Source organism: Onychostoma macrolepis, chromosome 09 (genome assembly GCF_012432095.1).
Source record: "Onychostoma macrolepis isolate SWU-2019 chromosome 09, ASM1243209v1, whole genome shotgun sequence".
Taxonomy (NCBI): domain Eukaryota; kingdom Metazoa; phylum Chordata; class Actinopteri; order Cypriniformes; family Cyprinidae; genus Onychostoma; species Onychostoma macrolepis.
Window position 1 is genome coordinate 3,761,577 of NC_081163.1, and position 72,089 is coordinate 3,833,665.

At 35.8% G+C, this 72,089-nt stretch overlaps 1 protein-coding gene and 1 long non-coding RNA gene across 3 annotated transcripts in view; one reads left to right on the forward strand and one right to left on the reverse strand.

Moving 5' to 3' along the window:
- LOC131547108 (potassium voltage-gated channel subfamily H member 7-like) overlaps positions 1–6,864 on the reverse strand; it is a 112,835-nt gene extending 105,971 nt beyond the window's left edge. Inside the window, exons 1-2 of the mRNA XM_058787407.1 lie at positions 6,232–6,864; positions 4,022–4,252 (exon numbers count right to left, since the gene is read on the reverse strand). Coding sequence (XP_058643390.1) covers positions 4,022–4,252; positions 6,232–6,307 — 307 coding nt within the window. The 5' untranslated portion in view covers positions 6,308–6,864. The remainder of the gene's footprint in view (positions 1–4,021; positions 4,253–6,231) is intronic.
- A 22,258-nt stretch (positions 6,865–29,122) lies between these two features.
- LOC131547114 (uncharacterized) lies at positions 29,123–59,050 on the forward strand. Of its 2 annotated transcripts, XR_009272849.1 has the most exons (9): positions 29,123–29,243; positions 29,484–29,601; positions 32,356–32,418; positions 32,550–32,598; positions 35,748–35,821; positions 38,695–38,876; positions 44,580–44,687; positions 45,271–45,418; positions 58,998–59,050. It is a non-coding gene; the product is annotated as an uncharacterized LOC131547114 (long non-coding RNA). The 2 variants fall into 2 exon arrangements; XR_009272848.1 differs by lacking the exon at positions 58,998–59,050 and having other exon boundaries at positions 45,271–45,816.
- Positions 59,051–72,089: the final 13,039 nt, after the last annotated feature.

The window sequence follows — 72,089 nt, forward strand, 5'->3', positions numbered from 1 at the left end:
GAAATAAGTCTCTTCTGCTCACCAAGGCTGCATTTATTTGATTAAAAATACAGAAAAAAAACATAAATATTGTGAAATATTATTACAATTTAAAATAACTGTTTTCTTTTTTAAAATATTTTTTAAATTGTATTTTATTAATGTGATCAAAGCTGAATTTTCAGCATCATTACTCCAGTCTTCAGTGTCACATAATCCTTCCGAAATCATTCTAATATGCTGATTTACTGCTCAAGAAACACTTATGATTATTATCAATGTTGAAAACATTGCTGCTTCAATGTTTTATTTATTTATTTGTATTTTTTGGAAACTGTAATACAATTTTTTAAGATTCTTTGATGAGCAGAAACATCAACACAAGTCTTATCAGATCCTGATTACTTCATTTTAGAGGTGCTTCTTCTCCTAAACATCTTCATTGAGGTGCTTTATCTATCTCAAATTTAATTACACCTTCTTTATAATTCATATCTTTGGCTGAACAGGCCGCACAAGGTTCCTGGCAGAAGCCTTGGGTCTCAGGTGAGTGGCGCTGCTCTGATGTGATGTATTGTTAGTCTGTGTGTACAGGGTGTTGAATTTCACTCTCAGCTTGATAGCACTCTTTAACCGAACCTCTAATGATTCCTTAATGAGGCTCAGTCTGCGTTTCAGTCCTACTTTTATGCTAGCTAAAACGCTGCTTATTAATATCTGCGTACGGGGGAATGGCTGTTGAAATCGCCCTACACCAGGTGCTATTAAATTGCAGTATTAAGCTGAAACTGCAAAGGCGAGTGATTAAACAATAGCTTTAATATATATATTTCCCAGCTGAAGTTCATTGTTAAAGGTTTTTAACTCTTGACGTTCTTCCAGTATGTACCTAGTATGTAATAATATCTAGGCAGCATGTCAGTGTTATACCCGTGCAATATTACAGATATATGATGTTATGTGTTTAATAGATATCAGAAAGACAGTTTACCATGTGTATTTACAGCCAATATCCCTCTATGGTGCATTATTGGTATGTCAACCTATTAATTTTCCTTGCATTCTTGCAATTAAAAGGGTCTTGAACTAAAAATATGCTGTTTTTGAGCCACACATATTTGATTTTTCTGTTCTATTACATATTTTCTGTAAATTTCTTCTACATATGGATCTTTTTTCACTGCAAATACGTTGTCGTTCACATGATTTGTACTATAAATTATTGGTATTATTATTGTCAAATATCAACAATTTCAGCATTTGCTCATAGGTTTTTTTTTTTTTAATATCAGATTATCAATTATCAATTATATTTTTGTCAGCAAAACCCATTTGGTGTAAAATATCTCAGTCCCCATGAGATTTTAGGTTAATATTTTAATAATTTAACAACACATTTGCATGTTTATAGTTCATGATATCAGTTAATTGTCACATGACATGCAGGTCAACAAATAAATGATTTCATATTTTTATGTTGTTTATTAATCGTATTTAAATTTAAATGTATATATGATAAGATATTTTAATTAACTATTTAGTTATTTATTTGGAAGTGTTTATAATAATATGAAGGTGCTTGCTTGTGAAAATCTCATAGTCACAAATCCAGGGTGCCGTGGGTGGTTGCCATGGAATTTCAGTGAATTTGATATGGTTGCTAAGGTGTTCTGGATGGTTGCTGAGTGGCCAAAAAAGCTTATCACTCTATGATTTTCTGGATGGTTTTTCTGCTTTTTTTATTGTCCTACCAAGTGTATAAATTGTATTAATCAAGTTAAAACATCAATGAAGTTAGTGGACAGAATCATATGTATTTTCTTTTAATATTTTCCATTGTGGAATTGGAAAATATTAAAAGAAAATACACTAAATTTTTATTTATTTTGAGCTATTTTATATCAGAATATCAAATTTTTCATTTATCATTTGTAATAAACATTTTTGATTATTGATCTTTTTTTCAGAAAAACTATTCCATTGTGAAATAGACTGTAACAAATTATTTTATTCACTCCAATAAAAAAAAAAAACATTTGGATTTTGATGCATTAGAACATTCCAAATTGATAATTTTTCATTATAATTTTTATATTTTTATATATTTAATTAGAATTTTTCAGATTTTTAAAAAATATTTCCCATTGTTGAAAGGACTGTCACTTTAATTAGTCTATTTTTATGTTACTGGAGCTATTTTATGTCAATATCTAATGGAAAGAAAATATTTCATAATATTCCAAATAGATAATTTTTGATTGTAATTTTTGATAATTCATCATTTTTCATAAAAACATTTTTTTTCCATTTTGAATTAGTCTGTCACAAAATGCTTTATTCCTCCGATGAAACAAAAACAAAAATGTTTTGTATGGATTTTGAGCTATTTTATGTCAGAATATTAATAGAAATAAAATGTTCCATAACATTCCAAATTGACAAATTATTATAATTTTTCAGAAAAAAATCTGGGGCTATTTTCCATTGTGGAATAGACTGTCACTTAAATTAGTTATTTTAACCCCCCACCCCCGCCCTCTAACAAAATAAAATAAAACTTTCTATTTTTATGTCATTGGAGCTATTTAATGTCAGAATACCTAATGGAAATAAATATCTTTGGAGCATAATTTGAAACACAGAGGGACAGGGAGACCTCATGGCTCATGTAACGCACACACTGGGTTTCTGGCTCATCAGTAAAGCATCTTCCCGTGTAGCTGTTCAAACAGTGCTAGCTGAGGCCGATCTGAGCTCTAGCAGCAGACGCTGGCGTGTGTTTTTCTTTAATCCCGTGTGTTTGAAGGGATTGGACAGGCTGAGGGCTGAATTTGACTGAGTAGCTCTAGGCGGGTGTAAGGACGCCCACATTAGTGAGTCTGCTTCACTGCACACTTCAGCTGAAATCAGCTTTCCTCCCCACCAAATGAGACCCTTACGATATTGTAGCCAAGATGAAACAAAAGGGAGCGGGCGTGTGAAAGAGAGACACACTACTCTCATTTCTTGTTCTATTCCAAACCTAGTGAGCTGCCGTCATAGATGCACTTAAACTAAGTGTAAAAATACACAGAATTTATTCAATACCGTAATGACTATTATGTATGCTTGTTAGTGTATTTTGCGTCAGTTTGGTTTAACAACGTTTAGTTTATCACCTATTCTGTTGGAACCTATTTTCCGTCAAGTGTCCCATGCACTTCACGTGAGTAGCACTACTTTATAGTGTGCATTTTATAGTTACAGTCAGGGCCTAAAACTGGTGACTTCAGAAAATTTACCAGCCATAAATATTTTTACCAGCCATGAAACTGTACAAATGTGGATTTACATAAAAAAAAAAAACCGGGCAGAACCAGGGAAACATCTAATTGCAATTTTTTTATTAATTCATTCATTCATTCAATCAATCATGCACAATCTCTCACTCACTCACTCATTCAAATTGTAAAAATTAAATCAATATATATATATATATCACTAATACTTTTCAAGTATTTCCTAATATAATTAATGTATACAATCATTATTATTATTTAATTACTATTTAATAGTTATTAGTAATTATTATAAACAATAACAATTATTAATATTATTATTTAATATAACAACAGTACAGTTACAGTACTAACATTTATGGTTGTTTTTTCTTTGCTTTTAAACATTAAAACACAGAGAATAAATACAAAATATAAAAAATTAAACCAATCAATAAATATCAATCAATCAATATATATATTTTATGTATTTCTTTTTTGAAATGCTTCTCTTTTTTTGACAGACGTATAAGCCATACAAAAAGTTTCTCATTACAAACTTTTTCGAAAGCATGTTATAAGTGACTCACAGCACTTGCAGAGATGGAGTTTCCATCAAGCTGCTTGTAATGCAATCACATGTCCTGAGTGAACAGCCCCTTAAAAGGCAGCTGCCTTCTGTTTCTAAGCAAGGATGCTTGGTTTTGGAACAGAGCCATTCTCTCTGTTGATCTTTCTCTACACAGTTCAAAACCACTGACCCAAGAGGAAAGGATTGGACTCACCGTCCTTGCGATGGTACGTAATCTCCACTTTCCGTTCCTCTGACCCCATGAGAGCCTGGGCCATCTGCGCAATCGCATGTCTACTGGTTTGCTCGCCATGCAGGAAGTCGCATGTACAAGGTTTCTGCATGATATCCGGCCGTGAGAATCCCGTCATCTCACAGAATCCGTCGTTACAGTAAATAATAGCACAGTTCTGGACCCGGGCATTGGCTATGATGAACTTCTTATCTGTAAACAACCAAACAACACACAAAATTAGTTCAGGATCGGCTTGGGTGATCATTTGATGAGAAATTAGTTGAGTATCTTGACAAATTGGTTTGAGATATTGTCCAGATCTCTTCTGACACTTAAGGAAACACATGTGAGCAAAAGAGGAGATCCATTTGATCTTTCACTGCCATTTAAGAAGCAACTGAAATCAAAAATATCTCATTTGTGGATTTTATTCACATTTAAGCATGAAGATCTTACTTTCTTGTGTTTACAATGACATACAATACATCAGATAACAGTCTATACCAGTGATTCCCAACCAATGATATGTGTACTCCAGTGAGTATTTGGAAAGATTGTAAAATTACAATTAAACTGGATTGGATTGGATTTTTTTTATATAAATAAATTCATCCTTAGGTCTTTCTCTGATCCAAGTTTCTCCATAATTGCCTCTAGAACTCAAAACTCAAGACAAATAAACTCAGGCGAGTCTGTTTTTCATCTACAGCATTGATTGTTTTTAATTTAAGTGAATAATTATAATAGATTTACAGCTTATAACATTTATGACAATGTTAAATGGTATCTGGAATATTATGAGTTAACATTGTGGAGGGAACGTTAGCCAAGAAGGGTTGGTTAAACACTGGTTAAAATTTTGAGAGTATTATTATTCCTACTATTGACAAACAAAGATTGAATGTACGTAATTTATTAACATTAATAACAAGCTAATACGTGTATTGTGTTTTAATATTTAATGTTTTATTGTTTATTTTAAAAAAGCAATAAAAATTTATATTTTATGTAACTTTTATTAAATTGCAACATTTTATAGTTTAATTGCATCATCAAATTTAACCTGAGATTTTGAACACTCACTCAGTTTGACAGTTTGACTTTAGCAACTGTACAGCTTATATAATGAGTGCTTAAAAACCTTACATGCCATAAAAATCCTCTAAATACGCTCCAGTAGTCTAGATTTCACTGCGTGCATGCGTGTGTGTGTGTGTGTGTGTGTATGTAATCTTCAGTATGAGAGCATCGCTTATCTGACCATACATACATGCAGAGCATTCTTTCATTCATGCATTTCGTTGGTATAGCTGCTGCGTACATAAACACGGTCATCTGACAGATGTATCTGAAGTGTAAACACTAAAGAGTCACAATGCTGAAAGTCTCCTGATTGTCATCTGCCAGTCTCTCTGAAAGCCTTTGTGTCGGTTTCTGTCATTACTCTGATGCCCTGAAGCTTTATAAAAGCTATATGACATATAATATTGTATATTAAGGCATTTCATAGTTTATTTTTATAGATAATAGCGTTTAAAACCTTTTATGAAGAAGGAGTGGAATATATGCACACAAATGTAGTGAATGCACTCAAACAACAAAGCTCAAACAAACAACTGTTTACTTTCCTTAAATGTAGCTTTGTGTGTGTAAATAGAGTACATATGTGACCCTGGACCACAAAACCAGTCAACAGTATCACGGGTATATTTGTAGCAATAGCCAACAATACACTGTATGGGTCAAAATAATCGATTTTTCTTTAATGCCAAAAATCATTGGGATATTAAGTAAAGATCATGTTCCATGAAGATATTTTGTAAATTTCCTACGGTAAATATATCAAAACTTAATTTTTGATTAGTAACATGCATTGCTAAGAACTTCATTTCGACAACTGTAAAGGAGATTTTCTCAATATTTTGATTTTTTTGCACCCTCAGATTCCAGATTTTGGCCAAATGTCCTATCATAACAAACCAAACATCAATGGAAAGCTTATTTATTCAGCTTTCAGATGATGTATAAATCTCGATTTTAAAAAAAAATTGACTCTTATGACTGGTTTTGTGGTCCAGGGTCACTTATTAGCTATATTTGTATATGCATTAATACTCGCACTTCATTTATGATCTAAATCACATGGAGACAAAGAATCGTACAGCCTATGTTTGTTTTGCAATACTTACTCTGCCCCTCGAATTTCCGTATTATTATTCCAAGAAAGGTATTCTGAGGAGCGACATGACCTCTCCGTACAGGCATGATTATAACAATCTTCAGCTGTTCGTCCGAAAAAAAACCTCCTCAAAGTTATCGCTGCATCTGAACGGCGGCTCTTTGTCCGATCTCTCCACTTTCAGGGCGCTTTTGTCGGTGTGCACTCAGATACGGCGGTGGTTGTAGTCACACGCGTGTCGGAACCTTGGCTGAACTCCTCGAAACCGACACCGACGGGAATCGGTGATGAGGAAGAGTCGGGTGAGCTTCGGATGCAGGAGCATCGCTGTCCGCAGACGGGTAAAGTCCTGTGTGGTGCTGAAGGCGAATGGAAGACAGTGTTGTGATGCGCCTCTAGGGGCTTCGACTGAGCTCCGCCGCCCAGGGCTGACACTAAACTCACCCCAGCGCGCAGTCAGCCTCAACGGCGCTCATTTCGTCGATGATACGTAAAGGGGGTTGAGTTATCGCGCTCAAGACTTTGAAGTGTACAAAAAAAGCAGCTGAGGCGTGGATTTATGAAACTAATGAATGGTGCGTAGTAGGCTACACAATAGGTGTGTCCCAAATTGCGCACTCGTACACTATTCTATGACGTTTTGTAGTGTAAATAGTGCGAGTAGCGTGTAGTAATAAAATAGTAAAAGTGCACTTTAAATACCCGGATGATGCACCGAAAAAACGAAGTGTGGAATGTTGTAGACTACACTTCATGCAATCAACTGTCGCAGCTTTAATTACGAACGGGAAGGGGCTATTAGACTCCGATTATTAATGACAAAATGTCCTTAAAAAATTCACACACTACATGGTTTAGTATATACTGTAGTGCATGAGTGCATAGTGTATGAGTGCATACCCTGCTGAAAAAAAACAAAAAAACAATAGAACCCTGCCCAAAACACAATAGAAATTGTATTGGTTTTAATGGAAACTATAATGGTGTCTACTGGTATGTGATGGATTCTATTGGTGGGATGAAAAATGCCCAAAACACACTACAAAAAGAAATTTTGTATAGGTTTTACTGGAAAAATCTAATGGTTTATAATGGTATTTTAATGGAAACCATTGGAATTTCTGTGATGGTTTCTATTGGGCTTCTATTGTTTTGTTTTTTAGCAGGGTAGTGTATAGTGCGTCATCTGGGACGCAGTAAATGTTTTACACATAACTTTAATTAAACGAGAGCAGTGAGTCAAAAGTCAGCTTTTGGTGTTTATATAGCCTAGCGAATTCACAACGACAAATTATTATTATTAAGAAATATAAGATGGCATATTTATATTTTATCATATACATTTCACGACGTATGTATTCGCTAGAATTCGCTAAATAGCAAAAAGAAGTCATGTTTGTCTGAACGGGTGCGGTGTTAAACTTTAAAGTGGCTTCGGGTGTCTTTTTATTTAATACTGAAAACATCACCACAGAAGTATGAAATGAACGAAGGTTCATATTAAAAATAATTCGATGCTGATTCGACGCCTATATTTTTCGTGATTTCTGACTAATTTGGCGAACAGAAGGGACTAAATATGAGATCAACCAATCAGAGAGGTTCCCAAATCTCACTCGATTTTTTGATTGGTTAAAGGGTTACTCCACCCCAAAATGAAAATTTTGTCATTAATCACTTACCCCCATGTCGTTCCAAACCCGTAAAAGCTTCATTCGTCTTCGAAACACAATTTAAGATATTTTGGAAGAAAACCGGTAGTATGCTGTATACGCAGCGTACGCAGTTTGCGTCCAGTGGATACTCTCCAAAATGGCGCTATGGTGACACGGCGGAGATGAATTGTTGAATAAAGTCATTATTTTTGTTTTCCTTGTGTACAAAAAGTATTCTCGTAGCTTCATAACGTTACGGTTAAACCCGTATGGGGGTAAGTGATTAATGACAAAATTTTTATTTTGGGGTGGAGTAACCCTTTAAAGTTAATGGACATTATCTTGTGTTTTTCCGTGGGTGCTCGGCCAGTTTCGAAGGGGATCGGTGCCTATGATTTGAATACAAGTTGTTTACAATAAAATTAGCCTATGTGTATTGTCTTTTATCTTAACTGTATAATTTTTTACTTTTTTAGGATAAAATTACTTACCTTTTTTATTTTACAGCGTACTGTCATTGTTTTTCATATAACAAGTAGATTACAAGTAGACTATTCTTGAAAATAATAGACATTGTGCTAAGTGTGCTAGCGGCACCAAATGAGAATTTGAAGATGAACCAATTGTACCTGCAGAAATAACCTACAGAAAACCCTTTTCAAAGTTTGCCACATTGAAAATCTTCCACATTCAAATCTTCTTGGCAGCTGCAATACAAAGACCTGTCCATGGTCCTGAACGGCCCTCTGCAATATTCCCACTCTTTATTACCAGACCTTTACTTTGTGAACCCTTAATAATAAACATGATGCAAATTTACTGAATGGGCTTCTCTGCTGCTATGCGGTCGTTTGCATTAATCCATATGTGCCTACTGACGATTTCAAGCTAATCTCCTAGGTTTGGTGGCATGCGGCTTCAACAGCGCTTAAAAAAGAAAGAGAGAGACAGAAAGAATGAAAGAGCAGAATGGAGAGCTTGTCTTACTGAAACATCTGTCCCAGTATTTCAGTGAAGGCTGAAAACCCATCTGCTCCATTGAGAAAAAACAAGAGGATGGACAGCATTGAAAAGCAAACAGCAACTACAACAACAGAACCGCCTTTAATGTTGGACCTGCTGCTCCTTTCCCAAAATGTCTTGTCAGATTTAATTGTTTTTGTGTCATTGTTTGATTTGTAAGAGGGTAATGTAATCTCTATTATCTTTATTGTTTCTCCTAGACAGCAGTGAGAATGAAGAGCAAATGGAGACGTCTGCTTCTCTGATTGTGTCCTGAGAAAAATCTCCTACAGTTTCTCCTGTTCAGTACAGAATGAAAAAAATGAAGAAGGTAATTGCTGACTTTTTTCTTCACAATTCTGAATTTATATCTCGCAGTTCTGAAGAATTTTTTCTCTAAATTCTGAGTTTACATCTTTTCCGCCACAAAATAAATATAAAAGGTAATTGTGGATTTTCATTTCACAATTCTGACAATTTTATTGTAGTTTATTGCAATTCTGTGTTTATATTATGCAATTCTGAGTTAATATCTTGTAATTCTGAGAAAAAAAGTATGAACTCTGAATTTAATGATATAAAAAAAAATTTGAGAATAAAATAAAATTGCGAGATAAAAAGTCACAATTGCCTTTTTATTCTTTTATCCTATGGTGGAAATATGCTTTTATATATCTCAACAATATCTCAAACTGTAATATCTCAGATTTTCCAAGATGCAATTACAACCTTGCTGTGATCATTTCTAATCAAATTATTGGAATTGCTATCCACATTAATTTACAGAGTACATAAATGCAATGAGCCAACAAGCAAGACATCTTAAAAATTCATTAGCCTAACTGCTGGAGTTTGTGTTAAGACAGACTGGAAGTGTTTTGATAAAGTCTTCATGTGCAGCTCTGATAGGGAGTTTAATTGCATGTGGACTTCACAGTGATGATGATGATGATGGAGGCGATCTGGGTTCCAGATACCGATCCAAACAGAGATGTACTGTTGCTATAGTAACCTCCTCAGACGAAGCCCATTTCTGAATGGGTAATTTTCCGAAGGCTAGTCTCCCACCACCCAAACCTTTTGTTTTGAGTTCCTGTGGGGGAGTTCAAGCCTTAATTGGGGGAGTCAGAGCCCTCTGTAATTCACACCCTGATGCAAGTGACTCAAAAGCAGAAGAGGGAACCGCAGGTGTCAGTGTGAGACTCACACAGCTGTTGGAGTGTGTCATCAAACATGGCAGCAGCTCAGAGTTGCTTGTCACACATCTGCTGTTAGATTCTGCATGTGACGTGTTTAAAACACAATCTTTGTATTTGGTTTTAATGTTTGTCATGCTGCAGTGAGTCTTAATGTCAGCTGCATAAGATTGTGGGGTGGATGAATTTGTTGAAAATCTGTTAAAATCCCTCTTTTTCAAGTACAGTTTCAACTACGAGCCAAAAGATTTTCTGTTCTTTCAAATAATTTTAGGATGACATATGAAGCAGACATATTAAAATTAAAGCTTGTTTTTAGGACCATAAATGCAAGGAAATATCATTCTCATTACTGTAATGCAAAAATAATGATATTTTATTTATATAAAATTTATAAAAAATTTATATATATATATATATTTGTAAAGCTATTTATGGTAGTATTTTTTCAGAATATTGTCTGTTCATGTCATTTTATATATTTAAACATGAATGTATATATAAACATTCATGAATTGTTTTTTTTTTCTTCTCAATTTAGTTTTTCCAAATTTCCATTTTTTTTTTTTGCTCTGTTGCATGTATGGTCCTAAAACTTGACTTTATAAATATTAACCTGGCTAAATAAATAAAAATAATTATTTAATTTAATTTAATTTAAACTATTTATACATCATGATAGTATTTGAGCTCATTTTAATTTATGCCTAAAATATATATTATATAATACGAAATTCATTCATTCTCTTGATGCAATATGAATATGAATATATAAAATATATTCTTTTCCATGTGAATTTGGTGTGAAATGAGACATGTTTTCACAAGATTCCTGGACTGTGAACCTCTAAAATCAAGTGGAATGGATTCTAGAGGGTGAAACCTGGATCTGGATTGACATCACTTCTGGAGGCGGTCGTTTCTGACAATGTAGTCAGTTTCTGAGCCATGATCATTCACAGTTTTTCTTCCGCTGACTGATGTGAGTTCTGTATCTGCTGAGCCGTCAGTCGTGAGGAGACACTGCAAATCTCTGAAGATCTGAGAGGCTGCGGTTTACCTAATGAAAGAATGTTTCTCTGAGGCACTGAATGAGAGAGCATGTGTGTGTGTGAGCACTTTTCTAATTAAACAGTGCATGTTGTGAGATCACTGAAATCCAACCCATGGTAACGCCCCCTTTTCTTCAAACCCTGTTTTTTTTACATCTGCTGAGGATTTTGATCTTCTCAAGTGTGATCCGCTGATACCTGAGTTGTACATGAACTGACAAGCTTCATAAAAGCTAAATTGCATGATGCACACTCGTCAGCGTCCAGGTCTGGCGACTCTGCATGGGTGTGAGGTAATGCCGGGTGAAGGGGACGTTACTAATCCTGCGTGTGAGATTTAAACGATGCACAGTGTGAGAGATGACCTGTTCTGATTTGCTCCCCATCTGGATGAGCACTAACCTCAAAAGAAATTGACCATTTCAGACACTGCAGGTGTCTGATGTGGCCATATTTCCGAGAAACTGTGTGCATCTGTGCATTTTAGGCTCTGAAAATGAGTATTGGCATATGACAGCTTGGCTGAAATTTCATCAAATTACTGCCTTGAAACCAGAGAATTTGTGATATCGACTAAAATTGTGTCAGAAATGATGCATGTTACTGGGAAAAGTGGCCTGCAGCCTTCTTGTCCTGAAAAGTGAAGATAAGCACGGTTTGAGTTCACTGTGTTTAATTGAAAATGTATGAAACCACAAAATTCAAGAGAAATCATGAGCTAAAATTGACATTTTTGCTGTTTTGCCAATGTCTACATATTTTTGGGCCTCTGCAGTTCAAGGTAATATAATACATTTCAGTGTTTGATTTTTGTGTGATGAACAGTTGAGCTCCAATGTAAAATGAAGGCCTGTCTTGGAGGCTATAGATAGCTTGATTGATCTGTGTGTGGCTGAACTAAGCTAAAGCAGAATGGGAACATCTCTAGCCTGCACTGTCATATTTAACCTTCAAATTATTAATGTTTAATCCTTCCTTTCTACAGGTTGCACAGTGAAAACCTCTCATCTGTATTCTGGAGCACAAATGACAAAATGCTGAAGTATAACTGCATTTTGCTAGATGGAAAGTCAAATTAAGTCCTGCATTAAGCAATGTTTATTCAATGTAATGCACTGACATCCCAGCATCACGGCAATATGTTTTCTTCAGAAAGTGCCTGCGCCTCTGTAGTGATAGAGTCTGTGTTTTCCCTGAGCGAGAGACTCATTCTTGTCTATATGTCTCCTGATTGTTTCAAAAAGCCGCCGATTTTCCCTCTGACTGGCTGCCGTGGATCCTTCATTTTCCTTAATCTGCAGGAATGAGGAGCAATTGGTGAGCAGCAGGAGAGAGGAGCGCTTAATCCAACCCTCACGCCAGGAGCCCATCTATCCCATAATGCTGCTTCTGATGCTTCTCCCTCTCCCTCACCTCCATTTCTCATTCTCTCTCTCCTTCGCTCCCGTCCATCATGATTAGGGTCAATGCCATCAGCCTTTTCAATAGCAATACGGCAGGCTGATTTGTTTCCCCTCTGTCGCTCTCTTTGTCTTCCATCCCTTCATTCTCTGCCCAGTCATGTTTTCAGACTCAAAAACAGCTGTCTGGAATTTAATGAAAGGATAGATGAAAGAAAAAATGAACAAACAGCAGACTGTGTTGTCATTTTATGACAAAAGTTTTTATACCTGCTTTCTGATAAGCTAAAACTAAGCACGTTCAATCTTAATGCAGACAGCTGTGATGTTGCACTGTCGTTATGTGAAAGCAACACTCTTGAGGCTGTGCATTACAGGGACTGAACCTCTTTATCTGCTTTGCAAAATGCATAAGAACAACTTTTACTGGTAAATTTACAGTAAACCTTTAGTTGACTTGCTTACCAAGGCTGCATTTATTTGATCAAAATACAGTAAAAAAAAAAGTTATGTTGTGAAATATTATTACAATATTTTAAAATGTAATTTATTGCTGTGATGCAAAGCTGAATTTTACTGAAGTTTTAAGTGTCACATGATCCTTCAAAAATCATTCTAATATGCTGATTTGCTGCTCAAGAAACATACACTGAGAATTGATTGGATAATGAAAATTGGGAATTATAATGCTGTCAGAAAAGGAGGTGGGAATGGCATCCTTGGTGAAGCAAAGTTGTTTCAGAAGAAGAGCATTTTCATAAAAGAATAATGTGCATTGATGGATTGTTCAATAAGACTGGAAGTGTGTTCAAAGCAAAAAAAAAAGCAAAAAAAAAAGGGGGTCAGTTTTGATTTTGTTCAGTTTAAAACACAACAAATGAACATGATAACTTTCCTAGAGTTGTGCATAGGCCTATGCCCAGCTAACAGTAATATTTTTTTAAGAATGTTTTGCTAACGTTCCCATTAAGTTATAATAACGTCATAAGAATGTTCTCTAAACTTCCAGGTATTTTAAATATTAAAAAAAAATATGATTTTTAAACAACAGTTACAAACAACAGTTAGCAATATTAATTTGGCAAATATGGAAATTGTAGCCAACTTTTTATTGTTCTCTAAACCATCTTAGATGAACGTCCAACAAAAATGTTTAAAAAATCCATAATATACAGTATAAGTAATGTTTTTTGCTAACGTTTTGCTAAAATTATTAAATACCACCAATTAGCTTTAAAATGGAATGTTCAGGTCCTTGTGAAAGTGAAAAGTGAACATGTGAACATGTGCCCAAGTATGGTTACCCATAATCGGAATTTGTGCTCTGCATTTAACCCATCCTAAGTGCACACACACAGCAGTGAACACACACACACACTGTGAACACACACCTGGAGCAGTGGGCAGCCATATACTGTATGCTGCGGTGCCCGGGGAACAGTTGGGGGTTCGGTGCCTTGCTCAAGGGCACCTCAGTCATGGTATTGAGGGTGGAAGAGAGCGCTGGACATTCACTCCCCCCACCTACAATTCCTGCCGGACCTGAGACTCGAACTCACAACCTTGTATCTGATTGGTTGCGCTGAGTTCTCAATAAACTTTGGGCCTTGCTTAGTATTCCTACACCACCATGTCTCTGTGTTGTCATGGCTCCATGTATTATGTATTTCAGCAAAACCCCGTCAAAGAAATTCTTCTCCTGCGAGAAACGCTGATGTGCGTGCAAGTGTAAACCCACAGTTTCTCAAGTGCAGAGGAAATATTATTTAAAAATTTTCAGTTTCAGGTGTGTTACTGTAGCCTACTGTATGTTCATCAAATTACTGTTTAATGACGCTATCTATAGACAAACTTGCGTGACTTGACTTCAACATGAAATATTAGCATATTTCCCGCCCACTTGTTGGTCTTTTCACGTTGGTCTGAATGAAAATGCAAATTCATTCTTTGCCACTAGGTGCCGCTTCTGGAGCCTTAAAAATAGCAGTTTCCCGGTAACGCTGTACACAAAGCAGCAAAAATGCTACTTTATCAGGCATTACAGGCGAGATGAAATGAAAATGAAACCAATCGACCAATCACCGCAGATTAGCGTCAAGCAAAGGAGGGGTTTGGAAAAATGAATCGTTGAGCAAATCGTTTGGGAGTCGTTGAGCAAATAAAGTAAAAAATAAATGCATATTATAAGAAAATGAAACTTGTTGTTGGGGACTCCCAAAACCAAAATATGAACCTTTCATAACCCATAATAGGGGCACTTTAAGTGTTTATAAAATAATCATTAATATTTTGTATTGTGTGGTAACTTTTTCTACTAACGTTAATAGAACGTCCATTTAAACCTCAGGGCTTATCGCATATTGCTTTAACAACTTTGAAAAGACATTCTATTAACGTTACTGGAAGAATGTTTGTTCGTAACGTTGCCAGAACGTTCTGAGAACATTCCTGTTAGCCGAGTAGTTGCAATGGGAACATTTAACAGCTACTATGTGTGAACAAAGTTGATCTGAAATTACATGTAATAGTTTTATTTAGCAAATTGGATTTGGGCATTTTTCCAAGTGCATGTATTGTCATGGATGCAGGGCCTGTTTGGAGTACAATGCAACACAAGGCTTACTTTCCCTTCATTTAGTGAGGTGATAAGTGTCTCACTTTGCGAGAGCTTCTATCTTTAGCAAGGGGTTTGCGTGTCCCATGGGAAGAGGCCAGAATGTACATTCGCTAAAGAACAGACACATCCCGCCTGTCATACGCTGATAGTGCCGCCACCCCGTCATAAAACTCTGTCTCGCGCTCCTGTTTTCTTTCTTGTCGGCTGCCAGCCTCAGATGGTGTCACAGCCAGTCGTAAACTTTTTCTTGCTCTTTATTATCTCCCCATCTATACCTCCTCATTTGTCTTTGTGTGTCGTGTCACCCACCGCTCTAACCCTTTGTGATTCCCAGAAAGAGCCCTGTGCGAGGGTCCCGAGCATCGGGCCTCTCTGATGAGGTTATCAGGGTTGGTGAAAGGGCCCCAGCGCCGCGACCCCTGGAGTGAGAACATATGTCTGCACTTCATACCAGCACTGATAACACGCGTGAGTTTACAGATTATGATTGTCTCACATATGTTAAACACATCTCAACTATACAAGTGTCTCGTTGTTTGAAGTACAAACAGACAAGGTAGTTACAGTAGCTGAACATCAAGCTAGAAAAAGTAGATTCTATCTATTTAATTAGACAAAATGTTTAATGCACTGCTGTTTAAAAGTTTTGGAAAGAGTTCATTTGAGATACTGTTATTATTTTTATTAATAGTTTGAATTATTTTTTATTTTTACATTTTATATGTTAATTTACATTTAATTTATTTATCCGTTTTTTATTTCTTTATGTCTAGCTTTTATACATTTTTATTTCAATTCAGTTATTTTAGTACATCAAGTTAAAACAAATTTTGTTTCTTTATGTTTTATTTTGTTTTATTTATTTTAATTTTATTTTATTACATTTATAACATTTATTTTAGTTCAAGTAACAATGTTTTTATGGCGTAAGTTTTAGTTAAAGGGATAGTTCACCCAAAAATGAAAATAAATCATTAATTACTCGCCCTCATGTCGTTCTCAAAGAAAATGAAAATAATAAATTTCGTCACCCTATAGCGCCGTTTTGGAGAGAATCACATATGTGAACAACATATGCTTTTCTGTGTCAGCAGCACCATACGAGGATATGCTGTTTACATTGTTTACGCTTTGATCTGAACATAAACAACGTATCCGTGTACATACGTTGCATGCGTTGTTTACGTATGTGATACTCTCCAAAATGGCGCTATAGGGAGGAGACGAATTGTTGAATAAAGTCGTAATTATTGTTTTCTTTGCGCACAAAAAGTATTCTTGTAGCTTTGTAAAATTACGGTTGAACTACTGATGTCACATGGATTATTTTAACGATCTCCTTGCTACGTTTCTGAGCCTTGATTGTGGTCAGATCCTTGCTGTCTATGGGAGGGTCAGAGAGCTCTCGGAATTCATCAAAAATATCTTAATTTGAGTTCCGAAGATGAACGAAGGTCTTACAGGTTTGGAACGACATGAGGGTGAGTAATTAATGATAGAATTTTCATTTTTGGGTGTACTATCCCTTTAACCATAATAACCCTGATTTAGGGTTTCAAATGTTTCATTTCAAACGTCAAATATCATTTTTGTAAATGAACGGATGAATGGAATCACCTGCTATGAATGGAATCATGTCTGTGGATTATGAGGACGCAGGATTAGCTCTGATGATTGTGTACAACACAATTAGGTCAAATACACACCATTATCTCTCTGTTCCAGTATATGAATGAGGAAACTCGTGTATTTTTAGACCTGGGCTAAAGAGGCCTGAATCTTTTCTGAGCTGCTCTGAGTGTTTTTCGAGGCTCAAGGGTAAAGAAAAGTTGATGAACTTTGGCTCTGTTATTTATAAGGTCATTAAATGTCTCTTTCGAGTGACTGCAGTTTGATTGAGTCCTGCTGTGAATTCAAGTCAGTCCCATTCATACTGACATTCACAGCCTGCTTTACTTAATATGCCATATTTTCAACTGAAATAAGATACCCATTTATCTAAAAGGATGGGAATAGATTGGATTGGGAAAAGTGGTTGTTTCTCAGAATGGAGCCAGACTGAGCGTGAGTTGCTAAAACAATGACCAAATAGCTATTTGGCTATTGATTAACATTATCCAATAGTCTGCACAGTCTAAGTGGCATCAGTGAAAAAGCAAAGTTATTTCAGAAGAGCAAGTCATTTTTATCTGAGAATAGAAAGTGCACTAATGAATCGTTCACAATGAGACCAGGAACATGCATTAAGTCGATTTTATTAGCTAATGTATGACTTCAAAAGACTTGCAATGTAGTGTGTCATTTATGGTATGATTACATTTATAGTGATTTTTGTCGTTTTTGGAGCTTAAAAGCAGGGTTACTATATTTAAATAAAACTAAAATTATGACTTAATTACTGCTTAAAGCTATTGCTTAAAAATAAAATAAATGTTGACTGAAGTAAAATAAAATATTTAAAAAATAATCAGCTATTTGCCAAGGCAACATCTGACATTTTAGTTTAGTTTAATTTGAAGTAGTAAAATAACTAAAACTAAATACATTTTAATTAATAAATAAAAATTGTATAGACAGGGATAAATTATAGACAAAATTGTAACTAATAAAAATGACAAAATTACTAAAACTTAACAAAAATTCAAATGAAAATAATATAAAATTATATCTTATTCAAAATATGAACAAAATTCAAATAAAAAATAACACTGCTTGAAAGTTTTGCTGAACCAGGGTTATTATTGTTAATCAAAACTAAAACTGAAACAGTAAATAAAAACATAAAAAATACATTTCCGTTGCTTGAAATAAAATAAAATATAAAAGCTTCTTATCTCAGCTAGTTGCTGAGGCAACATTTCTCATTTTAATTTAGTTTAACTTAATGTACTAACTAAAACTGAAATAAAAATAAATAAAAACTATGTAGACATTTAAGAAATGTCAAAAACATAACAAAATTACTAAAACTTTAACTAAAATTAAAAACAGAAAATATGAAAATATAAACTAATTCAAAATATTAATAGTATTTTAATGCTAATAAAATAACACTTTTCCCCCCGGTTTCACAAACAAGGCTTAGGCCTAATCCCAGACTAAAACGTATGTCTGAGCTGTTCCAACTGAAAGAAACTTGCACTAACTGATCTTAAAATGTGGCAGTGCCTTTGTTTTGTCTCAAGATGCACACCAGTATTGTTTTTTTTTTTTTCTAAGGCATGTTTATAAAAACTACTTAAATGTCCTAATTGAACTATTGCCTAATCCTGGTTTAACCTAAGCCCTGTCTGTGAAACCAGGCCATAGTTATTGTTATATATAATAGTGTGTGCATTCAAAATTTCTCCTTTTGTGATGTACAGAATGGGTTTGGAACGACATGAAGGTGATGTGAGTAAATAAACACAGTCGGTTCATTTTGTGTGAACTAGTCTTTTAAGAGTGAAGTATTTGAACTGGTTAGTGCACTCTTAGGTGGCTTCAAACCACAAAGCAAGCTCAATGAGCCATGTGTGTGTGTGTGTGTGTGTGTGTGTTACCTCACCCTCATCTGTGCCTGACCCAGCCCCCGCTATCACACACGTAACCATAGTAACCACCCAGCACCATCACAGGCGGCTTTTTCTCAATGCAAATTGACTTTGTGCTTCTAAAGCCCCCCAGATCTTCAACCCTTCACCAGCAAACCGCTCTCACAAATTAAACAGCCCAGACACAGTGTCACATTTCAACAATGAAATGATTCTGCCATGCAGCTGAGATGTGAATGTGTGTGAGTGAGTGTGTGTGTGTGTGTGTGTGTGCACCAAACCTGAAGTGTGTTCCTTCTAACTCATATATACTGAAAATCTTTTAGAAATATGATTAATATTCTTACCATGGGCTTTATTACTATCACTCACATAATAAGAGCATAATCAGAACAATACCATGGGTGTAGTTTCCTGTAAAACTGAAGCAGTTTGAGGAAAAAATATAAATAAATAAATAAATATATATATATATATATATATATATATAGAGAGAGAGAGAGAGAGAGAGAGAGAGAGATAGATAGATAGATAGATAGATAGATAGATATTGCTGTTTTCTTTTCTTAAAAGGTAACTGAATAGTAATTGAGACAAACAGTTGAGAAATTAGTTGTTTACATTTATTTAACAGTCCTAATGTTTATATATATATATACTGTATATATTTATTATATAATAAATTTGTAATATATAATTAATATATTATTTCATGTTTTTATTGTTATTTATATTTATTTATTAAGCATTTAATTTATATTTTAAAATACAATTTAACATGTAATTTAAACACTACATTTAATAATAATAAGAATAATCATTATTAATAATAATAATTATTATTATTATATTAATACTAATATATTATTTATTAATATGTTAATATATTAATATATTATTATTATTATTTAAAATGCAATATTATAGATGCAAAATAAATGTTTAGAGACAAAGGTTGTGTGATGCCCTCATCCTCAAAAACCATGAACAAAACTGCACAAGGTCAAAGAAAATACTACCTATTTCATATGTTGTTATTACATTTTTATTTATAATAATAATAATAATTTGAAATGTAATATTAAAAATAGAACAGGTTTAAAGGTTTAACAAAGCAAAATCTTTCTAACGTGGACAGGTTGTGTGTCACTCTCATTCTCCAAAATAAATAAATAAATAAATAACAACACAAGATCAATTAAATAAAACATGACCAGTTTACATAAAATATGGTTTCATTTATTTATTCACTTATTCAATTATTATTAGCCATTGAATATTGAGACTGAGATATTTACAAACAAAAATGATCAATTTCCCTGGCTGTCATGTTAATAATTGTGCATATTGTTGGGCCTGTGCAGTTCATGGTGATATTAATACATTTCCCTGTTTGATTTTAAGGATTTTTTACTTTGTTTTACTTTGTTCAGCTGCTGCCTGATCGAGCGAGATCAGTTGAGAAGAACTGCAGTAGATGAAAGTAAAGCAATGCTGTATTTGCAGTAGCACAAGGTGTTTTAAGACTCACACACAGTCTGTCTCTAGTTGGTCCTCAGAGGCTTTTGGGCTTGTTTAGTCTGTCTGTCTCCACAACAGCGAGTCTGGCGGGCAGCCAGGAATGCATCTCTAAGGGTGTTCTCACTTGAGTCCTCTTTACATAAAAAGAGCTCAAAAAGTGAATCGTATCATCTTCGGCATTAAAAGTGGACTCTGATGTCATTGAGTTTGACATTTGTTTATGTTTATGGAACCCAGACTTTCACAGATTTATTTATTTTTGGGGTTTAATTGTTTGTGATTCAGAAGTCACCCGATGTAGAAACTATCAAATAGAAAATGATAAGACCTTACTGAGTGAAATGTGGCAAAGATTGTTTTCACAAGAAGAATGATGTAATAAACGTACTCAGCCCTCTTTTCGGAAGATTAAAAGTCATTTAATCAGTATTGTGCATAAATTGTAATAGTATAGAATGTATGCAACATTCTTTCTATGGTTGAAATGGGTTTGGGAACATAATTAACCTAGCTTATGAATATTAAAAGAAGGCCACGGCTTATGAGGACAAAATTATCAAATGTTTTACATTAGAATTACAAAGTCACTTATAGTCCAAAGAGCCCATTTTATAAAAATTGTTTATGCAATCAACAATAAAGTCATAAAACACTTAATAAAGTAACAAAATCAGTAACAAAACACCTCTGTAATATGAGGAAGCTTTTATGTTCAACTCCAAGGATGAGCAATGATGAATCACGTGTGATATTTGTCATTTGTAAGTTGCTTTGGATAAACTTTCTCAGTGAATTAAGCTAAATGGGCAATAATAATAAGTGATTCTTGCTTTAGCTAACACTATTTATGATTATAGTCTTATACTAGTCTCACATGTATAGATAATTTTATAGGAATTTTTCAATCTGCAGTGTTTAACTCATTTGCTGATGATCTTATTGAGTTTTTGCTGCCATCTAGTGGATTTTGAGATGCAGTACATTTCATTACAATGGTAGCGTTAAGCCTGACATATGAAATAATAGCCAGAAAGATCAAAATGTTTGAAATGGAACCTTTAGACAAAATTAAAAAACAAATCTGTACAAAGGTTGGCATATGTGTGTTATGTTTTGTATAATCATATATCATACATCAGCCTTTTATGGCTCACATAATATGATTATAGTGAGAATAAGGACAAACACCTTGATTATTTTTTTTTTTTTTTCAGAGATCCAAACTGTGCAAAAATATGCAATTTGGTGCAGATGCTGATATTTTTTTGACCAAAAATAAGATGAAATTCTGATGCTTGTAATGTAAAACAATGAGATCTTCATAACAGTATAGCAGATACTTACATAAACTGCATATACAGTAAATATCAGTTGTCATTGTATCTCCAGTAATATGCCTTATAAAATGATTTTTAAATGCTTAGTTTGATGATCAAAACATATAATGCAATGCAATACAATGATGACTGAGAGATGAACTAATAAACATTCCTCAAAATCCTGATGATTATATTTGAGACTCACATTTGAACATGATTTTACTAAAAAAAAACATGTATGGATAATCAAGTAAACCTAAGCTGCTTTTTAAAAGTGGCTTTTACTTGATAAAAAAGTCAAACTATCAATTAGACAACAGAAGGCATGTAGTAAATTGTGTGCAATTTTTAGCAAAGTTTAATCATGCTAATAAATTAGAGGCCTTAGAAGTTTGTCCATCAAATATGATACAGTAATGTTTTAAAGTAAATGCTGCCCCGTTTTTATGATTGTAAAAATGCTCACCTGCCTGTTAAAATGACCAACACTGTTTTTGTTTTGCTTTGAGAAGCATAGTTCAGTAAATAGTGATATTTAATTCATTGTTTTTATGCCTACACTCTAAAAAGGCTGGGTTAAAAAATAAACCAGCCGCTGGGTAACTATGGGACAGAACACGTGCTGGGTTGTTTTGACCCAGAATGCTGGGTTGTTTATTTGACCCAACCAGTGGTTAACTGTGTTGCTGGGTTAAACATTACCCAAAACATTGGGTTATTTGTTGTCTCATTGCCTTGCTACCTTTATATTTACCAATATTACCAATAATAATAAATAACAATCACAAAGGAATGTAAAATTATAATTTTTCTGGGTCCCACTTTATATTAGGTGGCCTTAACTACTATGTACTTACATTTAAATTAATTAATCATTTGACACAATGCACTTATTGTGTACATACATGTTTTTACATTGTACTTGTATTTTTAAAAATACCTATATGTAATTACATCTGTAATTAATTTCTGTAATTACATTTATAATTACACTGTTGACCCATCCCTCACACCTTAACCCACCCTTAAACCTACCCAGACCACCAAACCTGTCCCTAACCTTACCCGTATCCCACCTCAATAGCAGCAGAAGTGTTTTTCAATACAATATGAACACAATAAGTACACTGTACTTGTTTTTTGATGTAAGTACATAGTAGTTAAGGCCACCTAATATAAAGTGTGACCCAATTTTTGAATGGGTGCTACTGTTACACATTACATCCAACTCCTACAGACACAAATAAAACAACGGTTTTTGTAGATCAGTTTCTTTAAAACACAAAACTGTGTAAACTAGGTACTGTAGATTCCTATTCTTTGTCAAAATTGCAGCATCATAACCCTATGAAATTGATTATTGCCACATGAGAATCAGTCCAAACATTGTGCCATTAAAACTAAGCCAAACAAAGAGACCTACAACAGACAATAAATGTGACAAAAAATGTAAACGTTACAAGTGGCCAGAAAAAACTGTTGCTCTCAAATACTTCACACATGAAGACTCATGCCCATCAATATGATATACTGCATGCTGGAGAAATTCACTGGAAGGAAGATGTTAGTGTAGCTAACATCAAGCACAAAAAAGGACTTGAAAAAGTCAAAAAAGTGTTTTCACAGGAAACACTTTTCCTGTGAAAATGTCTTCATTCCTTTAAATAGCTTGGATCAGATTGGATTGGATTTAAATAGATTGGATCAGAAACAAATGACACAGGCAGACCATGTGACAATGGCACGGCTGAAGTGTGACTTAGTCAACCTCAAATTTTAAAGATGTGGAGCAGCTCCTGTAATATGTAATACCTTTTGCATGAGGCGTTAAAATAAGTTATATACAACTTTGCACACGCACGCACGCACACACACACACACACACACACACACATATATATATACACACACATACATAACTTTTATGTAACTATATATAAAGAGATTGTTGAGGCCTTTTTTGTCAACAAAAAAATGTAGGCGGCTACTTCATTCACAGAATAACGCTAACTTTAACCCGCACAGCGACAGATAATATCACATTAACCATGAAATCAGTGTGCTCTTACCACAGCTTATTAAAAATAGAGGTAAATAATCATATTAATTTACCGTGTAATCCTGCTTGACCGTCTGACGACGAGACGAGTGAAGAATCCAGAAAATTCGATGAAGAGGAAAAATAAACAAACCAGGTGTTCAGTGCTGAAAGAACCCTTGCAGTCCATTTGACCCAGCATGAACAACCCAACTATGTGTTTACAGTACCTCAAACAACCCAGAATTATGACCCAGCACAATTAACCCAATGTGTTTACAGAAATAATCCAGCGCTTTTAAGAGTGTAACCTCCCTGAACTGTTATTGAGTATGAATCAAACTCATTGTAGTTTGGCAGTGAGTTTGGTTCTCATCCAGCAGGGGAAGCACTGAGACCTTCACATCCAGTTATCAACTGCATTGGGGATTTCACTTGTTTTTAATAGAGCACTGCAGTGGTTATGCATTTTTGTAGTCCAGTCCAGAAGTTAGCATTACCCTGGTTCCCTCTACAAAAACCCAGTTGGATTTTCTATTGACTTTTGGATTATTGCAGAAAATGAGCTTTGTGACCAGCACAAATTTCATGATTCTTATGCATTTTGTTTCTTACTTACTGTGTAATCTTCACGGACACAGCTTTTATGAATTTTGAAGCCCAAATAACATAAGCAGAAGTAAAAAGCTAAATGTTGGCTATAAGCAGCCAACAAGCCATATCACCCTGCAGCCCAAGACTGGTTGCCCACTGAAGCTTGACCAGGGTTGAGCCCGGTCAGTACCTGGATGGGAGACCTCCTGGGAAAACTAGGTTGCTGCTGGAAGAGGTGTTAGTGAGGCCAGCAGGGGGCGCTCACCCTGTGCTCTGTGTGGGTCCTAACACCCCAGTATAGTGACGGGGACACTATAATGTAAAAAGCACTGTCCTTCGGATGCAACGTTAAACTGAGGTCCTGACTCTCTGTGGTCATTAAAAATCCCATGGCACTTCTCGTTAAGAGTAGGGGTGTAACCCCGGTGTCCTGGCCAGATTCCCTCCTCTGGCCCTTGTCGATCATTGCCTCCTAATAATCCCCATCCACTTGATTGGCTCTATCTCTCTCTCCTCTCCACCTGTGTGTGGTGAGCGCACTGGCGCTGGTGTACAGCAATACACAATAAAGCGCTATATAAATGCATCATTCATTCAAATGAACTACACCATGATCACATGACTTTAACGGTGCCATTATTAAATTTTCAACACATTTAAAAACATTTCCCTTAAAAGTTTGAGATTGCAAACTCTTGCAAATAGTGTGCAAGAGCGCAATTATAAACAATGAGTCTGTGAAAGCGACTAGTGAGTAGATGGTTTTACCTGTTCAGTGTAATGATGTTTAATGACAACCTCTGTAGTGCCATTTAGACACGAATATTCTATCATTATCATTATATTCTGCTGTTTAATTTTATTTCCAGCATGCAAAATAATGCATTTATTTATTTATTTTTTAAAGATGTCCCTGAATTTTCCTTACTTAAATAAAATAAATGTTAACTGAAATAATTCTTCTCATTAGAGGTGTTTGCTAATGCAATAAAAACCCCCACCGACATTATTGTTCATGCTCTTTTCCCTAAAATCTTGCTAAAATGGTAAAACTGTTAATCATTTGCATGTAATTTGTCCTGCAGAGTTTGTGCTAAAGACATAAATTGTCATATTAATTGTCTTGTCAAGGTGATTTGTGCTGTTTCTCTACTAAGTGATCTGATTTTTTTTTTAGCTGTCAGATGATAAAACAGGTGAGGAAAATCTAACAAAACATCACAGAAACTTGAAGATGAACACTTCTGACTTGAACCAGAAAAAAAAAAAAAAAAACACCTTGCAAACATCCACAACTCAATTGCATTGTGACACAGATTCCTGAACAGGTAAATAAACTTGTAATTCATGTTCTGATCTTCACCTGTAATGTTTTATATCATCAGCATTGACCAAAAACATCATATTTGCCTTATCAGTCTGCAATAATATATGTATATCTCACTCCACAGTCAAACTAGGATGTGTTCAGGGGCTTTCAGGATAATATCATTACTATTCAGACATGTTACAAGTAAAAATTAACTTGTTTTTAAACTTTTGCATGTGATTTGCAGTCTTGACTTTGTGATACAGACATGAATTCAAGGTGATTTGTGTTGTTACTTTACTAAGTGATGTAATTTTTTTTAATTTGTTGGATGATAAAAACAGGTGCGGAAATGTACCAGAACATCACAGAAACTTGAGGATGAACACTTCAAATGTGAATCAGGAAGAAACCATCCAAAATGCCTTAGCAACACCCTGGCAACCATTACAGCACCCCTGCATTGTGACAGTGATTTCTGAAAATACACAGGTAAACACTTTTCTTTAGAAAATCCAAAAACATAGTTATTGTTTCAGTTTGCAGTGATCAAAAATATCATATTTTCTTTGTCAGCCTACAATAATATACGCAAATCGCATGGCACAGTCAAACTAGGATGTTTTCAGGGGTTTTCAGGATAATATCATTATTATTATCTAGACATATTACAAGTAAAAATGAGCTCATATCTAACCGAGAGGCTAATCACCGTCCTGTAGTATGATTGCACCCATTGGAGTCATGAAACAGGCCTCTGATGAATGGATAAAGGGCCAATATCAACACGATCCCATCCAGAAACACACTGTTTTACAGCGAGCCTCTGACTGTATTACCTTTAATAAAAAAGAAAAATACCAGTCATAAAGAAAATAGCCTCCCCCACAGAATAGTTCATTTTCCTGCCGCAGAAGCTATTAGTTTCTCCCTCTGCAAAGCAATTTACATCTTCATAAACAATTACAGTCCTGCTTGGGCAATTTACGCCGTTGTTTTAAGGACGTTGTGCAACCGAAATTAATATTCCGAGCCGATGGAGCAGAAGTGGAGGGTCATTAGCTGAGCTGCCTGGGAAACGCAGCCGAATCTTCGGCCATAAAGCAGCGTAATCCTCCTTGTTTTAGCCATTCAGGATCTTTATCAACAAACAGATCTTCTGATAAACAAGACATTACGAGTCTGCGTTAGGTTTGTTCTCTGTAGTAAACAAGAAATGAATTTAGCATGTGGATGAGTTCGGATGCCTAAATTAGCTTGAACAGATAGACATATTAAATATTTATGCCGGCTCCGTGTGAGATTGTCCGTAGTGTTTTTAAAAGCACCAGAACGATGCTAATCTCAATCCTTCACGGCGTGCTGTTGGACGAAGAAATGAGAAAATAAATATGAGATCAGACAAAGGAAGAGGAGGTCATGAAGAAATATAAAAGAGAGAGAAACTGAGCAAAAACAAAAGAAAAATTCAAGAAAGCACGGGCCGAATTACAAATGGCACTTTTACACTCTTGAAAGAGAAAGTACACTGCGTATGTGAAATCGTCCTCGTGTATTTACCATTTACACTGCATGTTTACATTTTTGTTGATTTCTTTGCTTTTGGCCAATAACTTTTTAATTAAAAGACACATATTTTATGCCAAAAAATCAATTTGTATTGGCTAACATTAGGTATCACGAAGCAGCAATAAACCAAAAATAATTAAAAAAAATATCTTATGCTCACCAGAGCTGAATTTATTTGATCAAAAATACAGTAAAAACAGTACTAATATTGTGAAATATTATTACAATTTAAAATAACTGTATTCTATGTGAATAAATGTTAAAATGTAATTTATTCCTGTGATCAAAGTTGAATTTTCAGCATCATTACTCCAGTCTTCAGTGTCACATGATCCTTCAGAAATCATACTAATATGCTGATTTGCTGCTCAAGAAACATTTCCTATCATCATCAATGTTGAAAACTGTTGTGATGCTTCATATTTGTGTGGAAAGTGTGCATTTTCAGAATTCTTCGATGAATAGAAAGTTCAAAAGAACAGTATTTATTTGAAATAAAAATCTTTTGTAATATTATAAACGTCTGTACCATCACTGTTGGTAAATTTAATGTGTTGTTGCTGAGTAAAAGTATTCAATTTCCCCAAACATTTGAAAAGTACTAATACATTTTAAATTATAGAAATCAGCAAACATGAATATATATGTAAAATAGTTTATTTATAAATTAATCTAATGCTTTAAAAATGGTGTTTTGTTAATTCATCATGCCTAATGTCTTATGTCATATGTTTGTACTTGAACTGGCAGTGAATTAAGACTCTAAACATTTCAAATAAAACAATTTCCACATCACATACTATCACAACCGTCCACAAACACAAGCCTCCTTGAGCAAACACCTTCATTTCCTGTCCTCCCGTTGACCTCTGTCAATCACAGCACCTCTGTGACTCACTGACTCAGCTCTGCTATTGGCTGTACGTTTATCATGATGTTGAGGTTTGGAGCTCATCATTTTACATCAGACAAGTTGTTTATCATACAAAAAATGAATCAAATGTAAAAATCGGATATTAATTAATATGAGAGCGTCTCACAACCTGTCCATGTCGTCATCTGTCTAATTTGACTAGATTGTTCCAAATTCATTTGCAATTGATTGAACATGTTATTTTGGTGAATCATGCAGGATTATATGGCTAATTGCATTTCACAAAGGCCTGAAAATGTGTTCTATGCTCTTTTGCTATGAGCAATATAAACACTGTATAAAGGGACTTTACTGTAGGAACCAAACATACAACGGTCAGTTTCAGGAAGTCATTATGATGCTATTTATGATGCCGTTTTATGTAGTCAGTCTATATGATGTGAAATAAACCATCAGGAAAAAAAAATTATAATAATAATCATGGTTTTACCACAAATAAAACCAAAAAACCACGGCTACCGTAGTTAAACTGCAGTAACCACAACTTAACCATGGTTTTGCTACACTAACCATAGTTTAACCATGGTATTTTTAGTAAAACTGTGGTTCTACAAATGGTAATTAATATGCCAAAAAACCATGGATACTACACTTTTACTATAGTAAAACCATGGTTAATTTGTGTAAGGGTTATTTATTTTTTACATACAGTTATGTTTGATTTGTTTGTTTTTCCCCATGAATTAAAAAACACAAAGTGGAAATATTTATGCAAAGGTTTTTCCAAAAACATTCTGGGTAACGCTTCAACAGTTAACATTAGTTAATGCATTAGATTTCATGAACTACCAAACAATCATTTTATAGCATTCATTAATCTAATTCAATTATACATTTAATTCAGATGTTTTGGTTAAGATTTTTTAATGTTTCTGAAAGAAGCCTCTTATGTCTGTGTCAAGTCACCTTTCTATAGCGCTTTTTTACAATACAGATTGTGTCAAACTAGCTTAACAGTATTAAACAGGAAAGTGTGTCAATAATAGAGGACACACTCAATTTTCAGTTTAAATTTCGTATGCTAGGCCTACATTTACTTGATTAAAATTCAGTAAATATTATTTCCTCCTCTCTTTAAAAAGTTAATAAGCCTGTTTATTTTGCCATCTTTTATATTTGGCGCGCGGAAGTTCGCTATATTTTGTGAACGTGTGGGACTTCCGGTTCATTAGCCGGAAGGTAAATAAAAATAACAAAGTGCAGTAAACTGTATTTGCGCTACAAACCAGTGTTAATTAATTAAATTAATGTGATAAACGGCATAAGGGAGTGTTATTGTACAGGTAAAATAACCGGAAGCCTCACACTTTGACGTTATTACGTTTAAAAACAAGATAGTTGCATCTCACAGAGGCCTGACTGTGCGTTTCTCCATAACTGTGATGTTTTATTTTGTGCCACAAGGGGGCAGTGCTTGGTAAACAAAACCACAGTTAGGCTTTGGGGCCGTTATATTGTGTTCCTTTGGTGTTCTTCACAGTGTCATATACTAATAAAGTGTGTTGAATTTCTTTTCTCAACAGTTGAACAAACCCAGATGACGCCACAAGGAAATCTGGAGGGTTATGTTAATATTTGATAAAAATTTTAAATCTGGATTTTTTCTGGAGAAAGAGACAGGCGGGGGAGGAAAATGCCAAGGTATGTAACATTCATATCATTTAAATAATAAATCAGTCTAAGGTAAAGACTATGGTGGGAGTTTATGAATATTTAAAATGTGGAGTTTACAGATCAGAAACATTGACAGTGGACGAATACTAATTTCCTGCGGCCGGTATCTGATGAGGGGTTAAACTGGACGCTGGATACATTATTCATTTTCTTTCTTCCTGTTATTTTCGTACCTTTGATAGGCTTCCTTTGGTCAGGCCACTTCTGTATATTTTACTGTTTTATCTGAAAAACAGCAGGGGGAAAAAAAAGAATTTCCACTGAAATATTAATATATCGGAATCTTGGCATGTCAATGAGAGATCAGACAGGTAGAGTGTGTTTTACATAACAATTCAGGTGAAGATAAAGTTCACCTCCCTGCAAAACACAGACGGACGCGTCAAATGTCTCCAGCCCGTGTGTGTCCGCTCTTAATCTAGCTGTGGACGCATAATTTGTGTTGTAAATGGGTAAACAGAGTAGCCAGCAGAAAGATCTGGACGGGTGTATGGAGCAGGAAAAATGGGATGTGTTAAGGAATAGTCCTTTCCCAGCTTGGAAAAGTCATGGAAATGTATCTAGTAAATATGCATTTTCCTAGCTTTGCTTTTTTTATTTTTTATCTTTTAGATATTGTCATTTGCGAGGAAAATTATGATTGTTGAGGGCCTTACTAGAGACATTTGTACTGTAATCACTGTGAAAAGTGACAGTAAAGACGTTCATACTAATTCTATTACCAATAATTTAAAAAATGTAGCAGTTTTCACACAAATGTGAAGCAGCACACTTTTCAGCACTGATAATGTTTCAAATTAGCATATTAGAATGATTTCTGAAGGATCGTGTGACACTGAAGACTGGAGTAATGATGCTGAAAATTCAGCTGTGATCACATGAATAAATTACATTAAGATATATTTAGATAGAATATGTTTATTTAAAATCGTAATAATATTCCATAATATTATTATTTTTTTACTGTATTTTTTAATTAAATAATTGCCACCACCTGAGCATAAAAGTACAAATAAGACAAATATAATTTGTATAAAAATTCTTAAAAATCTTACTAACTTTTGAATGATAGTGTGTATTTTTTATTACATTTTTATTCATTACTTAGCACCTTTTTTTTTTTTTTTTTGCTTTTACTGTTATTTGTTACTGTTGTAATAATGCTTTGGCAATATTGCATGTAAACAAAATCATGCAAGTAAAGCATTTTAAATTGAATTGAAATATATATCTTTATTTTCATTTATTTTGGATCAAATAAATGCAGTCAATTAAAAAAAAAAAAAAAATCTTACCGACACCATATATTCGCTTGTAATCTATATGAAATGATAATCTATATAAAATGATTTTTAAAAACGATTCATCTGTTGTAAACCCTAAAGACTATAAAAGTCATGGAGATTCACTGTGGGAATTCTGCAGTCAGTTAAAGTAAGTTAGCCTCAACTGGTTTGGATGTGAGAGCGAAGTAGAAACACGTCGTCTCTTTTGTCGGATCGTAATCCCTATTTTTCCCAGGGAACGTGTGTTATTTCCTTTCAAAATGAAAGCAAGAGTGAAGGAAGCACTGGAGGAAATCGATTCGATGTAAATTATTAAGAATGGAAGAATGCGGCCGACCCCCCCACCGTCATACAGAGAGAGAGAGAGAGAGAGACGGGCTGGCAGGTGGACCGAAGCCTCTTGCCCGGTCTCTCTCTCCGTCTCTGTCTCTCTCTCATTAGCGGCTGGAGTCGGGGGTTCCCTGAGAGTGAGGAGGCAGAGAACTCGGCGGGGGAGAGACGGCCGGACCTTCACATCCTCGGGCTCGTGCTCTTTCTCTCTCCCTAGAAGCTCATTAGTACGAGCACTGATGCATAAGAGCTGGTCATTAGCTCTCTCTCTCTCTTTCTCCCCTCTTTTACCTCTCAACAGTCTCCGTCCGTCTGTCTGCGTCTCACTGCCGCTCCGAACTGAGACCGACACGAGACGAGGAGCGTCAGACGATTAACAGACAGACAGAAACCACTGTCCTCCTCTCGCCTCTTTAGATCTGTTCTCTTCTCAACTCAGTTTCAACTCAATTTGAAGTATATTTTTTGCATGATTGTTTACAACCACAAAACAGTGGCACAGAAATATAATATACAATAATTATACAATAAATACATTTACAATGTTATAATAACAGATAATAGTAATATTAAAATAAGATGCTAAATGACTAATAAAATAAGATTATATATATATATACAGTATATGTGTTGTGTGTGCGCGTGCTCCTGTAGTCCTTGTTTTATTTGTTTTACAGTATATACATAAGACATATATATATATAGTAAGCATATATCAAGACATTATTCTGTTCTTTTACTGTATCATTTCTACTCCTTTTCCAATTTTTCTCCTCATTTTTCCTTTTTCTCTTCACTCCTCATTTTTTCCTTTTGCCTTTTTTATAATCTTGTCTCTGCTTCTCAACTCTCAAGCACTTTCTTCTCATCTCACCTCATAACCCTCTCCACTCCTCTACTCGCATTTCTAATTTTTTTCTCGTCTCATTTACTCTTCTTTCCTTCATTTTTCCTGCTTTGCATCTCATTTTCTCCTTCCATTCTCTCCTCTGCTCTCATCTCATCTCATCTCATCTCTGCGCTCTCATTTTTTCTCATCCCTTCTTCTTTTCCCTCTCATTTTCAGCTAGCGTTTCTCATCTCCTCTTATTTCTCGTCTCATTAGATGAGTTGACAGTGAGCCAATTTGGACGTGAAGCCTTTCTGATGGAGTCCATCTTCCAAAGCAGTGAGTAAACATAAATGCTTGACCATCTCTCTCTCTCTCTCTGTCTCTCTCTCTCAGTACCTGGTTACTGACCAGAGAAAGACTCTCAGTAAATAAGATCTCTCTCTCTTCTCATTGGTTGTGTGCTGTAGGGGCTGCTGGTAAATAATGTCTGGTGAGAACCGCGTGCCCGCGAGCAGGGTGAGAGCCGGACCACAGCGCACTCCTGGGGCTCCGTCAGTCTGTCTGTTCTTCCCCCATTCTCTCTCCTTTCCTCCTTATTTCATTCCTGTCTTTTTCCTCAGTCTGACACATACACAATTCACGTGACACCTGCCTTTCCATCTGCTTCACAAACACACACTGGGCTCTTCCTACACACACACACACACACACACACACACACACACACACAGCCAGATACAGAATCATGAGTGTGAATTTGAACTGAATTGGATTTACAGTTAGAGAAAGAAATTCAGCAAAGTTGCACAACAGAACTGTTACATGATTAATTTGACCTATTATGTATATGTATTCATTTTTTTTCTCTCATCTAATTATACATATTTAATTATATGAATTATGAACACTGAATTGAGTTCAATACTGTCAGAACAGGCATCAAAATTGTAATTTTGTAAATAATATTAAACAGTTGTGCATTTGTGTATGTATGTGTGTGTGTGTGTGAGTATGATAGTTGTGTTTCTATGTACAAATTGCCATTCATATATGTTTTATTCCTTTTTAGTTTTATTTCAATTAAATGCTCTTCTTTTGAACTTTCTTTTCATCAAATAATCCTGAAAAAAATATATAATGGTTTCCACAGAAATATAATAAAAAAAATATATATATATTATTTCTGATAAAAAAAAAAAAAAATGCAGCCATGGTGTGCAAATATATATATATATATATATATGTGTGTGTGTGTGTGTGTGTGTGTGTGTGTGTATGTATGTATGTATAGACTTATAAAATGTTATATTTATATATAATTATAATTATATAAAATATATAGAAGTTATATATTAGTATTATTGTATTTAAATTGCAGTTAATTGAACAATGATCATTTGATCGTTATTGTCATCTAGTGTTTTTAAAAGTAGTCCATGATGTACTTAAGATATATTCATGGATAATTCACACAAAACAATTGCAATTTGCAATTGCAAAACAATTATTAATGAAGTATAATAATGATAATAGTAATAATAAAACTAAACTCACAGCAGTACGACTTTATAAATTTAATTAATTAATTTTTATTTTATTTTTTATTTTTCTCCTTCAGTTCAAATTTGAATTACAGTTCTGCATGCTGTTTGCTAAATCAATTCTAATGCAATTCAAATTCAGGAATTTAAAAGACATTTTTGATTCTTTTCTGAATGGAGCGCAACCTTGATGCCCACCTGCCTTTCAGAAACAGACACACACACACACACACACACACTGATCTCCTCTGTCTCTCCCTCAGTCTCTGCAGTAGGTTGATTAATGTTAGCTGGCTGTGCTCATGAACTTTCAGAGCCTCCAAAGTGCTAATAACAGTGTGTGTGTGTGTGTGTGTGTGTGTGTGTGTGTGTGTGTGTATATGTGTGTGTGCGTGTGCGTGTGTGTGCTGCCCTGCTCCAGTCCAGAGCCAGTCACTGAATTGATTTGCTCATTTATTTAAGGCAATATGAGCAAATTTGTCCAATAAGGCAGAGGGAACAGACCTTTTTCTGTTTGTGCTGGATCCACATCCCATAATTACTGTTTCACTGGGCGAGATGGACTCCTGGAATCTGGGCAGCAGAGAATATTATGCCTATCAAATCGCTCTGAAGGAACATTGAGGTTGATTTACAGCAGAGCCGGCTGACCATGACTATACACCCGTCATATATATTCACCCGGGATCAGATCCCATTACAAAACTGCAAGAATATGACATTCATTAGATGACTGGACTCGTGAAATGCACAGAAACATTATCTTTTGGTATTACTTGATGACATCTGGGATGCTTATGCACTTTGTTCTTACATCCAAGCATAATTGCTGGGTGTGCAATGTAATAGTGGTCTGTGAGGAGACCTGCAAAGAATTCTGGGAGACGTTTAGGACAAATGAAGATGTTGCAAAGGTGACCTGCCGTGTGGTCTATGGTAACTTTACACTGAAAGCCACAAATAAATGGATTTCATATACAGCCAGGCAATGAAAGAACTTCATTTCACCTGTCAGGTGTTTGATTTCCATGCCGGAGAATCCGGGCTTGTGCTGGGAAGTCATTTCTTTGCTGCCTTTCAGAGCAGCTTTGGTTTAAACCAGCTGTTTTGGTATTAGTTAGTTTTTTTTTTATGACTTTCTAAATGCACAATTTACAGGAAAATCTCTAAGAACATGTCCTGGTTATATTTTATACCAATTTATTCATATATATATATATATATATATATATATATATATTGTTTTTTGCAATTCAAGTAATGCAAATATATATTTGGGGTCAGTAAATTTTTTTATTTTTCTCTCTTTTTTTAAATTAATGCTTTTTTCCACGAGGTTGCATTAAATTGTTTAAAAGTGGCAGTAAAGACATCTATAATATTACAAAAGATTTTTAATTCAAATAAACACTGTTCTTTTGACCTTTCTATTTGTCAAAGAATCCTGAAAAAATGCATTATATTATAATATGAAACCAAAGTAATAGTAATAATGAAGTGTCTTCAGCAGCAAATCAGCATATTAGAATGATTTCTGAAGGACCATGTGACACCGAAGACTGGAGTAATGAAGCTGAAAATTCAGCTTTGTATCACAGGAATAAATTACATTTTAAAATATATTCAAATAGAAAGCAGTTATTTTAAATTGTAATTTAGTTTTTACCGTAGAACAAATAAATGCAGACTTGGTGAGCTTTTTTTTCTTTAACTTTATTTGTTTTCAGTAGGCAAGAAAAAATAAATGTAAAGATTCAGATTTCTCAAAATACTTATGGGATGTTAATTGTCATGAAAATAAAATGTTCCTAAACAAGGCCATGTAAAACTATTGATTTTTCTTTTCTTTTGATTTTAAGGTGAAATGTGACATTCTTTTGTGAGATTCACTATCATACACTTTCAAAAACTTTTCAAAGTTGGTACTAAAACAGAGATTATTAGAGGATATTAAAACAAAATATTATTTCAGTTTTTCTCCTTCAAAATATCATGTTTAATTCAATGTTACCTGCTGTTTCTTTGTAATTATTTGAAATGTACTAACACAAAGTGACAGTTGTTAAAAAAAAACAACAACTGTAAAAATGTTCAATGTACCTATATTTATCTGTTCATACACAGAAAACAAGAAGAAGTGGCAGTGAGAATAAAAAGAGACGAAGCCTGCCTTCGATCAGCCTCTAATTGGAGTGAAGGTAAGCTTGATTCTGGATGGCAGAACAAGTGATCTGCACAGTCATCTAATAAGAAAATGTGTCCCAGCTAATAAAAGACCGCTTTCAGAGGTATTAGGAAAGTTTACGGAAACAATTCCAGTGAGTTTAATGCTGCAAGTGAAGTAGGAAACACTCGTGCCAATTAATGCTGTTTCTCTATGCGGCTCTGTCCACATCCACATCCTTCCCCTATTACTGCTGTTTTTGGACACAGAGGCCCAAACCCCTCGTTAGGGCAGAAGTGTGCAGCCCACCAGCAGAGGCACGACACGTGTCCACCGCCAGCAATTAGCAAAGGTGCGGAGGTTTGGAATGTGGAGACGGGACATTGGGCCATTACAATGCAAGGGACGGAGCAGACCTGATCACGGCTGCACAGCACAGGCGATGTTTGTTAACCCTGAAGGTCAATCCTGCTTCACTTCGGCCAGTAAAAGACAGGGTTTATGTAACTCAAATCAGCACCATGGACAGAGCTTTCACTAACTTGAACAGGAAGTGCAAGGGTGTTGTTATTTATGGGGTGCCAAGTCTTAACTCATTTTGTAGACTGAAGGAATTTTGGGACACAAAAATGCAGCTGTAATGCAGCTGTACTTCAATGCATGTACACAGAAAGACAAAAGAAAGTTGCATTTTATCAGCGAAATTGAAAAGTCAGCACTTAATTTCATGTACAACATTTTAAATCCAATACTGGATTTGTGCACAATAGTTTAGCATTTCATGCATGTAAGGGTGAATGTATTTCTAATTTTGTAGACAACAAAAAACACCTTTTGTGAAAAAAATACGTCATGAAATGCATTTCACCCACAAAATGCACATTTCATGGACGGTGTATGCATTTTGTAGTGAAGTTTTGCATACAAGAATGAAAGAAATTTTGTGGATCATGAAATGCATTTTATCCAAGAAATGATTTTTGTTCATTGCATTTTGTGACTCAGCATGTCACAAAATGCATTTCACCCATAAAATGCACATTTCATGGATGGTATATGCATTTGGTAGTAAAATGCATATAACTTTTTGTGAATGAAAGAGGTTTTTTGGATCATTAAATGCATTTTGTCCATGAAATGGTTTTAGTTCATGGCATGAGAACAGATTCTGATTGAATCTGACCAGACCTGCTATCTGAACAGTAAAAGCTTCTAATAAAGCTACAAATTTTTTGCACTACTAAAGTTAAAACAGCTTGTCACTGAAGAAGAACTCTCAAGTGATGCCTTTATACCTTATCTACCCCTAAAAGAGTAAGAATATAACATAATATGCACCCTTTATTGGTATATAAACCACAAAAGTGTCGATTTGAGGCTTCTACCACAGTTGTAGTTCAGGCTCAAGGCAATATTTAAAAAAAAAAAAAAAAACACACACACTTTGAATTGCAAATCTGAATGAAGTTAGTTTGATAACCAGATCTGTCTAGTTGAATGAGCTCGAACTTCTGAAACCTTCACAACTTTCAAGAAGCAGCTGAAGACACACCTTTTTCGCCAGCACTGAACCACTCAACAATTCTAAAACAATGCACTTGTATTAAAAAAAAAAAAAGAATCCTCTTTTTTTTCTGCATAATATAAATTTAAGTTAATTTTAATGAAGTGATTAGGTTCAGTCATATTTTGAGGCACTGATTTACTCATACTAACTCTTCTCGCTATGGTTTACATTGCAAGTATCAGTGCAAGACGGTTGCAAAACAAATCTGCACCTGCTGTAGTAAAGCATTTAATGCATCTGATTAAATCTCTGTCCAGTGTGAATAATAGTAATATGAAAAAGACCAAAATCTTTTTGAGAGATGTTGGTGAAAATTTGTGAAGATGAATTCAAACAGAAACTGATGACTTAATACCAAACATTTAATTGACTTTTATGCATTTTCTTGTATTTTGTGAAGTGCATTATTTGACTTTTTTACAAAATGCACATTTCATGGATGGCATATGCATTTTGTAGCGAAATACATACAAGTTATAATGAACAAAAGAGGTTTTGTGGATCCTGAAATGCATTTTGCATATAAAAAACTATTTTTGTTCATTGCATTTCATAACATGTCACAAAATTCATTTCATCAACAGAGTTGAGAACAGATTCTGATTCAGTCTGAGCAGTCCTGCTAACTAAACAGTAAATGCTATTTCACCGAAAAAGATGAATTTATACCAATCATTTAGCTGCTTTTTAGACTTTTTCTTGTATTTTGTGAAGTGCATTATGGACTCCATTCACAAAATGCACATTTCAAAGTGAAAGTGAAAGTGGCGTGACATGTGGCCAAGTATGGTTACACATACTCAGAATTTGTGCTCTGCATTTAACCCATCCAAAGTGCACACACACAGCAGTGCCTTGCTCAAGGGTCTCACCTCAGTCGTGGTATTGAAGGTGAAGAGAGCGCTGTACATTCACTCCCCCACCTACAATTCCTTTAGGTTTCGAATCCGACTCTCTAACCATTAGGCCACGACTTCCCCATGGATGATAAATGATATGATATATGATATATCCATTTTGTAGTGAAATGCATAGAAGTTATTGTGAACTAAATACATTTTGGGATCCTGAAATGCATTTTGTCCATGAAACGATTTTGGTTCATTGCATTTCATGCTTCAGCATGTCACAAATCTTACCAGTCCTGCTAACTCAACAGTAAATTCTCCTTTCACAGAAACTGATACTGCTTTTTCGACTTTTTCTAGTGTCTTGCACAAATTGCATTATGCTAGAGGCCTGTTATGTTTGTGTGAGGTGCCTAAATCCTGAACTTTTGGGTCCCCAAAACATTAAAACCCCTCTCCTGCGTTTGTGTGCGTTTTCCCTCTTTAACGCAGGCAGTGATGAATCTCTCTGCCTCGCAGCGCCGATGTGGCCTTCATTTGTCTGCGAGGACGTGTGAACATCCCGGGGCCGCTGTTGTTGTGTCTGTGATGGCCTATCAGTCCTCCTGCTTATCTACGGTTTTACCACGGAGAAAAGAATCGGTCATTTGAATCCTCCCGGCCGACATCAGAAGGTAATGAATGACTTTAGTCCGGTAAACGGCGTCTCTCTCCCTCTCGTCTCTGTGTGGAGTAAATTAGTATCAGCGTCTGCACACTGCGTTTCGGTGTAAAAGCGTCTCTCTGGCGCTTTTCCTGTTATTTTCCGGACAGGCGTCTGTGATTTCATTAACACCACTTGTCAGCCAAACACAATGGGGTTCCCACCTGGCAGCGTTTTAGCACGGACACAAATACATGTGCTTATTCACGCGCTCTACTGTAGATGACAAACACAAAGCCGCACAATAATGTACAATTTGTTTAATGTCCCTCCCGTTTCAAGACAGCGAGTGACGCGTGTTATTTGTGTTCACCGCAGACGACACAATGGGGGAATGCATCGCGTGCCAGACTCCGTTCTAAAGGCCACTTTCCAATTGATTAGACGACTTGTGAAACAAACCCGCGCGTCAGAGAACGGCAGCGCGCCGCCGGTGAGCATTGGGAACGTCGCCAGACTCGAGGTTCTGCCAGCATTACCGTGGCAGCTGTGAATGGAGCGACTTGGAGAAGGTTTTAAAGGCCACTTCTTGGTAAAAGCTGCAGTCTTTGCGGGGCCTACAAACCTCAAAACAGAGTTTGAGAAAGTGCCAGGCATGCTGCTTTAGTGTCTTCTAATTCGTTTTGCTGTTTGGTTTTTGGTTTGGGATATGAGCATTTAGAGTAGTTTTGTAATGAAGTAGTCTATAAAACAATTAACCAAAATGGATTCAACAAAAGCATGCTAATATTTAGATATTTTTCTTTTGAGAAAAAACAATATGCATTGATAAAAGCATCAAGTTTTAAAAATTAATCATTAAAGCTGCAGTCCGTAAGTTTTGCCTCTTTGTCACCATCTCTGTTTGAAAACCTGGAATTGCAGTTTTTTGCGGAATTATCTTCCTGACCAACTGAGGAAAAAAGCATTACCACAAATCGCACTACCAATGGTGATTTAATCTAAAGATCGGTTAGCTCATATCACATCAAACCGTGCAAATTATTATTATTGTTATACTTTATTCTCAAATTATTAATGTTAACAACATCAGCATTGCGTGACTATGAGTATTGTGTGTATTAGCGTGTAGATTTCAATTTCTGTTCAGTCTAATATCTAATATTCATATTAAGAAATTCTTTTAACCCAAAAAGCAAATTATTTTCTTTAAAATACAAATCTTGTGTAATCCCAGGCTATCTGTAATCAGAAGCACATTTCATTCACATGTGTTTCATAAACACATAATCCTTTCTGGATTACAGTCCGCCATCAAAATGATAAATTTAACTATTCCAGCTGCTGTGAGAAAAGGCTATAAACGATCCGTCACCTTCAGGGTCCTCACATGCGATAGCCTACTAGCCGGGACAACTTCTTTATGTTTACAGGCGTGACGTAATGACGCAGCGCCATGCTCGAATTTCCCGTGAAAATCTACCCGTACCTCTCAAATTAGAAAACATTATTATAAGCTAACCGTTGTGAATCGGGCTAATAGTTTGATAGTTCTGAACACTGGCTGGTTATATGCTTGCTCAAATATTGATTTCGGATCATTTTTTAACCAAAAAAAGTTATGGACTGCAGCTTTAAAAATAACAATTGAAAAATGTAAAACATAATGAAAATAATTTATGTCTATGCAAAGCTCACATAGAATCTTAAAAAAAAAGATACTAGTATTTATCAGACACCTTTTTCCCTAAAAAGTAATTTATAGGGATTTTTCTAAGAAAGTCCCACTGGAGCATACTGAGGTTAAGTGCATTGCTCAAGGGGATGGTAGGAGAACTGGACTTTGCTCACAGCAAAACTTCACACCTGTGTGGAGCTGAACCTGCAACCTTTGCATTTGCAGAATATATGCTTAACGGTTACAACCAGGCCCACACAGCATGTGATATTCATCTTGTATGTTTGCTTATTAAATATTTGGCTAAAATGAGTTTACTTTCTGCTACCAATAAGAGTGTAGCATTCATTCTGCAAAATTTCCCCCCAAAAATCAGTGCAGAAAATGAAGAAGAAAAAAGAAAACACAGATGCAATCCAGTTTTAACCATTAAAAGACACTGGAGCATTTTGTTTTTAGACTTTCTGTGGGTATTAAAAAGTCTTAATTCGCCCTTCCACAAATTAAGGACCAAAAGTTCTTAAATCAGAGCTGAAAATCTTCAATTCATAAATGCATGGCATTAATTGTTGCATGCTGTGCAAAAAAAATTAAGTGTTTTACAGTGTTTTTGTTTTGCTTTCCAGACCAAATATCTAAACCTCCTGAAATCTGTATACTTTTACTTGAGGTACAAATTGAAGATATGACGTGTACGTTTATGAGAAACTGAACAAAATGAAGTGACTTTGTTTAAAACAAGAACGAACATCTGTCAGTGGGGTTTGAAAACTCTTTCTCTTTGAATTAAGGTTTTTCTCAGCCCATTGTCAGATACTTCATTTTGATCCTAAAATGATCAAGACTTCTTGTTTTATGTCATTTTGCTTCTCAAGTAAATGTATCTTGATTTAAAAAACCTTGAACATTTGCACTGGAAAACCAGACAAAAATACTGACGAAGAACATAATTTTTAGACATTTACATTTAGAGACCATATTGACATATTGCATTCCATTCCATTTTTACTTGGTCTTAATAAGGTCTTAAAAAGTCTTACATTTACCATCATAAAGCCTGCAGAAACTCTGGCCTCAGAATAAAGGCAACAATTATGAATGATTTTCTTCATTTTACCTCACAATTAACGTCTCCAAGCCGAGCGAGAACATCTCAGAGCTTTGGTCCAAGCGTTTGATTAGAGCCTCTTAGACACAAATCAGCGAGGGCAGCGGTGCCTAATTATTATTGTTGTTTTTCCCCTTTTTTAGCAATGATATTCATAACGGTTAAGTATTCTGGAATACACTTTCCACATTTCATTTGAGATTAAGACACTTGGCAATTAACAATCAGTAATCAGTCTGTTTTACAAATGTTACTTTCCGCAGTGATTCTCGCACTATTAATTTAATCACATATCAAAATCTGTGCCACAGGATGTGATAGAAGTGAATCAGGAAGCACTTAAAATATTGATTGCCAGAATTAGCCCACAGGTCAGGCCGGGGCCAGAAACACAACTCAGGGCTCGGAGAGGGCAGCGGCGCACCATAATGGGGGCCAGGCACTTCCAGACTACACTTGAGTTTGCAATCTGTGATTAGTGGCCACTTCAAAATGCGTGCATGCTTCGAAGCACAATCTCTCTTTCTCTCACTCTCTAGCGCTGGCTAGTAAAATAAAAGTTGGTGATTGGATAAACAGCACCAGATTACTGTGCTGGAAAATGAAAACATATGCGCTATTTGCATGTTAATGAGCTGGTGAGGTCTGAGAAATAAATGGCTCTCGAAATGCACAGACGATAAACAACAACAGCTCTGGTCTGAATAATACACTAAATGACCATGTTGGTTAGAAGGGCTGGGCGATATAGCTGAGAAAAATTTTCTCAGTCCTTTTTAGCCATTTAGTGTATATGAAATGTATGTATGGCTTAAAAAGGGTGTTTTTTTAATAATAAAATTTAAAATATACAGATTTTCATACCATAAAAACTATAAACATAAAATGCTTTAAATATAAATAATATATGTAAATGTACATGTACATATGTATTACAATTATTATTATTAATAACAATATAGTTGTTATACAAATAAATTTGAAAATATAAAATGTATACAATTTATTCATGACAGTGGTGTAGTGTGTATAGTGTAGTTAAAATAAAATAAAATAAAATAAATTAAATATGTTTTTATTGCCATCAAAATCATCACTAATTTTGGGATTATTCAGTGTAGTATTCATAGATAGATAGATAGATAGACAGAATAATAGATAGATAGAACGACAGAATGATAGATAGATAGATAGACAGACAGATAGATAGATAAATAGATAGATAGATAGATAGATAGATAGATAGATAGATAGATAGATAGATAGATAGATAGATAGATAGATAGATAGATAGATAGATAGATAGAATGACAGAAAGAATGACAAAGATAGATAGATAGATAGATAGATAGATAGATAGATAGATAGATAGATAGATAGATAGAATTCTATATAGAATGATAGAACGATAGACAGACAGATAGATAGATAGATGGATAGATGGATAGATAGATAGTGTAGGTCGATGAGCTATATGTGTTTTTATGTGTATTTATTATTACATGTATTTTCTATCTCTGAAGTTTTGATGTATGCATGTCATATACATTATAGGAGATGATGATAGTATAGTACACTATGTTTATAATGAGAGGAATAGAAGCATGTGACATGTTTATTGTTATAGTTTGTCTGTAGTATGTAGACAAACTTCAAGCTTCATGTTTCCAATCATTCTGAGAATATCACGCGTCAATAAGCCGCGCGTGAAATTAATGCGCGGAGAAACAAGAGGCGGGTGCACGTCGGGAAACGCTGTTCAATTAAACGCGAACGAATGGCGTCCAATGCAACAGAGAATACGGCCGCGTACACAGAGTGACACGGCAGCACGCCGCCTCTAATTCAGCAGCGCTTCATGCTATACAATTTAGTTAATGCGTTTTCTCTTGCTCTTTAAAACAGTCGCGCATTCAAATGTGCCAGCGTAATCTCTATGACAGAAGTCATTAATTATGGTCGTCAGACGATCCTTGTTTCTTCACAACATCTCTGATTAAAATTTCACACTTTGCAATGATGTGCGATGGAGCCACTAGCTGTGAAATTTCCCAACGCAGTCAATGAGCTTCACTTCGTATCCTTCAGAGATTCATCAAGCAGAAAAAAAACGATGACTTACGGCCCGCCACAGTCAAATCAAAGCCCTTAAGTGCTTGAGGAAAAGCTTTATTTACATGCAAATGGTAATATATCTGGAGTTTGTGTTCATTAAAATATTGTGCAAATGAGGGAACAACAAAGCAATAACTTCTCTTCTTATTCATGGGTTCAAATTTCATATTTGGGAAGTTTAATTAAGCAATAGATTACGTTCTGAAGGGAACGTTGGACCTAATGAATCCCGCGAGACGGCCGATAAACACAGCAATAGTATCAAAGCATCCGTCTCTTTAATGGATGGGTAAATTAGGGATGTAAATGCTCTTGGGTGCTTCTTTGCATTGCTCGTGGGAATGTTTAGCAGATAAAGATGACACTTACATAACCTGCATTATACCAGGCTTCTTTATTTATTTAACTGTTTGTTTTGAGCTTGTGAGTGCTATTTTTGGTATGCAAATGAAGGACAAGGACAAATGACACCGAGTTTTGCCGTCTTCCTATATGTCATTTAATGAGAATGGATGTGGCAAAATATGTTAAAGAAACTTTCCAAAGCCGGTTTGTATCTGTCCTCGCAGTATAGTGGCTTTGCTCAGCGCTGTTTTCTGTGTACAGTATCAGGAGAGAAATCTGCACAGATCAAGCACCGTTTACAAGTGAAAACCGTTCTAAACAAGTATTATGTATTTGGATTATGGAATCTATTTTAAGTTAAAACACCTTAATAATGGACTGATTAATAATTAATAATATGGATTAATAATCCACTCACTTCACAATGCATTAACTGATGGACTGGAGTGGTGTGGATTAGTTGTGGATTATTGTGATGTTTTTATCAGCTGTTTGGACTCCCATTCTGACGGCACCCATTCACTGCAGAGGATCCACTGATGAGCAAGTGATGGAATGCTGAATTTTGCCAATTTTTTTAAAATTGGACAGTGAGGGTAAATTTTCAGATAATTTTGAATTTTGAGTGAACTATTTCTTTAATTGCAAACTGAAAGTGACTTTTTCAGGCAATTAAATGCAGGTCATTTAAAATTAAATGAAAATATATTATAATTAAAATTACTGGTGATATTAAATGCATGGAGTGTTTTTGACCCACTTGAGTAGTACATCTTTATATAGAATTTCATAATTACCTTTGTTGTCTTTTAAATACGGTTTAAGTGTGTAAAGATTTACGTGTTAAGTAGTCATGAAAGTACACTTAACTGGCTTTTTATTTCATTAATATTATATTGTCTGCATGTCGTTTTTTTTAAAGACACTTTTAAGATTTTAAGTACACTACTAAGTGCAATTTAAAAGAATTAAACACACTTCTTTTTCACAAGTGTATGCACAGAAAATATCAATGTGTATTTACTTATTGCAGTATTGTTTCCATCCATCACATTCTGATTGAATCAGACAGTTACTGTTTGCTTGCTAGAAAAAGTTCCCATCCAAATTCATAAATAAAGACAAGTGAAGTCGATTCTCACTGTAAATAATGCAGCTTCTCCTCTTTTTAAACTCCAGGCCTGAGGATTGCGGGAATCTGGCTTTCCATCTCCACTTTTACCAGCCGGCAGAACAATGAAGTCCACACCTCTGTTTGAATCCATCCTGCAATTTCTGAAACAGTGGAGTCAGTGAACCCTGCTAGACCGCGTGATGGAACTGTGCGGTACGTGCCTTTGGTGTGGAGCTCTCATACGTGAGCGTTGTTTATCTCTGTAAGGCCCAGTTGATTGCATGCCTCCCCGAGACTCGGCGGCCCCCGCTGCGCTCAGCAGTGTGAAGACGTCGGGGCCAGTTGAGTGGTGGTCAGTAGCTGTCAATCACAATGCCAGGGATCAGGTACTTGCCATCATTCTGAAGCCCTGCGTTAGATTCCAGGCTCTGCTCTCTCATCTGGTGTTTGAGACGATATGGTTGAACTGGTCCTGATGGATTTGGCTGAGGGCTTGATTTTTCACTAGACTTACTCAGATGTTTGGACTGTAGTGGGTTTCCACATTCCACTCACATTCAAATTTCAAATTTCAATATTTGAAATCCAAAGCTCTTTTTTAACATTGAAATTATTAGTAGTATTTTGCCTACATAAAAAGTGTGTGTCTATCTATCTATCTATCTATCTATCTATCTATCTATCTATCTATCTATCTATCTATCTATCTAAATAGATATAGATTTTTTCATACTATGAATACTATAAATATATAGAATGTAAAATATATTATCATTATTATTATTAATAATAATAAGACTATATTTACATTGATAAATATTAAGTTTAATGCTTTACTGTGAATACCTTACATATAAAATACTATAAATATTATGTAAAATTATGTTATCATATTTCGTTTTAAAAGAATATATACAATACTTTCATACTATAACGACTGAATATATAAAATATAAATATATTTACATTTATACATATTAAAAGTTTCATACTTTACAGAATGTAAAATATATTATTATTATTATTATTAATAATAATAATAATAAGAAGAAGAATATATTTACATTTATAAATATTAAGTTTAATGCTTTACTGTGAATACCTTTCATATAAAATACTATAAATATTAATTATGTAAAATTGTTATCCTATTTCGTTTTAAAAGAATATATAAAATACTTTCATACTATAATGACTGAATATATAAAATATAAATATATTTACATTTATACATATTAAAATTTTCATACGTTACTGTAAATACTGTACAAAAATACAGTATTATATATTATATATGTAATTTTTCATAATTGATGTTTATAGTATTTTATATATTATACAAATTAAATAATAATAAAATATTTACATTTAAAAATAAATGTTACAACTTTCATACTTTAATGTAAATAGTATATATAAAATATACTATAAATATGAATTATGTAAAATTATATGTAATTTTGCATTATTTATATTTATAGTATTTTATATATTGTAAAATTAATAATATTTACATTTAAAAATAAATATGACAACATTCACACTTTACTGTAAGTACTATAAATAGAATATACTATAAATCTAAATTATGTAATATATATATATATATATATATATATATATATATATATATATATATATATATATATATATAAAATACTTTTATAATAATAATAATAATAAATTATGATACAAATATAAATATATTTACAAATAAATTTAAAAACTTCAGTTTACTCATGACAGTAAAAAAATGTTTAACAGTTCATTCTAGTTAAAAAAGCACTTGTTGTAACCCAGTATTCCTGTGCACTTTGTATTTTTTGTAATATTTAGAACATCATGACATTAGCTTAGCAGCATACTAATAGGCTAGCTTTATTGTCGAGTCAAGCTTGTGTGGCATGCAGAGTCATTACCTAGTGTTCCACCATTAGGATACTGCCTTAGTAGGCAGCAGACAGCAAGACGGCTCACTAGGTTCAACAATGCTGTGCAACTTTTTAGAGTCAAGCTGTTAAAAGGGGGCATATGTTTGTTTGATTGAGGATGACAGCTTGTTTTTCTCTATGAGAGTGTGTGAGGCGTCCACGCTGCTGAAGTAAGAAGTGAGGCAATCTATTCTTTACCTGCTGTGGCCTCACAACCAGACGCTGTGAGCCGGTGCAAACTCCCAAACACACACACATCCTCGCAAAACACACTCCCAACCCAGATACGAACGCATTGATTATTTGATCTATACAGCGCTGGAAGCCTAAGACGCTGTTTTCTTGATATGAAGTAAACAGAGCGTCTGACAGTAGCGTCGTCCTCTGTGTTTCATTTGCGCTGTGGCCTTTCTGACGCCGTTCCTGACCTCGTCCCTCATCTAATTTCCCCCATCACATTCAGATCAGACGGCCAGCGGTCAGCCTCATTAGGGCCAATGTTTTAAATCACCTCTCGCATGGCTCTTCGCCGGCCTGCGCCCCGTCTCTCTTGAATCATCAGCATTTAAATTTGGCTCCGGTGATTGCGGTTGCAGGTGGTAATACATTAAGGGACTGAGGCGGTTGGCTACGCCGGGCTGAAAGCACCTTTTCCTATTTGTGCTAAGTTCGCCTGTGCATTCTCAGGCATGTAGCCTCCTAATTAGGCCGCTAGTTTCGGCTGTTGTCATATTCAGCCGGGGCAATTTGGTCTGTGTTGTACAACTCGCTGATTCTATATCACAACAGCGTTTCTATAGGTATAAGACGGTGAACTGGTAAATTATGTCACGGGCTGGGGGAATTTCAAGGAGAGACGCTGCCTTAATTCCTGCTGCGAGAAAGCCACAGTTCATTTTAAGCTTTACGGGCTCCGGAGCCAACGGGGACTACTTTAAACCTGCTCTTCAGACTAGAAAACCAGACGTTCAATTTAAAGCAATAGACTCAAAATGGGAAATGAGATATTAGAGAACTGAAAAAGTCACAACATCAAAAGACAAAAAAATGACTTTCAAGAATTCACTGAATTCCCATATTGATCAATATGTATATATTTTGTCTATGATAGTCTATATATATATATATATATATATATATATATATATATTTGAGTGTATATAAACAGTATATACTGTATAGCACTAAAAGTGGTTCTTTGGCTCGTAATCATAGGGCAACCACTTTTGGTGCTTCAGTGGTTCTTCAGCGGTTCTTCACCGGTTCTTTGGCATGACTGAGGGGCTATATAGCACTGCTACCATATACAGAACCTGTTAAGCTCCTGTATGGTTCTTCAGCGGTTCTTCAGTGGTTCTTTGGGGTGATTAAGGTGCTATATAGCACCACTGCCGTACAAAGAACCTGTTAAGCCCCTTTAAAGGTTCTTTACGAGCCAAAGAACCACTGTTGGTGCTGTTTAGCACCATTTTTGTTGAAGAAATACAATACAATATGGCACCTCTTATGGTTCTACATAGCACCATTTGACAAAGATGCTGTATAGCACCTTTAAAGATATGGTGCTATATAGCACCAAAAGTGGTTCCCCTATGATTACGAGCCAAGAACCACTTTTAGTGCTATATAGCACCATTTTAGAGTGATATATATCATGTAAATGTGCATTTTCTATTAATAATAATAAAATATATAAATTAAAATATAATTTACTATTTATTATTTAATAAATCTAACTTCTCTCTATATGTGTATGTTGCTGATTTTGAGTAGTAATTTTGATTGTTTTTTTCTAGTTATTTAAAATGAATGACCCGCAAACCATTTTTGCGTCGCAACAAGTTGAGAACCACTGCTCTAATCTAAACGTCTACAGTAAATACAGCCCTGAACGGACGTGCACAAAGATGCATTTTTCTGCAGTAACTTCAGAAAGCATGTCACACGTTTCCCCAAATCGACTGCAAGTGCGGATAAAAAGCCGCCTGACATCCAGCCGAGGGAAAATCCGCTTGAAATGACACCAATCAGTGTGTGCGAGTGTCAGAATCCACAGTCTTAGAGCAAAGAGAGAGCCTTTGTCCAATAGAGCTCAATCTCGCCCGCCCTCCCGAGGCTTTCGGAGGCGGGGGGAGCGGATTACGGGTTTCCCCCAGCACTCGGCCTAAGGCCCATCCAGGCGTCGATCCCTCGGCTCACAGCCCATGGAGCAACCCACCAGGCAGCCAGAGAGCAAAGAGACACTGGGGACTCGTCTAATTGTCCATGCTCTCAGCAGCGCTCGAGCAGCTCAGCGCCAAACGCAGAAACCCCCCTCATCTTCTTCCTCCACCGTTCCCAAGACAGCGCCGGTCCTTCTTTCTTTTTCTCCCCCCTCCTTCTCTCATTGGATGGAGAGATTTAAAACGGAGAGCTTTGGTTTGAGGTTCTTAGGGACCGAGGCCCCCAAGTCCACCTGGAGATTCAGGAGAGAAGTCCAGAAATACTTCAATCAATATGGCTGCCTGCCAGTGCCATAGCAGAATAAGAAGGTCAGACCTCTCCACACTAGAGTTGCTGTGGCTCTGCGCGCTGCCCAAAGGACAAGCGCTCTCAAGCACAGTTTGTATTCATTTCTGAGTCTCAGCTTTAATAGAAAAGACACCTCCCCTGATAAATACACAAGCTCAGTTACAAACTAAGCTTACAAATAAACAAAGTAAGCTTTAAAGTGGTAGTTCACCTAAAAAATATTTCATATTCAGCCTCATTATTTTTTAATCTTCATGCATTTTTCCATACTTCGCAATGACCAAAAAGGAGAAAAATTACCATAAGTGCATCATAACAGTAGTCCATCACTGGTTCTTTATTGGCATTTTGCGGCAAGTTCTTCACACTAAGAACACAAGTGGTTCTTTTAAAGGAATAGTTCACCCAAAAATGAAAATTTGCTGAGGATTTACTCGCTCTCAGGCCATCCAAGATGTAGATGAGTTCGTTTCTTCATCAGAACAGATTTGGAGAAATGCAGCATTACATCATTTACTCACCAATTCATCCTCTGCAGTGTATGGGTGCCGTCAGAATGAGAGTCCAAACAGCTGATAAAAACATCACAATAATCCACAAATAATCCACATCAATCCAGTTCATTAATTAACATCTTGAGAAGCCGAAAGCTGCATGTTTATAAGAAACAAAACCATAATTAAGAAGTTTGTAACTTCAAACCGTTGCTTCTGGCCAAAATAGTCCATAATAGCGATTCCTCCAGTGATAAAGTCCATTCCTTGTTGTCCTCAAACATTTAAATCCACCTGCATGTTTGTTTAGAGATGTTTTTACTTGTAAAAGGTGATTGATCTGTGCATATTGGACTGAAGTGGACTGAAGTGGTTTGGATTACTTGTGGATTATTGTGATGTTTTTATCAGCTGTTTGGACTCTCATTCTGACGGCACCCATTCAATGCAGAGGATCCATTGCTGAGCAAGTGACGGAAAGCTACATTTCTCCAAATGTCTACCCATGAAGAAACAAACTCATCTTCATCTTGGATGGCCTGAGGGTGAGTACATTGTCTGCAAATTTTCATTTTTGGCTGAACTATTCCTTTAAATTTTGATCTCACACAAAAGATGTTTTTCATTTTATTCAATAGTCATTTTTTCTACAATTTGCATTATGAGAAGTCCTATATTGATGTCTGAAGAGGCTTGACAGGATCCTGAGACTGAAGTGCAAACGTCACTGGAGTGACTTTCAGGCGGCTTGTAGATAAAGGTCTCAACAGCGATGTTTTCCCATATGAGACCGTTCTGATTGGGAATTTTGATTGATCTTTATTGAAGCATCACCTGACAGACTACCTCCTCTCAGTGAGGGCTAAAAAGAAGAGACGTTTGTCCTGGACATATTACAAATATCACCATGTTTCCTGCTGACTGTCACACACACTACCCAGACCACACGCTGACACGGCTGCACACAGCGGCTCCGCTCAGCAGAGATTGTGTGCAATGATCTGAGACTCCAGTGTGGTGAATAGTCAGTACCGAGAGGAGCAGCACATATTGTTTCCCGGCGATGCTGCTAGTCTCCTTCCTGTTTTATTTATTGTATCAGAAATAATGCCTGCCAATGAAGAGCTGGGAGGGTCAGGCCAGTGTGGCCGTTTCTCTGTGTGTTTGTTCACTGACGCAGGTTAATGTGGAGAACTGGAGAAACGCTTCTGTGCTTTTTGTATGAATATGAATAACCGTGAGGTGCAATCGGCCAGAAGTATATTAAACCCAGTGAGTGGAAAGAAAGCCACGAGCGGCGTAGTTTTGCCCTTTACCCTCCAACATCTTTAAAATCTAGCAGTGCTTCAGGTGTGATGTGTGTAAGATGCCAATGATAAAATAAAACAATGAAAGGCACTTGAGTCAGTGCGTTAAAGTGATTTTACTGTGGGTACGAGCTGTTCAAGCAAGACTTTTTCACCACAGGAGTAATAAAAAAAAAACCCTCTTTGTCATTGCCAGTTTACAAGTTTATATCTCACATATTTAATTTACATAGTTCATTGGTCAATGTCTTGTTTGCACCTTTATTTTTTCACAATTCAGAATTTATATCTCACAATTGCAAGTTCATATCTCATATTTGACTCACAATTGCAATTTTGTATCTCACTTAATTTGTCACAATTGCAACTTTATTTAACTTTGTCTCAAAATGTAATTTATCTCAACTTAATTTCTCATAATTGCGACTTTAAAATTGCATAATTTTGACTTTATATCTCACAAAGTGACAATTTTTACAATTGTGACTGCATCTCACAGTTGCAATTTTAGTTCTCATAATTATGATTGAACTTTTTGTCATGACTTTATTTCTCATTATTGGTTGTCTTACAATTATTGATTATCCTACAGGTTTCTACATAACTTTATCTCAGAACAAATTCTGGGATTAATTTCTCAACGGAATTTCTCATAACAGCAACTTGAACTGCTACTTTATTTTTCATAATTGTGTAATTTTATATCTCACAAAGTGGTTTTATTGTTATATTTTTGACTATATCTCACAATTGCAATTCCATATCTCACTTTCTGATAATTATTACGAATTATTTTCGTTATCTCAGAATTAATCTCAACCTAATTTCTCGTAATTGCAACTTTATTTTTATAAGTGATTTTGTTCTCACAGTTGCCTTTTTTTTTTTTTTTTTTTCACAGATAGATGTGTTCATTTGGCAAAGAAACCATTGATAATGTTTGATAACTGTTTCTCAACTTTATTGTAAAAACCTGAAACAATCCAAATAACCAGATATTTTTGTTGTATTTCCCAACAATACAAGCGCAGCCACTTTTGCAAAGTTTGCAAGAGGCTGAGGGTCAACCGTGGGTCGTCTTAAATCTGAACGCTCGTGCCTTCCCCGTCGATCCCGAGAGATTGTGCCGTGCTGGAGCCTCTGAATGGCTGACACAACCCAAATTAGACAACCCACATCCTCTGGTACAGCTCTTATTGTCAGACCATTGTGAAAAAGAATGAGAGCTAAAATGCGCGAGCCTCGCGTGGCCGTCACGCCGGAGGCAGTGCAGCGAGAGGACAGCTTCACAATACTCGCTAACTGAGCTATGACAGGCTAATTATTGGCCCACTGTTGTAAAATTCTCTCTACATAGGTCACTTGGACAGTGTAATTAAAAATGCATTACAGATTCTTTTTATTGAAGCAATTAAATCAAAAAAGCAAAAAGTAATTAAGCAGCGAGGTAATGATAGTGTTAGTCAACAACGTTTATTTGAGAGATGAGCTGTGTTTGCTCAGCCTCTTAACGCATCGCGCTGTTGTATTTATAGCCGGCGATTTGATGAATGTGTCACGCAAGCCTTCAGTAAGAGCCAATTATGTTGATAATGTCAAATTTTGAGCAAAATTACTTTTATGGCTGTATTGTCATCTAGGAGGTAATTGGAGGAGCGGGTTCTGAGCACGATTCAAATCGTGAAGTGTACTTTAGCGTATTACGCCATTCGAAAATACTGCCGTTCCATTTGTGCCACCAGGTTTATAATTACATTAAATTGCTTGTCTTATCAGCACTTAAAGAGCCGGGATTATCAGAGTCGGGGCTGTTCCGGCCTTGCCAAATACCTCGCGGGCGTTTGCCCACAGCCTGCGGAAAGAGAAGAAGAAGAAAGAAGATAATATTCCGAGGTTAAAAACCACAATTTCCTCTTTAAAGAGGGGCTCTGTGTGGAGGAGTCATCATATTAAAGCGCACAAAGCTTTGTGAGGTAAATCAGTCTGACTTTGAGTGTGGGAGGCATTAACATCCACTTGACTTTGAGTGTGGCTGGATCTTGCTGCCGACGTATACGTGGAGCTGACACATCAGAGCCCCGCATCTCTGTTATTATGTCAGGTAACTGAATTCTGATGATATGGAAATGCCGAGAGGCGGGCGGATCGGCGACGCTGGCCTAGTTAGCATATGGAAGGCGCGGGTCCTCGCCGTCCTGGGCCGCCATTAGAATTCACTGCGTGTGCCACGCCGCAACGGAAATACTAATGTAATTGTCAGGTGTGGGGAAAAAAGCTGTACGCCAGCTATTAAGGTCAAATTTACATTCCTAACGAGGACAAAAAAAAAAGGACTCAACAATCTCATTTCTCATGCTTCAGGGATGTGTATTCCGAAACCTATTTTTATTTTAGCTTATTTTCCGTTTTTACTTTCATTTTAGTTCATGTTGTATTTTTTAAAATATGTCTAAATAGTATTGATTATTTTTAGTTTATTTAGCTACATGAAAATGACATAAAATCATTAGTTCATCAGTTAACATTTATTTTATTTTAAGTAGTAATTTTTTTTATATAGTTTTAGTTTTAGTTAATGATAATAACCGTGCTGCGTAGTCAGATGTAAGATGCTTTTTTCATTGAGAAAGGATGAGCATGAAGCCAGTTAAAGTCTTTATGTGTGTTCACAATCAGTTTTAGCATTTTATCCTCAAGAGATGTTTAATGCTGCTGCCATGCTGGTTCATTTTACAGCTGCCGAGATGATAATACCTCAGTATTACTTTTAATGTGTAAGTGAAAACTGTCTGCACCATGTATGCCATCAGATAACAGGGCACATTCTTAGAATTTTGAATAACGTTCCGGAAATGTTCTCTCAAAGTTATGAACAAACATTCTTAATAGAATGTTCGTTCAGTGTGTTCTCAAAATGTTAGCACAAAACTGTCGGTTCATGGAACTTTTTTCCTGAAATGTTTTAGTTGGACGTTCATGTAACATTTTTTTAAAATGTTACTACTTGTTTCAGAACGTTCAGAGAACATTCAAAAGTATCATTCCCATAATGTGTGCAAAATGATAAAATGGAATGTTTGTGTAACCAAGAGAAAACATTTTGAAATAACATTTTCATAATTTAATGGGAGCGTTAGCAAATCGGTTCAATATAAATCCTTGCATTCAATTTTGCACTGACAAAAATATGACTATATAACATCAGAGACCAGGGCTAATTGTCATGCTTTTTACTACAGTGAACGTTTCTCAAGGTAGACTTAAGTAAATTTTTGCATGGACTAAAACCTTGACTATCAAAAGTCTTAATGGGGTAAGTTGTCACAATGCACACCTGCGATTATGCATTACAGCACGATTGTAGAATACTGCTATCTAATGTGATTTACACTGCATTCGGCAACAGTTATGAAACAATAATTGTTGCTATTCATCGACAAAAGTGCAATAGGTAGCATTAAACTTTCAAACCATTGTTTTAAGTGACAGATATTAATACAGTGTATAAAATCACATCATCTAAAACACATTTTACAATTTGCCCTGACTATTTATTTATTAACTAGAAACCTACATGCAAAACCAGCTGCAAAACATAATTGGGCTTTTGACCAAAACTGAAATATAGATCTTGTGACAACTAGCCCCGGTCTCCCCTATACAGTTATTTTTACTCAAAAAGATGAATGCTGCACACAGCTGAATGGAGGTGTGAACAGACTCAGATGTCAGTAATGATGCTGTCCGTGTGCTCATCTGCGTCTCCGGCGTGAGTGTTTGGCTCCACACAGCTCAACGAGAGACAACTGGCCTTCATGAGCTCTATTGTTATCATCCTTTGTCTTGTCATTGAGACAATCAACAGTAGAGGGCAGCTTGAATACACAAATAAATATATACTTCTATCAGTTAACACACACGCACACACACGTTCAAAGCCTCACTCGTGTGCTGTTCTCCAGAAACAGCAGCTTTTACATGAAGGCACAGTGATTGGCATATATATAGTCATATACTGTATGCTATGCAGTACAAACGTCAATGAAACATGTCAATAACATTCTGGATAAAATATGAAACTCAACATTTTTACAGATGGAAATTGGGTCATTGAAGTGCATTTTAAATTAATACTTAGTTTGAATGAAACTACTTTTGAATGGAACAATGAAAAACTAGCAATTTAAAAAAATATCACGTTTTTTTCTAACATTTTAGAGCTTGTTGGCTAAAACCAACACAATTTTACAATGTAATTGTGTGCAAGTCACTTACACGTGTAGACACCAATTTCCATCCTGTTAGTCTTTTGTAAAATCCCTTTAACAAAAAAGCCAGTTCCCTACTGACATAATTTTACAGGAAGTGACATCATTTTGTAGGGAAAACAACAGCACAGACGTTAGTGAGTTTTAGCAATGGATTTGATTAATTATGTGCTGTTTTGTGGTGTCCATCAGTTTGTATCACTCTAACAATCCATTTTCACTCAGAAGATTTTGTTTTGCTTCCTGCTCAATTTACTTAATTATAATGAGCTCATTTGAAGTAAATTGAGCAAGCAGCAAAAAAGGCATTGTTTTTAAGTGAGAATGAATAGTTTACTTAATCCACATATGCTGGGACTACATGGATAATTTTCATTTGCATTGAATGAACTGGCCAGGGGATTTGTAGTTCCCTGTATGCTTTGCATGAGATTAGATTGGGAGCGTAAATGCTGAAATTAAGTGTTGTTTTGAAGTTAAAAGGAGAACATTGCTAATGTTTAAGCTACAATTTTATGGATTTGGAAGAATTTCAGAAGTTTGGAGTCAGTATTTATTTATTGTTTTTGAAAGAAATGAATACTTAATTGAGCAAGGACACATTAAGTGGATCAAAAGTGACAGTAAAGACATAATGTTACAAATAAATGCTGTTCTTTTGAACTTTCTAGACTCCTAAAATAAAAATATATCATGATTTTCACAAATAAGATTAGTCTGGTTTCAATACTGATAACAATAAGAAATGTTTGTTGAGCAGCAAATCAGCATATTAGAATGATTTCTGAAGGATTGTGTGACCCTGGAGCACAAAACCAGTCTTAAGTCGCTGGGATATATTTGTAGCAATAGCCAAAAATACACTGTATGGGTCAAAATGATTGATTTTTCTTTTATGCCAAAAATCATTAGGACATTAAGTAAAGATCATGTTCCATGAAGATATTTTGTAAATTTCCTACTGTAAATATATCTAAACTTCATTTTTGATTAGTAATATGCATTGCAAAGAAATTCATTTGGACAACTTTAAAGGCGATTTTCTCAATATTTAGATTGTTTTGCACCCTCAAATAGTTGTATCTTGGCCAAATATTGTCCTACTGTATAAGTGAACAACCACTAGGGAAACTTTTCATACCTTTGTGATGTACAAACCATACATCAATGGAAAGCTTATTTATTCAGCTTTCAGATGATGTAAAAATCTCAATTTTGAAAAATTGACCCTTATGACTGGTTTTGTGGTCCAGGGTCACAAATGGAGTATGGCTGTTGTAATAATATTTCACAATAGTACTGTTTTAATATACTGATCGTGCAGCCTCCTTGAGCATAAGCGGCTTCTTTCAAAAAGATCTTACCGACCCCAAACTTTTCAACAGTAGTGAACGTCCTTGATTCACAACACAGTCATATTCATTTATAAGTTACTGTAAGTATGTTTTGAACGCAGTGTGTTTGTGCGTGGTCACAAACTGTTCTCCTCTCGTGCTTGTGGCCCCGCTGCAGCTCACAAGATGAATCTGCGTGTGTGTGTTTGTGTGCTCCATCACTGTCAGGCGCCTGGCGGTGGTCCTCCTTTCCCTCCGAACCGGGTACCAACTGCTGACCAGAATTATCCTTCACCAACAATCCCACGGCTTTAAATAAACAGAGCGCTCAGTGGCTTCGAAGTGCCGCCCATCCATCTTTAAGAATGAGAGTCACTTTTTCACTCTCCGTGAAGGCCGCCATTTTTAACAATCTGCCCTAATCATATATTTTGCACTCAGAGTAAATGCGCGGGAAGATACTGTAATTTTATTGTTAAGGGCGGCAGAGTAACAAAAGAGCTCTGTAACAGACACTGTTTACTGTTTTCAAACGTTTCTGGCGTGGCAAAAGAACAATATAATCAACAGAATATTTATTTTAATCAAACTGAAGAAAATCATCCCACCTTTCTTTGAAAGTCCTGACCAGCAACTTGTCTGTTTCTTTTAATATTTAGTTATATGTCTTATTATAGGGAGACGGAAAATGAGCACAGGTATGAAAAGTTTCCCTAGTGGTTGTTCACTTATACAGTTTTACCCTGGTCATTATTCAGAAATATATTCAGTATATTTTACTGAATGACCAGTCAGAATCAAGTATTCCAGAGGGGAGTGTCGTAATATCACATTTTGGTATCACAAATTCATGATTTTAAAATCAATTGAGTGTAACATTTATCATTCATCTGTTTACCCAGCTAACAAAAACATATTCTAAGAATATTTTGCTAATGTTCCCATTAAGTTAAGAAAATGAAGGTAACATTGCTATTTAACACATTATGGGGACATTACTTTAGAAGTTACATTACTTTAAAGACTCAGTTACATTAAAAAAAAAAAAATGTCCAACTAAAAAAACATTCAATTTTTTGAGAACATTATTACAGACCAGAGGACATTGCATTAGAATGTTTGTTTATAACTTTAAGAGAACCTTGCCAGAACGTTAGCCAAAGTTCTGAGAACATTCCCTGTTTAGCTGGGTAGATATTGGGTTTTATTCAAATGAAACATTGCATATTCATAAATATCTAATAAATAAGCCATCCCTAAAATGACACTCTACACAATTTTAGACATTGTGTTGGTTACATAAGCTCATATAAATTTAGATGAGCCATTTAAAAAATATCTGTTCAATTAATTCGCTTCACCTCTGTGATTTTTAATCACGCCTTCATGCATAAATGAAGTAAAAACACTTATGAAAAGACTGGTCGATTGAATTTTGACTTGTTAACAGGCCTGCGAAAAGGTAAAGGATTGTTTCTGTGTGATTTGACTGGTGTAATAATAACACTAGCTGATATTAAAGGCATACTGTAATAGAGACACGATTGATTGGATAGCTCCAGCAGCCATTAGTGAGGGGGTGGTGGGGAGCGCTGAGGTAAAATGATGGAGCTCCCCCCATGCAGAGGCCCTCGCTGTGGGGTGGGATGATCCCTGTGAGGGGGTAGCAGGGCCAGCGATGCTACATCTGATGGCAGTTTGAGAAACTACAGGAGGGATCTGTGTTAATTAGGCATTTTTCAGCACACTTGGCTCAGCCTGCCTGTGATATTATTATCTGGAGCATTTAATCTAAAAAATTCTTAAAACAGTTCAACATGAAATCAACACCGACCCTATTTATTTTTTAATTAATGCATGTTGCTGGTTTTATTGTGCATGATTCATCAGCACACGTTGTTCTGTTCTTTGAACAAAATGTAATGACTTTCTCCATTTCTGAAACAGCTTGCTTTCCAACTGACGTCATGAATCCCTCCTACTTTTCAAGCCCCATTCTGGTACGTAACGCCCATTTTTCACAATCAAATCAGCTCAAGTCTCGCCCTACAATGTTTCCCATTGAATAGGCTATCCTGTTTTGCTTGAAAATCTCAGATAACCAAAGTAACAAAAGTCAGATTGTTTTTGCTTATTTCCCATTTTTGAAGTGCATGAAAGTCAATAAAGCAATTCATATATAAACGTTATGCAATTTAATGTATTATAGCAGCAGTCAGAAGAGATTATATGCTAGACATTAATTTACAAATTTAGAATCAAAAATCTTGCATTCTCAAATACCGCCGTTTAGATTTGGTTTAGATTTTGTCCAGCGATTTAATTGCCTGTTAGTTGGATATTATTATACAAAGCAGCGTGCAGCAACACCGAATGCATTTCTTTTTTTAATGCATGTTGCTGATTTTATTGTGCATGATTCATCAGTACATGTTATATTCTGCATAAAAATGTTCTTTGACCAAAATATTATGACACTCTCCATTTCTGAAACAGCTTTCTTTCCAACAGATGTCATGAATCCGTCCTACTTTTCAGATCCCGTTCTGGAACATAACACCTATTTTTCACAATCCAATCAACTCAAGTGTCATTCTACAATATTTCTCATTCAATATCCTATTTTACTTGAAAAAAATGAAAGTCAGTAAAGCAACATATAGTCTTTAAGAACGTAAGATTTTTGGTTCTACATTTGGAAATTAATGTCTAGCATCTTTTCTGACTGCTGTCATAGTACATTAAATAGTACATAAAGTATATATATATATATATATATATATATATATATATTAGTACTGGGCAGCGATTAAATTTTTGAATCGTGATTAATCGCATGATTGTCTGCGATTAATCACATTATGCACAAAATTCAATAATGCATTCAAAAGCAGTGTATTGTGCACTTTTTTCATTTAAAAGTACTGCTATATGAACAAAAGTGCAATAACATTTGGTTTTCAAACACTTTAAACAAATAAGATTACAGCAGTATTCCTTTTACATAGTTGCAGTTAAAATATTTCTTGTAAATCTCAACTTATAACATTAATGTAATCAAATTAAATATAAAACTAAAGCTATTTGCCACTGCCAGGGCAAATGTTTTTATAGAAAATATTTTATAGTTTGTTATGGAAAAACAAAGTTATGCTCAGAGTCCAGAGCCTTGATCATAACATTATAACAGGCACCTTCCGAGTAGAGACCTGCACTCGCGGGACCCAACGCAGCAGGTCACGGCGCGGGCGGCTAGAGACTCGTGTGTGCGGGATGCGGGAGAATAAGGGTGTACTCACACTAAGCAATCTTAACCGTGGCCGAGCGCGTTTGCACTGCACTGTGCTGTGAGAGAGCGTTTTCTGCTGCCTTCACGTGCTATCGAAAACTTCTTATTTCCCACTTATGAAGTCGTGATTACGAGCACATTGCATTCTTTTCTGTTAAAAATAACAGTGAACAGTGGTTTGTGAATGTTGATGCTTAGCCTAAATAATTTTATCGGGAGCATTCATGTGAGCGCTGCTGCAGTCTTAGGCCCACCCCAAATGCTCTCATTGGTTGAGACGTGTGATGACACCCATCCCAAGTCAGTACTGATCAACATCCCACCCCTCCTGTGACCCATGGTTTGTCTGTATGTGTATTCAGAGCCAGTGAGCAACGGACTTTCATAATAAAAAACTGCAATAATGCGCAATAAAATAATTGTCACGTTAATCAATTAATGCGTTAACGCGAAAATAACGCGTTAACTTGCCCAGCCCTAATTTATATATTTTTCTTTTTTCTCATTTTTCACAACGTAATCAACACAAGTTTCTCATGGAATATCCTTTACTCAAAAATTCTCAGATTACCCAGGAAAAATAGGTGGACATCCAAAAGTCAGTTTGTTTTTGTGTGTTTCCAATTTCTGAAGTATAAAAAAAGTCAAAAGACATTGTATATGCTTCATTAATTTTCAAATTTATCTCAGATTTGAGTCCATTCGGAGCGGTTCAGATGACTTTCATCGTATTGCATGATGTGGAACGTCACAGTAACCTGTGGATGAGGAGGGACAGTGATTTAATTGCCTGTTAGTGGGATATTATGCAAAGCAGCGAGCGTCTCCTCCATGCCAAATGCCTCACGCTCGTTGGCCTTCGCCGGCTACAAAAACGTGATTTCTTTCTCCTCCATGACTCCGTCAATTTACCAGACCGACTTGCGTGCACGTTTTGTTTAATGGTTAGAGATAATGCAGCACGGGCTCCGTGATATTAAGCTAAATGAAAAGAGCATGGATTCATACCACACAGAAATTAAACTGCAATATGACAGCCATAAATCACCTTAAAAAGGAACCCACCTGGAATACCTCTTGATTAGGAGTTAAATAAAATGACCCAGAATTCTAGACCTTTAGTCAATCTCATATGAAAGTAGGCGCTTGGATCTTTTCCCTCCCCCCTCCTCCCTTTTTCCCGCTCGAAACGCTCCTCGATCCAAATACGCACTTATTAAGTTCCCTAAGTTCAATTTGAAATGAGTTTCTAATTAACAAGTAAAGCCAAAGCTTTAAAATGTCAAATTTATTGTATTGCTATATCTCTGAAATTCAGAACTGAGGCAGAGTTCTACGGCGCCGTTGATAAGAGGCTTACACGGGCCGAATCTCAATGCTGATCACTCCGCTAACGACTTTGGTGGCCACTAGTTAAATTGGTTTCACCCTCATATTTGGGCCCTTTCTGGAGAGATATGGTTTTTAAAAGGTGGTAAGCAGTTTAGCTCGTCTTACAGGCGGAGGCCGATGCAAATTAACTCGGTTTGTTTAATGTGGAACATTATGTGTTTTATGAAAATCTACGTTCAGCCCATCCGGTGCGTTATATAAGCTTAGCTTAGACACACCTTCAGTGCGTTTGGTCTCTAAACCCTCCTTGCATATCAAGGACGCCGGAACGCGGTATCTGATAATGCCATGCATTCATTACATTAATGAATCTAATATGAATAAGTGTCCCCCCATCAAGCTGAGCTCATTAGCATAGTCATTAATATTAATATCAATGCAGGTTTGTGTTACGGCGAAAGGCTGCGTTCGCAAAATACAAAGAACTTCCTCCTAAATGCTAAACGTGGTAGAGGCAAAGTATGATTTGTGAAATGTGCATCAACAGAAGAGGACGACCGCGTTGGCTGTGTCTCAAACATGAATATTACTCATATGCAGATCAAGCTAGGGCGTGCTACGCCTCGACTGCTCGTTTGAGGCCAGACAGAAGGAGGGGTGGGAAGCCTTTGACTCCGTCCACAGGAGATTGAGCAACCGAGACCATTCGCTGTCTCTGCCAGACATGGGTTGTTATTATTATACATACAATAATGAAAGAAATGGCAAGTATTCTACATACAATACATATATACATACAAACACACACACACACAATAATTTGTGTGAGAAATGTTTGAGTTTATAGAAATCTGACTTTTGACTCGGGTCTTTTTCTCTGAAACTATTGGAGTCTCCATTATTCTCTCCCATTGCTGTGTAGGAGAAACAATTGAGAAATTATTGAGATCTTTGTGATTTCTATTTCCTGTGAGTGTGGAGAGCTCATGTGTGTTTGCATGTGTGTGTGTGTGTGCACGTGTGCTACATGTTCACGGCCTGCTCTGGTTCTGCAGCTGTCAGGTGACATTTAAAAGGCCTTTCATAGCCTCTATTATATAGCTGAGCTTCCCCATCATAACATCTTAAAATCATTTAACAGACATACTGTTTAGTTAAAGCAATAAACTCACACACTGTCAGAGCAGCTGCACTGAATTCATTTGAGCAATCAATATGAGTTAACCCTCATGTTCTGTAGGGGTTCCGACAGACGCCGAGGCCCTTTTAATATCTCAGAAACGCATTTAACATTAAAGGATCTAGTTGATACTTCATGACTTTTCTTAATCTTATGAGAGCTGATTATAAACAAACTTTCAGCGCTATGGCATGCTGCATGAATTGTGTCTGTTTCTTCGTCTGCCAGTTTGCATTTATTGTATTTTTATTTTTATGTTTTGCACCGTTTTTCTTGAGCTTGACCCCAAAAAAGAACAGTGTTACTACAATATATTGTATACAAGTTCATCTGAAAAGTTCACAGTTGTTTACAACAGAGGGTTAACGCTTCAGTAATATCTGTTAAATGGATTTTGATTAGGTCAGAGGAACATATTAAAGAATTTGAAGAGGTTAATTTTAAAACTACTGTTATATTTTTAGACATTAAGGGGTAGAGAAAAAAACATTACAGGCATAGCATGGTGCTATTACACAGCTAACAAAAATATGTGCTAAGAATATTTTGTTAATCTTCCCATTAAGTTATGAAAACATTGTTTCTCTGGACGTTCAAAAAAAACTTAAATAAAAAATGAAAGTCTCTTACAAAATTCTACTGATTTTATTTTTACCCAAAATATAACTTTATTTGAATGTTTTTTAAATATTCTGAGAATGTTCAAATGTCAAGTATTCTTGATGTGATTAGAATGTTATTTAAAGGTTACAAAAAAGGTAACATTTCTTAGAACGTTCAGTAAGTACAAATAACATCATGAGAACATTCTTCTAAAGACATGTTATGTGAATGTGTATCAAATAATATAATATAATATAAAAGTTATATGACTTTTAAAAATGTTAGTGAAAGTTGTGATGGCATCTTTAATGTAGATGGGACGTCATCTGCTCCCTGTAATCTATCACAGGAGGGCCGTTGGTACCATCCTGCGCCGCGGCCCAAGGGTTCCTCTCAGCATGCTTTGGGTTTGGCAGCTGAAGAGATGCACTTTCACATGCCAGCGGAGGTCACTCAGATTTTCTAAAGTGGGCGGCCTCCCTGTTTTTTCCCAGCTGTTTCCAATCAGCTGGCCTCTTCTTGGCCCATATTTTCTCACTCTCTTTCTCTCATTTATTTCTTTCTCTCTGGAGTTGCATCAACAACACCAAATACCAATATCGGCACCAAGAGCTGAGCAAACTATGTCTGTATTAAAATATCAAATGTGTTTTAAAATAGTGGGACAAGAACTCCAGTCCATTGACACTTTAGGTAGATTTTGATTAGTAGTATTTTTATTTATTTTTTATTTTTTGGTTTCTAGAGAGCTATGAAAACATCTGGGGCCTGTACCATGAAGCCGGTTTAGCTGGCTAGCCAGGTAAATTTCAGTTTAGCTTGCACCAATCTTGGGTTTTACCATGAGAGTGGTTTGGCTTTTAGAAGCGTTCATTGCCATAGTAACTTACACTCCACAGCTAACCTGCTCCGGCGCAGGTTATGTTCTGAGTTAGAGATCTCAAACTGAAATTGGACCAATCAGATGAGAGCAAAGGGACACATGTCTGACACAAAAAAGTCACTCCCCCAGTTTCTCTTGCTCCAAATTAAAGGTCACTAGTACTAAAACAATTGTCTGGCTTTAATGATAATTACTTATGATTTATATTATTATTAATCCATTACACACAAGCAATTTTAGTTTAACAGTTATTATAAATCATTTATTTTAAATGAATGTTAATATATACAGATCATATGTAATATGTAATGAGTTAGAATCAATAGATAATGCTTTAAAAATGACTACATGTGACCTTACATGTTCGAGTCTCCATTGTTGTATATTTCCAACTATATAAACTAATTTAACAAGTTTCACTTGTGACTGCACTGATAAAGCAAGATAATTTCTTTTATTTTTCCTCTTTCATGAACAGGTACTTTTTTCATTGTAAATGCATTTAAATTCATCATATTCTTCAATCTCTTAACCTTTAGCAAAACCTTTAACCTTTAACCGAGGCTCGTGATTGGCTGTTTGCCAGTATGTCACCCATTCATGCACACGTGCTCCACAAACTCAGGATCAAAGCCTGAGTAGACAAAGAAAGTTGATGATCAGCATCAGGGTAACAACAAATTGGAGTGGTTTGGTTTTGTCAACTCAAAACTAGTCCTGTAACTCTGAATTTGTTCATCTACCATTGTGGTACAGGCCCCCGATCTATTTGTTTGTTATCATTCTAACCAGCCCAACAGCAACAATGACTCGACCAATGGCGTCAGTTTGGGGGCGGGTCTACCACTTTTTTCTGAGCAGTATCTGGAAAGGTAAGTGTACTGGAAACCTGTCTTATTTTTGCAGTTTGCTTTAGTGCTTTACCTTTAAATTAACATTTTTTTTTTTTTTTTTTTTTTTTGGTTACATGTCCATTTCATTCATTTTTTTTTTTACAGTTAATCTAAAAAAAAAAAAAAAAAAAAAGATATAATTTAAAACTATCAAATTGTGTATTTTAAAATAGTGGGACATTTTGTGGGGTGTTTTGAATCAGTAGACCTGATTTTTCAAAGGTGAAATGTGTTTATAAAGCACTATGAAAACACTCATCTGTTTGTTTGTTATCATTCTAACCACCCAAATAGTGTCTCAACCAGTGGCCTTCATTTGGAGGCAGGGCTACTGTTTTTTTTTTGTTTTTTTTGTGAGCAGTAGCAGAAAGGGTAAGTGTTCTGTCTTATTCTTGCAGTCTGTTTTAGTGCTTCACCTTTAAATGAACATTTTTTGTTTCATGTCCATTTCATTCAGTTATTTTTTTAAACTACTGTGCAATTCATAACTGTACCAAAAGATGTATTTTAAAATAGCAGGGCATATTGAACTCCAGTCTATTAAGAGTTTGTTTAGGTATTTTTTTTGAGAAGATTTAAGATTTGATTTTTTTTCAAAGGAGAAATGTGCATTTTCTTTTACAACACTATGAAAACACTGATCCGTTTGTTTGTTATTATTCCTACCAGCCCAACACAGAGACAGTTGCTGCTCCCAATTCGCCTACTTATACGAGATGGTCCTCACTGCAGAACACAAGATCCAGGGGATGCTAAATCCTCCCACCTTACATTTACCTAAACCTACCCGTCTCCACCCCCTGATCCCTAAACCTACCAATCTCCACCGCCTGGATGTGGATCCAACCCCGCCCCCTGGATCTTTTGTTCTGCAGTGAGGGGCTACTGACTTATACTATGCCCTAAAAGCATGTACTCTTTTTGTGTAGAAAAAGTACATATTTTTGAGTATGTATCAGAATAGTTGGCAAGCTTTGGGACATATACTACTTCCTCATAGATGCGTCTTTAAGGGACGCTCTGTTGCTTAGTTACGTGCATCCTGTAACTGTTTAAACTGCACTGTTAATCATCTTATCACAGTTAACATCATCCACATTTCGTTTAATTTGATTCCCTACCTTACTGGTGAGAAATAAAGAAGCACATCGCGGGTCTTTCATGCCTAGAACTGTGCTCATGTGTTTGCATAATGATGCATTTCAAAGTTAATGACCAAACGTATCATTATAAAAGTTCACAGTGTTGCTGCAGATGAAATGTAACGTGGATAACATTAAATAAATATTTTTTCATCAGGTTAGATTATATCTACTATATCTACCTGTCCGTCGGTCGCGTATATCCGCCATGTTTGTAGTTTTTTAACACTTTTTAATGCGTGTTTGTAGTTCTAATCGAATCCTCGTCCACAGCGCAGCGTGTGCATTGATCTGCACTTCGAATTCTAACCGGAAGTAGTAGACCATCCGGGAATCTTTGGCATACTTTTTTAAACATACTATGATTTGGGACATACTAATTCTATTTTCGAATACTATTTAGGACAGATAGTATGCGAATGGTGTCTGTTTGGGGGCGGGGCTACCAGTTTTTCTTAGCCGTAGCAGAAAGGGTAAGTGTACTGGAAACCGTTTTTATTTTTTCATTTTAAATTAATATTTTTAATATCCATTTCATTCAGTTTTCTCCAGTCAATTTGTTTTAAACTACTGTACAATTCATAGCTATACCAAAATATGTATTTTAAAATAGCGGGACATATTGAACATAGTAGATTTGGTGAAATGTGTATTTTTTGTTTCTGAGGTGCTATGAAAACACTGATCTGCTTGTTTGTTATCATTCTAACCAACCCAACACAGCAACAATGACTCAACCAATAGTGTCTGTTTGGGGGCGGGGCGACTTTTATTTATTTATTTATTTTTTAATTTTGCTTTGGTGCTTCATCTTTAAATTAATAATGTCCATTTCGTTCAGTTTTCTACAGTCTATAGTTGTTAAACTGTATTTCATAAGTACACTGAAAAAAACTTGTAGGATTTACTTTTGAAACAATTTTCACTCAGAAACAATTTTCATTGAATGACAGTATTTTCTTGTAAAATGTACTCCACTTATCTTCAAAAAAAAAAAAAAAAAAATATATATATATATATATATATTTTTTTTTTACAGTGTATACCAAAATATGAACAAAAACAATATACTTATTCAGGGAACCTGAGACAAAGTAACGAGACCGGCTTCAACAATTGTGACATTTCAATCTTGTAATTTAGGACCTTATTCCAGTGCAAATATGAAATGATATCATTTTAACATAATAGTCTGGCGTCCTCGGGTAATTTTCCAGTTCCACCCCCCCTCGACGTGCATTCATAAAGACGTATATTAAATGTGACGGTCGGCAATATTCACTAAAGAACAGTTGTACCTCAAGGATCAGAGATGATTCATCACAACGGCGAAAAAGCAGGAGACGAGGCGTGCTAAAACCGTCCAATGCAAATTAGTCCGATTTACAATCGTGTATTCTTCTGCAGACCATTGCTAAATGGTCAGGCTAGCTAGTCACAGATATTAAAATAAATTATGTCTAATTTGAATTTTAGTCACGGTACATTAACTAATAGAAAGTTATTAACATTTCAAGAGAGGAGGAAAAAAAAGCTTTTGCCTGCAAAATTAACAGTGGCTGGGCCTGACCTGTGCCGCGCACAGTTTGATCACTGTAATGACAGCCTAATGGCATATTTACATTTAAATCTCTGTAGCTAATATGGGATTCAGAATGGGACGTTAAGTCAAGGATTATTTGGTGTGGCCTGCTGGCCCCTCCGAGAGAATTTCTTCACTTCAATCCTTGGCAGAAACTTCTTATTTCATGACTATTTATACCAGAAGCCTCTGCGGTCTTGCCAACCCCTCCCATGTCCTAATGTGCTCTTTGGTGCGTATCTTTTATCTGCACTCCTCTCTTCTCTCTTCCTCAGTCTTTAAAGGCAATTATCATCGCCCCGCTCCTCTCCCGCGTGCTTCCAGAGCCTCGTTAGATGAATGAAATTGCACACGGAGAGTGACGGCTGTTCGTTCGTAGCCCTCTGCCGCCCCCGTCCTCCAAATCCTCGAGCCCTGAGAACAGCGCAGGAGAGTTTTCTTGCATTTTAAACGCGTTTCTCTCTCTGCCCCCTCCGTTTTTTGCCTCCCTGGTTTTTTTGAGCGAGCGTCGTCGCCGTGCGGCTGCACGGATAATTTGATTTCTCAGCTGAGGATTTAAGGTGCTGCGATCCACATAAAAAGCGTGTGATCTATATGATCGGCAAAATACTTAAACAACTGAGGCTTGTCAAAACAGGCTGATGCGCTGGCAGGTTTCGCAAGCGTGCGCTGTGAACACGACCTGTACGTTTAAATGCAAAGACAACTGGATAGATGTGAGACATTCAAAGAATTTTTAAAGATACATTTCGCAAGTTGATAAAATGAGAGGGGTCAGTTGCTAAGAAGAAGGTTTTTGTACGAACTGGTGAGAGGAGTGATGTGAAATACTGACTGGCATAATTTTTTTTTTTTTTTCCTGTCAAAACTTTAAGTGTTTGAAATCTTCCTTACCATGGTTAAAGATTAGATCCATCAACATCCTCCATGTGCCATAAAACCTGATCAAAACACGTTCCTGAAGCCTGACCTAAAAATATAAATTCACATTTGAATGCTGAATTGAGACAAGATGATGTGTAGTGAAAGCTGAACTGACTAACTTAAGCACTTAAAAGGCCTGGTTTATCTACAGACTATCTGGCCGATTCATCTTGTTTTCCCCCACGTGCTCTTTGCGGGAGGCATTTTAAAATAAATCTATTACAGGGAGCTGCGCCGCCGGCTGATGCTATCAGACTCTGACATTCTGCAGGTGGGGGGATGTGACGTGTATTTAAAAATGCAAAATGACATCTAGTGTTTGTGTGCTAGCGTGTTCGTGAGACCCCGAGTGTAGCCGGCCATCTGTTGATCTGGTCACATGAGCTGAGAGCTGGCACGACTCGAAACACAGCCTCTGTGCACACATGAGGAGCAGGGTGAGAACAGGAGAAATAAGGAGAAAAGAGCATCAGGAGAAATGAGGAGAGAATCTGACAAATTAGAGAAAAAAGATAGGAGAAATGAGCAGAGAACAAGAGAAATAAGAGTATCAAAGATGTGAAAGGGAGCTGAGAAATGAAGAGGAGAGAGGAAAAGAAGAGAAATGTGCAGAGAAAATAGGAGAAATAAGGAGAACGGCATCAAAAAGGAGAAAGTGAGTGGAGAAATCAGGAGAGAAAATGAAACATTTGAAAACAGGAGAGAAGAAAAGAAATGAAGAGAGAACAGGAGAAATAATGAGAAAAGAGCATCAAAAGGTAAAAGGGAATGGAGAAAAAACAAAGAGGTAAAAATAAGAAAGTGGAAGAGAAGAGAAGAGAAGAGAAGAGAAGAGAAAAGAGGTGATATAGTGACTCCATGTGGAAAAGCAATATGGCCGAGGAGTCTCCACAGCAGTGAGACAATGTCACATTACTGATTAAAGCTCTTCAGAAAACACTAAAAATTAATATCATAAGCACACACAGAGTGGCCATTAGGGTGCTGTAATGTGACTCAGGAGGGACATGATGGATGTCCAGTGGCTCGAGGGCCTTATTTGCACACAGGCTGTTATTAGGCCAGCGCTGGAGGCAGAGGAATGGAAAGATGGCTTTTTATTAGTGGAATGTCCACAGAGGTGGACACAACCCATCACTAACAGCACCACGCTTCACAGCGCCACGTCTCGACTGCTGCGTCTCCACCCAGGAGTGGTCGCAGTGCTAAAAACAATGCTAATATAAATAATATAATGTAAATGGCCAAATAATCAGTTGTTTCAAAAGGGGTTTTCACAGCAATGATATCCAGCTAACAAACATATGTTCTGAGAATGTTTTTCTAACGTTCCCGTCAAGTTACGAAAATGTTGTTTTTTAAATAATGTTCAAAATGTCCAGTTTTTTTTAATGGTTGAAAAAATGTTTGATCCATTTCATCATTTTGCAAACATTATGGAACTGTTACTTTTAAATGTTCTCTAAAAGTTCTGAAACAAGTAGAATGTAGTAATGTTTAAATATGTTTGATGAACCTCCAACTAAAGTGTTTCGGAAAAAATGCTCCATGTTGATAAATAACATTTTTGTGCTAATGTTTTGAGAACATTATTAAAGACCTGATCATTTTGAACAAAATTTCTATTAATGTTACAGGAAGAATGTTTGCTCAAAATTATTTGGACTTTTATAATGATCTCAAAACATTAGCACAAAACTGGTCATTTTAATGTGCGCCCAGGTAAAAAAATATGTTCCAAGAACGTTTTGTTAGCATTCCCATTAAGTTATGAAAACATTCTTTTTTTTGAATGTTCTCTGAATGTTCAAAACTTCCAGTTTTTAAATGTTTTAAAAATGTTTTTCTTGGTTCTGTGAGCGTTACATTTTTTTTCTGTAAACTTTCCATTTTATCATTTTGCAAACATGATGGGAACGTTACTTTTGAATGTTCTCGGAACATTCAGAAACGAGTAGTAACATTTAAAAAATGTTAGACAAACATCCAAACAAAATGTTTCAGAAAAAAGATATTCTGTGAACAACAGATATAAAGGTATAGGTATAAAAACATGTTTTGAGAACATTATTAGACTAGATTAACATTCTATTAATGTTACTAGATGAACATTCTGAGAACTAAAAACCCTGTTAGCTGGGAGTGAAGGACCATTTTGAGTCTTAAGAGAACCATTTTTCTTAGTGTGAAGAACATTTTAGTACATGATCTTTTTCTACTATAAAAAAAAACCCTTTTGTGCATTGAACAGATTCCATGGATGTTAAAGGCTCTTTATGGAACCACCGATGCCATTAAAAATGTTTATTTTAAGAGTGCCACTTATTATTTTGCTTGTTATTTCGTCTGTGCAATGTATGGTATGTTTAATATGGTGACCTTACTATTTCTTTACTTTTGTGTGTTTTTTGCTCTGTTGTGAAACCAGTTGAGAAGCAGTGTTTTAGAGTGCAGCTTTTTCCATAAGCCTGTCTTATCGGCCCGCTACGGTTCTCCTTCTTGATCAAAGCGTGAGTCATATCAGACAGCCTCCTAAACTAAAGCCATTTCCCTGTAAAACACTTTTTATGTATGGTTTTCACATTCTCAAACATAGATTTACTCCCTGGCTTTGCTCTCTCCCCCTTTGACAGCGCTATTGCATTCTCCTCCTTTTTATCTTCTCACATTTTAGGAGAATGAATTGCCCATCGCTGTCACTGGGCTCTGGCCGAGAATTCATTTTTGTGGGTCAAGTGTTTCAGAATGTCATCTCTGACAGGAACCATCCAACACGATGAATACAGGGACAGACCTTGGCTCGCCTCATCCTCCCATCACAGAATACACAAATACAAGGCCTCTGCCACGAAGATGTCCACTCGATGGTGGGCAGAATGCAGAAAATAACCACAATAAAATACCACAAAGCAGGCAGAATTTATATGTAGAGAACGACTGACATATTTTAACCTCGCCTTTGTGTAGCTGCCAATGAGGCGGTCCATTGATCAGGTTTGAGAAGAACAGTTTTTAATGAAAAAGCCCCTTCAAGTAGATTTCTTGATTTTATTTTTATTTTTTTGTAATGGTTGCAAGACAGCACTGTATTGATTAGGAATGGGTCATGATGATCAGCAACTGACAAGTCACTTAGTGAGGTTAAATAGTATAAATATATATTGCATTATTAATTTAACAACAAAAATCTCTCTCTGTGTGTATATACATA